This window comes from Sebastes umbrosus, chromosome 12, assembly GCF_015220745.1.
Source record: "Sebastes umbrosus isolate fSebUmb1 chromosome 12, fSebUmb1.pri, whole genome shotgun sequence".
In the NCBI taxonomy this organism is placed as follows: Eukaryota; Metazoa; Chordata; class Actinopteri; order Perciformes; family Sebastidae; genus Sebastes; species Sebastes umbrosus.
The window spans coordinates 5,165,396-5,236,932 of NC_051280.1; the positions used below are offsets into that span (position 1 = coordinate 5,165,396).

A 71,537-nucleotide genomic window follows, 5' to 3' on the forward strand; every position below is an offset into this window, starting at 1 on the left:
AACAAGACATTTGATAACATTTTCAGCTCTAGAAAATTGTGATGAACATTTTTCACTGTCTTCTGATATTTTATAGACCAAATGATTAATCGATAATAGAAATAATTGCGAGTTGCAGCCCTAATGAGCAGCTGATGGAGTGATTCTGCATGTGAGCATGTACACACTTTTACTTTGAAAAGATAATAAAGGAGGGCCCTGAAAATAGAAAAAAAAGTTATTACATTTGTCTCTTCATTGTGCAACATGACATCAAATACACAACAAATAGATTAAATAATCTCAACTTTCCCTATCATTGTTACCTGACTGATGCCATGCCTATGTTTGGTCATAAATTATTAATTAGTTATGGCCTGTTTCTGAGACAAAATTGTCTATTTGATTGGGAAATTTAAAAATATTTATACTTGATTTCCATATAATGTTCCACTATTTTATATCTACAGTATATTGACCTTTTTCTTATTGTAGACTCATTGTAAATGTTACCATTATGCTTATTGTTACTTATTGTACATTTTATACTTGCTCTCTTTTAAAGGGATAGTTCAGATTTTTTGAAGTGCTATTGTATGAGGTACTTATCCACAGTCAGTTTATTACCTACAGTAGATGACAGTTTGGAGAAACAGACAGGAGTACGGGCACAGAAGCAAAGCAATGTACTGCTGTGGAGGGGGCCGGCAGCAAAACGTATTTTAGCCACCTTAAAAAAAATCAATACCAGTTTAAGTGTACACTGTATTTAGAATATTTTCACCACTTTACTTTGCCGTCAAATGGGGAACTGAAGCTGTTATCTATACTCTTTACAAAGCCCAAGACTGTTGTTTCAAAGGGTTAGTCCGGATTCACCAAAGTCACCCAATAACACAAACAAACTAACCGATCGAGGAAGCAGTAGACCAGCAACTCCGGTGTTCTGCGAGGTAAAATTACTGTTTGTTTTTTTTACTTTGCAGAGAGTAAAATGGCTTCAGTCCCCCATCAGAAAGGGCTGTCTGACAGCAAGGTAAAGCTGTGGAAATATTCTAAATATAGTGTACACCTAAACTGATATTGCCTTTTTTTAGTTGGGCCTTTTTTTAGTTGGCTAAAATCTGTTTTGCTGCCGGCGCCGTCCACAGCAGTACATTACTTTACTTCCATGCGGTAACTCCTGTCTGTTTCTCCAAACTGGGGGCACACTGACCACCATCTACTGTAGGTAATACACTGACTATGGAGAAGTACCTCATACAACCCCACTTCCAAACAATCCAAACTATCCCTTTAACTATTTCATTTTGCACAATCTACTTGAGACGGTAACGAAGCATTTCATTGCACATTTTACTTGTATGATTGAGTATGTGACAAATAAAATCAGAATTTGACATTTGGGATAATGTCTCCATTCAGAGAACCATGGTGACTTATGTAACCTTACATTACATTTGTTACATTGCACACTGCAGTAGGTCTTAGAGGCTTTTGGGATTTTAGCTCAGGTTACCTCAGACAACCCTGTAGTGATGTCACAGCGATAGCCAATTGGGGAGATGACGAAGAGTACAGGTTGCTCAATAAGACAACAGCTTACACAAATAAATGAAATGTTAGTCTTTGAATCTGTTTGCAGTCTTTCAGTATGACACATTTATTACCAACAGTCATTTGAACCTGGATGGGTGTCTCAAAGGACTAAATAAATTTACATCATTATATACTGTATCCAGCTGACTTTTATATATGATACAAATAATAAAAACAGTGGTGCATGTACTGCACTGCTGACACCAACTTGTGTGTTATTGAGCAATTCTTTCAAAATATTTCAACATTAAGCGAAACAAAAAGACTCGTCATGAACAACTTTAAATGAATATTTCTACCGAGATCAATCCTTCTGACTATAATGGCAATATGAATTACATCACCATTGCTCTTTATTGAAAAGAAGTTACCATTTCTTTTTCCAGAAGAGATTTAAAGGGATAGTTTGGGTGTTGTATGAGGTACTTATCCATAGGCGTATTACTTACTATAGATTACGGTCTGCGTGCCCCCAGTTTGGAGGAACAGACAGGAGTACCGACACCAGAGCAAAGAAATACAGTGTTGTGGACGGCCAGAAAAAAACTATTTTAGCCACCTAAAAGGAAGGCTCACTAAAATCAATGTCCGTTAAAATGTACGCTATATTTATAATATTTTCACCGTTTTATCTTACCCTTTCCTTCTCCTTTCCGATGAAGTGAAACTTATCTATGCTCTCTTCAAAGCCACCAGAATCCATTGACTAAAACAGTATAGATAAGTTTCACTTTCAGTTCAGTTCACCATCGGAAAATATTCTAAATATAGCGTACAATTAAACGGATATACATTTTTTTAGGTGAGCCTTTCTTTTAGGTGGCTAAAATGTGTTTTTTTGATGGCCCCGTCCACAGCAGTACATTGCTTTGCTCCGGTGTGCTTCATACTTCCATGAAAGGCTCCTGATTTCTGTTGCATCATTTGTTCTTGTATTTATGTGATTAATACTGTGGGCTTGTGTGTATTTAACCTTTATAGCACAGCAAACTCACCAGCGGTCGTGTTCTGTGGGTTGTGTTGTAGTGAAGTGAAGATAGCTTGGCCGGGAATCTCTTAGCAAAGGACAGAAAAGGCTGAACCTTGTTAATTTTTAATAGATGTGTCAGCTGACTCTCTTCGATTTGAAGATAATGATGAGCTTTCTGCCAAACTGCACCAGAGGACGTTAACGGTAAGCATGGACCCCCATTGAAATAAGCTGAATGTTTTATTTAAACTAGGAGGACTTGGACTTAATAAATTGAAGCGACATTTGGAAGTTTAGAAATGAACCTTTTAAATGTGGAGACAACATGTGTGATAGAATACATGTGTAAAGCTGTAAAACCTTTTCCTTCATTGTGTTATATACAAGGTTGTAAAATTGTTCTTTGCCATTTCATTTCAAATTCAATTTTGTTCGCTTGGTTTTATTCTTATTTACAGGGTGGTTTGTTATTAAATACTATTGTGACCTAACGTTTTCCTTTCATATGGACAGGCTGTAAAGATGCGTAGGATCTTCGCTAGTTGTGCACTCGCAGCGCTGCTGCTGGCTGCAGCCTGGGCAGACCACCACCAACACCACCACCACCACCATGATGGCTCTGATCACAGCCATGAGGGAGAAATGAGCTGCCACAAGCTGTCGTCTCCCAATGCTGACTTTGCCTTTGCCCTCTACAAAAACCTGAACGCCAAGGCTGCTGCTGGAAAGAACATCTTCTACTCGCCGCTGGGCATCTCCACCGCCCTGTCCGTGCTGTCTACAGGGGCTCGTGGTGAAACCCACAGCCAGCTGTTCTCCAGCTTGGGATACAGCAGCTTAAACCAGACTCAGATCAACGAAGCATACGAGCATCTTTTCGACATGCTTGGACACAGCCATGAGAATCAGCAGCTGGATGTCGGTAACGCTGTGGCCGTGCGCTCTGGTTGCGATCCTCTGGAGAAGTTCCTGAAGGATGTCAAGCACCACTACTCTGGTGAGGTCTTCAAAGTCAGCTTTACCGATCCTGCTGAGGCTGCAGCTGAGATCAACAGATACATCGCTAACAAAACCCACGACAGGATCAAAGACATGGTGAAGGACCTGCACCCTGATATGGCCATGATGCTTATTAACTATGTCTACTTTAAAGGTAAGAAGTGAATTCAAGTCAATGTCTCATTGTGTAGTTTACCAACAGGCAAACAAGTATGATGATTGTAGTCTGTAGAGCATTCTTCAACTTTTAAAAACAACTGACAATAATAATTTGAACTGACATATCTACTCACATCTCCCCCCCCCCCACTGCCTCATACAGGAGAGTGGAAAAAACAATTTAGTCGTGAAATGACACGCAAGATGGACTTCCATGTGGACAAGACCACCAAAGTTCAGGTGGACATGATGATGAGGACGGGTGACTACGACACCTACTGGGATGTTGACAACCACACCACCGTCGTCATGCTGCCCTACAAGGGCAACACCTCCATGATGATCGTCCTGCCTGATAAAGGCAAGATGACGGAGGTGGAGGGCATCATCAACAAGGACTACATCAAGCACTGTCGAAACTCAGTCTCTATGGGGTAAGATGAATCTTTATTTTTGAATCCTCATCCTCTAGAGATTGAGTAAATGTTGACTGGATTAGATGTATTTGATTTACTAGAAACAACAAGTAAAGTGTTCATGATGAGCACAGTGTAACTTCATTATACAAGCTGTACTTTAACTGTATATTACAGTGTTTGTGACCCTGGTGTTGTTCTGTTTTTTAGATATGTGGATCTGTTCCTACCAAAGTTTTCCATCTCTGCTGATGTTTCTCTGGAAAACACACTGAAAGAAATGGGCATAACCGACGCTTTTGAGGACAGGGCTGATTTCTCTGGCATTTCTGACGAGGTCATGCTCAAAGTCTCAAAGGTAGGAGAGGCAAACCTTTCTTCTTAGGCTCATTATTAATTTAAGTTCTTATGAACAACATGGGAACCACGCCCCCTTTTGGGGGAAAACAATCCATTGTCCCTCATAGACGGTAACAGAGTAAACAGTTGAAACATGTCTCCAAACTTCTAAACAAACCAGTAATAGTAATAACGCTATGCTGAAGAGTTGCTGTGTAGCTGGTTGCACCAACAAGAAATCCCCAAACTTTGATCTCTGATTTGTTCCCCTGCTATGTCCTAAAAAGATATAATTGAGGGGTTTTATGGCTCCAAGCTACAGACCAGACCAGCATGGTTTATCTCCGAGGCTGCGCTCCCTTTGGGGGAAAGAAACTCGCTCTCACAGGAGAGAAAATGACCCAAAGCTGTTTTGTTGTGGGGTAACTGAGGCTTTCACACTGAGATTTGAGGCTCATACAAACCATGAATATTCACTGTCAGTGTGCTAAATGGCTAAATGATGCTGGTGACAGTGACTAGCATGGCTAGCTAACGTTAGCTTGAGTGTGAGGCTGCTGCAATAATTATTCTGCGACCTTGCCTGAACCTGAGCCTTCTTGATAACTTAATAAATTAAGATTGATCGCCGCCATGTCCCTTCAGTATTCCCCCGTCCAACACAGGGGCTGGATATCTCTAGATATTTAATAGAATCATGCTAGGCTAAGTGTTGTCTGTAAATAACCAACATGTTAATAATCAACTGTTTGATCTGTAGGCTGAGATTTAGTTGGAGACGACAGTCTGATGCTGCTAGAACGTTAATGTTTGACTGTATTACTGCAGCAGCCCAAGCCCCCAGGAACAGCGCTGGTCATTGATCCCCATTTAGGCTTCATGCGCCAATGAGCAACTTTCATAGGAATGAAAGGGGCCCGCCTCAAACGCTGTATCCAGTTCTCTTAATACATCCATGCAGCAGCCTCCCACTCAAGCTAACGTTAGCTAGCCATGCTAGTCACTGTCACCAGCATCATTTAGCCATTTTTCACACTGACAGTGAATATTCACGTATCGTGTGTGCCTCAAATCTCAGTCTGAAAGCCTTGGTTAACCCGCTACACAACAGCTTTTCGTTATTTCTCTCCTGTGACAGCGAGTTTCTTTCGCCCAAAATTGAGCGCAGCCTCGGCGATGACGCCATGTTGGTCTGGTCTATAGCTTGGAGCCCTAAAGCTCCTCTATTATTTATTTTTTAGGACACGGCAGGGAAATCGAAGACCAGCTTTTTTGGATTTATTGTTGGTGCAACCAACTACACAGCAACTCTTTGGCATAGCATTATTACTATTATCAGTTTGTTTAATGTAGAAGTATGGAGACATTTTTCTAATTATTCTGGTTACGCTGTTCCCGCCTATGAGGGACACGGGATTGTTTTCCCCCAAAAGGGTGCGTGGTCAATTAAGCCTAGTCTGGATGACATATTGCCTGTCTGATGTATACAGTCTCTTTTCAAAATAAACTTCCAACGTAGGTTTTCTTAGTTTTTAGGTTTAGTTTACGGTGACCAGACATCCCGGTTTTTCCGGGACAGTCCCTGTTTTCAAGCTGGGTGTCTTGAGTCCCGACAAATGTCTGTAAAACACTCAAATGTCCCGGTTTTCAACAGTCACTGACAAATTGTCCTGATTTTCACTACAATTAAAATAATAACAATATAATACTTACATAAATGTTTATCATGTTCCAAAATGTCTGAGCTCCACAATGTTTATTATAATAGCCTGTGGCTGTGGTGAGCAACATGATGTGACAGAGATTGTTCGGGTTCAAAACTAAACTACATGGTTAGGTTTAGGCAACAAAAGTACTTGGTTAAGCTTAGGAAAAGATTGTACGTTAGTACGTTTGTTACATAAAATAAGTACACTTGTTTTGTAACTGTCGTTAGCTAAGTACAGAAGTTACGTAACAAAACCACGGTAAAATAAGTCACTGTTGACTTGGCTTCACACAGGACACGAACAGTGGTCTCCTGGCTCAAAGTCCTGTGTTTGTTGGACCCATAGATATAAAACAGACCCATCCAATATCCACTCCTGCCCACCCTATGCAAACGTTCCCTCTCTTTATCCTACGTCAGTAGCTCTGACTGTCTAATAATGAGGCGGATGGGTGTAAGTTGTTGGAGTTAGTTGAAAGGCCGGTGCGTGTCATACAGACACTATAGGGTGCCTCAGTTGCATCGGTATTTGACAAGTTGGGAGTTAAAACGGGTTAACAGAACAGTGACATGTTGAAAAACATCCCTTAAGCTTCTACATTTCTTTCTAGACCTGCACTTCATTTCAAACTAGACTCTGACTGCCCCCTTTTTCCTCTACAGGTGTCCCACAAGGCCACGCTGAGTGTCACTGAGATGGGAACAGAGGCAACGGGAGTCACTATTATTGAAATAACATTACACATGTTGCCACCATCAGTCAGAATTGACAGACCCTTCTTGGTCTTCATCCTGGAGAACTCCACTGAGAACATCCTCTTCATGGGCAAGATCAGCAACCCCACAGCCATGTAAAGGCACATGCTAGGAAAATGATAAATCACGGTCACTGGTGCCATCATGAAGATCTTATCAGGCTGTAGCAGGAATGTGCTTGTGTGCATGTATATCTTTGCAGGAGAGTTTTCACTGGTCTCTGAATGGAACTAATTCTACAAAAATATCATTAAAGAACATGTTGTTGAAGTAAATGAGATGTAGAGCTGCAAAGATTGATCAGTCAGTTAGACAGAAAATTAACTATTAACTATTTTGATAATCGATTAATTTTTTCAGTGAGCATGTACATGTCTTTTACTTTGTAAAGATAATAAAGGAGTGCCCTGAAAAATGAAAACAAGTGATTCAATTGTTCTATGCATTGTGCAGCATGACATCACATACACAATAAATAGATACAACATATTTAAATTAGGGCTGTCAAAGTTAACGCGATAATAATGTGTAATTCTTTTTAACTGGCAAGGCCATTTTCAAAGGTGACCCTTGACCTCTGACCTCCAGATATGTGAATGAAAATAGGTTCTATGGGTACCCACAAGTCTCCCCTTTACAGACATGCCCACTTTATGATAATCACATGCAGTTTGGGGCAAGTCATAGTCAAGTCAGCAAATCTCTCTAGAAGGAACATTTTGAAAAGATAAAAAATATGCGATCAATTTGCGATTAATCACAATTAACTATGGACAATCATGCGATTAATCGCGATTAAATATTCAAATGGATTGACAAACCTAGTTTAAATAAGATTAAATAATCTCATCCTTCCCTGCCAGTGTTACCTGCCTGATGCCATGCCTATATTTGGTCATAAATTATAAATAAATTGTGGCCTGTTTCTGAGATAATCTGTCATTTTTCATTATAAATCCGGGCTATGTGGATTGACTGGAGGAGAATATACTCAGCATCACTTTATCTTGTGGCTTAACAGTTAAGTTTTATGTAGCCGATGACACAGTGGAGGGAAGATGTGTAACCAGATGGCCATCGGCCTCACATGACTCCTCGCCCTTTGACCTGTCAACAGAGGAGTTGCTACAGGAGTATTTACACAATCAGTACACATACACTTTGTCTCCCGTGTCAGCACCAACACACAGTGATTTCTTTTTTGATTGGATGGTGATCACTTCTATTCTGGAAACTGTTCAGAAACCCCCGTATTGTCAATGTAGCTAGGAAAGCCATCCATCCTCTGTAGTTTGTGGCTGTAAAGTTTCATGAGGCTGTGATTATCCTAGAGGTCACCACAGGTCATTTTATATACTGGGAGGTCAAATAAAAAAAAAATATGGTCTCAATACAATGAAATGGCTATTATGGGGTTAACATCATCACACATGAATACGGTTGGGCTCATTGGTTCCACAAGAGTCTCAGCTTCACAGTGATACCCAATTTATGCAATTCAAGAGTGTTTAGGGACCCCAATGCATGTTATGTCATAAAGTGGGCATATCTGTAAAGGGGAGACTCGTGGGTACCCATAGAACCCATTTACATTCACATATCTGGAGGTCAGAGGTCAAGGGACCCGTTTGAAAATGGCAATGCCAGTTTTTCCTCGCCAAAACTTAGCCTAACTTTGGAGCATTATTTAGCCTCCTTCCCGAGGCTAGACCAATGGATTCCTTAGGTTTTCTAGTTTCATATGATCGCCCACAATCCTGCAGGTCTCAGGGGGTTTTAAAGGACAATAACACTATTTTATAAGTTTCATTGTCATAACTAAAACATCATGTACTATAGGCCTACTAACCATTTTTGAGAACTATTTTTTTTTTTAATGGATGCTGTTCAGTTTCAACATAATCTCTGTTATGACTGTGCCTTGAGAAATATAAGGATGGGAGAGAGGTTTTCTTTGAAAAAATAAATAATGTATATCCTGAGTTTATCCATCTCCCTGATCCTCAGAAACTGCCATGGGGAGAAAAATCAATGTGCAGCATTAGCTGCAAAATATGTTGACTGTTGCCATAGAATAAGAGGTGCTACAAGTTCTGTAAATGTTTCTGATAGATTACACCTGTAAAAGAATGTATGCGTGTGTGTGTGTGTGTATGTGAGAGAGAGAGAGAGAGAGAGAGAGAGAGAGAGAGAGACAGAGAGAGAGAGAGAGAGAGAGAGTGTGAGAGAGAGAGGTAATTTTTAAACAATTAAAAAAAGAGAGATCCCAAAAAGAGCTTAAGAGCAATGCACCAATCAGAGACAGGCAGAGACTGATGGAGCTCTAATCAGCCAATCAGAGACACCTGTTTGTGTCTGAAAGTGCTGAGTCATGGTTGGACGTTAGTAGTGAAAGCACAGAGAAGGTACTACCTGAAAAAGACCCCCTCAGTTAAAAACTATAAGTTGTATAGCTGAAATCTCTTCAGTTTGAGCACCTAAAGACTTTGATAAAGATGTTGACGTGTCATTTGTGTAGATAAAGTTTAAAATGACTGAGCAGCAGATGAGAGAGAGAAAGGGATCTCTTGGTGCCTTGAAGGAGATAATTCCAAAACTGTAACACCTATTGCTTAAATGGGCACATCATCTGAAAGAAGACAAAAAATATCTACGTTTTGATATATTATTTATATATGAGAATTGGAAGTTGTGGAACGTACAAGGTTTTTTGCCAGAAAATTTTAAAAAAAGGAAGGGAGGGTTAGCTTGTGAGTGATGTCATCACTGTAAAGCAGCGCAATACACACCCATTATAAACTCAGAAAAAGTCTGAGAAAAGCATTAAACTTAAACTGTGATATATCAAAATTTTTAAAGATATCAAAAAGCTGAATCATAGCTTAATAGTTCAAAGACTTGTAACCCGTTTAAAGTTTAAATGAAGTCTGTAGCTGAAAGTATGTGGGAGCAGTAGCGTTTCAAAGTGGAGTATGTTTAAGAGGATTTGAACGTAGCAGCTAGGTGGCTCACGCTAGCAAGTTGCGACTGTGCTCGGCTCGTGATTGGCTCGGGTGGGTGTGTGGGCGGGACTTCGATACCACGACTCCAGCCCCCCCCCCCCATCACTACTGCTCAGACTCTGGCTCCAAATGACATCAACATCTCAAGATGGCAGCTCCCCTATCCCAGATATTTTGTCTTTACTTCTGTAGATGGGGAGGAAGTGGAGACGCGTCATCCATATATACAGTATATACAGTCTATGGTTTAATGATGGAAACATGAAGTATGATGATTGTAGACTGTAGAGCATACTTTTAAAAACAACTGACAATAATCATTTGAACTGACATATTTACATTACTGTTATCTTTATTTTTGAATCCTCATCCTCCAGAGATTGAGAAAATGTTGACTGGATTAGATGTATTTGATTTAATAGAAACAACAAGTAAGGTGTTCATGATCAGCACAGTTTAACTTCATTATACAAGCTGTACTTTAACTGTATATTGCAGTGTTTGGGACCCTGGTGCTTTTCTGTTTCTTAGATATGAGGATCTGTTCCTACCAAAGTTTTCATCTCTGCTGAGGCTTCTCTGGAAAACACACTGAAAGAAATGGGCATAACCGACGCTTTTGAGGACAGGGCTGATTTCTCTGGCATTTCTGACGAGGTCATGCTCAAAGTCTCAAAGGTAGGAGAGGCAAACCTTTCTTCTTAGGCTCATTATTAATTTAAGTTCTTATGAACAACATGGGAATATGCACTCCATACATCAGACCGGCAATACGTCATCCAGAGTAGGCTCTTATGACCACGCCTTTTGGGGGAAAACAATCCAACGTCCTTCATAGATGGTAACAGAGTAAACAGTTGAAACATGTCTCCAAACTTCTACTTTAAACAAACCGATATAGTAATAACGCTATGCTGAAGAGTTGCTGTGTAGTTGGTTGCACCAACAATAAATCCCCAAAGTCTGATCTCCGATTTGTTCCCCTGCTATGTCCTAAATTCTTATGAACAACATGGGACTATGCCTACTCCACTGCATGAGCAGTAGTTCAGCAACAACTGCAGAACAGAGACATATACTGTACCTCCAGAGGATGCTGAAAAAGACACCTAAGCTTCTACATTTTTTTCTAGACCTGCACTGTGTTTCACTCTGACTGCCTCCTTTTTCCTCCACAGGTGTCTCATAAGGCCATGCTGAGTGTCACTGAGATGGGAACAGAGGCAGCAGCCACCACCATTACTGAGGTAGTATTCATCAGTTTTCCACAATCAGTCAGAATTAACAGACCCTTCTGGGTCTTCATCCTTCATGGGCAAGATCAGCAACCCCACAGCCATGTAAGGCACATCCTAGTGAAATGATAAATCATGATCACTGGTCTCAGAATGGAATTGTTGACGTAAATGAGAAGTACAGAGCTGCAACAGTCAGTCTATTCATCGATCAGGCGATCGACAGATAATTAATTGGCAACTATTTTGATAATTGATGAATCTTTTCAGTCATCTTTCAAGCAAAAGTTCCAAACATTTGATGGTTTCGGGTTCTCAAATGGCAGAATTTGCTGCTTCGACTTGTCTTACATTAAAGTAAATTGAATATCTTTAAGTTTTGGACTAGTTGGTCGCACAAAAAAGACATTTGATAACATTTTCAGCTCTAGAAAATTGTGATGAACATTTTTCACTCCATCCATCCATCTTCAACCGCTTATCCGGGATCGGGTTGCGGGGGCAACAGCTCCAGCAGGGGACCCCAAACTTCCCTTTCCCGGGCCACATTAACCAGCTCTGACTGGGGGATCCCGAGGCGTTCCCAGGCCAGAGTAGAGATATAATCTCTCCACCTAGTCCTGGGTCTTCCCCGTGGTCTCCTCCCAGCTGGTCGTGCCTGGAACACCTCCCAAGGGAGGCGCCCAGGAGGCATCCGTGCTAGATGCCCGAACCACCTCAACTGGCTCCTTTCGACGCAAAGGAGCAAGGACTCTACTCCGAGTCCCTCACGGATGACTGAGCTTCTTACCCTATCTCTAAGGGAGACGCCAGCCACCCTCCTGAGGAAACCCATTTCGGCCGCTTGCACCCACGACCTCGTTCTTTCGGTCATGACCCAACCCTCATGACCATAGGTGAGAGTAGGAACGAAGATTGAACGGTAGATCGAGAGCTTTGCCTTCCGGCTCAGCTCTCTTTTCGTCACAACGGTGCGGTAAAGCGAATGCAATACCGCCCCTGCTGCTCCGATTCTCCGACCAATCTCACGTTCCATCGTCCCCTCACTCGCGAACAAGACCCCGAGATACTTAAACTCCTTCACTTGGGGTAAGGACATTTTTCACTGTCTTCTGATATTTTATAGACCATATGATTAATCGATAATAGAAATAATTGCGAGTTGCAGCCCTAATGAGCAGCTGTTGGAGTGATTCTGCATGTGAGCATGTACACGCTTTTACTTTGAAAAGATAATAAAGGAGGGCCCTGAAAATAGAAAAAAAAGTTATTACATTTTTCTCTTCATTGTGCAACATGACATCAAATACACAATAAATAGATAATATATATATATTTAAATATGATTAAATAATCTCAACTTTCCCTATCAGTGTTACCTGACTGATGCCATGCCTATATTTGGTCATACATTATTAATTAGTTGTGGCCTGTTTCTGAGACAAAATTGTCTATTTGATTGGGAAATTTAATTATATTTATACTTGATTTCCATATAATGTTCCACTATTTTATATCTACAGTATATTGACCTTTTTCTTATTGTAGACTCATTATAAATGTTACCATTATGCTTATTGTTACTTATTGTACATTTTATACTTGCTCTCTTTTAAAGGGATAGTTCCGATTTTTTGAAGTGCTATTGTATGAGGTACTTATCCACAGTCAGTTTATTACCTACAGTAGATGACAGTTTGGAGAAACAGACAGGAGTACGGTCACTGAAGCAAAGCAATGTACTGCTGTGGAGGGGGCCGGCAGCCAAACGTATTTTAGCCACCTTAAAAAAAATCAATACCAGTTTAAAGCCGTGGGCACACTGCCCGCATGAGGCTCGCGTGGCGTCTGCGTCGCGTGGTGGCTGCGTGATGCAGGAGTCTGGTGTTCACACTAGACGCCTGTCGGCTGCGTGTCCGCTGCCTGTCAGCTCTGTTTCTGCTGCTGCTGTCAGCCCTTCCTTTCTGCATAGAGTTTGCCTTTTAATGGCCATTTAACTTCATGATAAATATAATTTATATTTATTTTAGACAGAAAAAGGTTCAGAAACGTGTGGTAATTAGTAAATAATAGTAATAATCCACAATTAAAACTCCGTACTGTATTAATTTATGATGCTTTCCAAGGCACTGCTTGTTCCACATCACTGTCCGGCACATATTTCAGAATAAAAGCCTCGTGTTAACAAATGAAGGAATTCTGTGCAAAGAAACCCCGCTTTAGGGCTTTTATTTCAAAATGAAAGCAGGAAGTGTTGATTTAAACCCCAAACGTTATCAATTCTTGAAGGTCTCAAAGTGATTGCGTGTTCCACAGCACTGACTCATATTTCAGAATAAAAGCCTCGTGTTAACAAATGAAGGGATTCTGTCTATAGAAAAAATGCCTGAGGGCTTTTATTTTGAAATGAAAGCAGGAAGTGTTGATTTAAAAATAAGTTTACTTAACTTTACTTTTTTTCATCTCCGTAACATATTCTACAGATAGACCTCGAAATTGTTGTAAAGTCTTGCAGGTATGAAGTTAATATACAGTCACTAGATCACTTTCACTGTCTGTGACATATTCTACAGATGTCTAGACATGGAAACTGTGGTAATCTTGCTGGTATGATGTTCATATACAGTCAATAGATCACCTTCACTGTCTGTGACATATTCTACAGATGTCCAGACATATAAACTGCAGTAAAGTCTTGCTGGTATGATGTTCATATACAGTCACTAGATCCCTTTCACTGTCTGTGACATATTCTACAGATGTCTAGACATGTAAACTGCGTTATGTAGCTGATATGATGTCCATATACCGTCAATAGATCACCTTCACTGTCTGTTGCTGCTGGGACACGCAGCCGAGACGCGAGGGGCTCGCATGTAAAATAAGCGAGCCTTCAGTAGTGGACACACTGCCCGCATGAGGCTCGCGTGCCGGCAGCGTGGCGTGCTGATTTTTATTTTCGGCGTCCATGTTAACAGGTTAGAGTGGACACACTGCCCGCATGAGACGCGCGTGTCACGCGCGTCTAAATTATAGAATAGAAGGCTCGCCTATTTTACACGCGAGCCTCTCGCGTCTCGGCTGCGTGTCCCAGCAGCAACAGTGAGTGAAGGTGATCTATTGACAGTATATGGACATCATATCAGCTACATAATACAATAATACATAATATAAGTTTTAGTCTTTGAATCTGTTTGCAGTCTTTCAGTATGACACATTTATTACCAACAGTCATTTGAACCTGGATGGGTGTCTCAAAGGACTAAATAAATTGACATCATTATATACTGTATCCAGCTGACTTTTATATATGATACAAATAATAAAAACAGTGGTGCATGTACTGCACTGCTGACACCAACTTGTGTGTTATTGAGCAATTCTTTCAAAATATTTCAACATTAAGCGAAACAAAAAGACTCGTCATGAACAACTTTAAATGAATATTTCTACCGAGATCAATCCTTCTGACTATAATGGCAATATGAATGACATCACCATTGCTATTTATTGAAAATAAGTTACCATTTCTTTTTCCAGAAGGGATTTAAAGGGATAGTTTGGGTGTTGTATGAGGTACTTATCCATAGGCGTATTACTTACTATAGATTACGGTCTGCGTGCCCCCAGTTTGGAGGAACAGACAGGAGTACCGACACCAGAGCAAAGAAATACAGTGTTGTGGACGGCCAGAAAAAAACTATTTTAGCCACCTAAAAGGAAGGCTCACTAAAATCAATGTCCGTTAAAATGTACGCTATATTTAGAATATTTTCACCGTTTTATCTTTCCCTTTCCTTCTCCTTTCAGACGAAGTGAAACTTATCTATGCCCTCTTCAAAGCCACCAGAATCCGTTGACTAAAACAGTATAGATAAGTTTCACTTTCAGTTCAGTTCACCATCGGAAAATATTCTAAATATAGAGTACAATTAAACGGATATCGATTTTATTAGGTGAGCCTTTCTTTTAGGTGGCTAAAATGTGTTTTTTTGACGGCCCCGTCCACAGCAGTACATTGCTTTGCTCCGGTGTCAGTACTGCTGTCTGTTTCTTCAAATTGGGGGTGTGCCGACTGTCATTTACTGTAGGTAATACACTGACTATGGATAAGGACCTCATACAACCCCACTTCAAAACACCCAAACTATCCCTTTAAAGTAGAAATGACTGTTTGGAATGAGTTGCTTCATACTTCCATGAAAGGCTCCTGATTTCTGTTGCATCATTTGTTCTTGTATTTATGTGATTAATACTGTGGGCTTGTGTGTATTTAACCTTTATAGCACAGCAAACTCACCAGCGGTCGTGTTCTGTGGGTTGTGTTGTAGTGAAGTGAAGATAGCTTGGCCGGGAATCTCTTAGCAAAGGACAGAAAAGGCTGAACCTTGTTAATTTTTAATAGATGTGTCAGCTGACTCTCTTCGATTTGAAGATAATGATGAGCTTTCTGCCAAACTGCACCAGAGGACGTTAACGGTAAGCATGGACCCCCATTGAAATAAGCTGAATGTTTTATTTAAACTAGGAGGACTTGGACTTAATAAATTGAAGCGACATTTGGAAGTTTAGAAACAAACCTTTTAAATGTGGAGACAACATGTGTGATAGAATACATGTGTAAAGCTGTAAAACCTTTTCCTTCATTGTGTTATATACAAGGTTGTAAAATTGTTCTTTGCCATTTCATTTCAAATTCAATTTTGTTCGCTTGGTTTTATTCTTATTTACAAGGTTGTTTGTTATGAAATACTATTGCGACCTAACGTTTTCCTTTCATATGGACAGGCTGTAAAGATGCGTACGATCTTCGCTAGTTGTGCACTCGCAGCGCTGCTGCTGGCTGCAGCCTGGGCAGACCACCACCACCACCACCATGATGGCTCTGATCACAGCCATGAGGGAGAAATGAGCTGCCACAAGCTGTCGTCTCCCAATGCTGACTTTGCCTTTGCCCTCTACAAAAACCTGAACGCCAAGGCTGCTGCTGGAAAGAACATCTTCTACTCGCCGCTGGGCATCTCCACCGCCCTGTCCGTGCTGTCTACAGGGGCTCGTGGTGAAACCCACAGCCAGCTGTTCTCCAGCTTGGGATACAGCACCTTAAACCAGACTCAGATCAACGAAGCATACGAGCATCTTTTCGACATGCTTGGACACAGCCATGAGAATCAGCAGCTGGATGTCGGTAACGCTGTGGCCGTGCGCTCTGGTTGCGATCCTCTGGAGAAGTTCCTGAAGGATGTCAAGCACCACTACTCTGGTGAGGTCTTCAACGTCAGCTTTACCGATCCTGCTGAGGCTGCAGCTGAGATCAACAGATACATCGCTAACAAAACCCACGACAGGATCAAAGATATGGTGAAGGACCTGCACCCTGATATGGCCATGATGCTTATTAACTATGTCTACTTTAAAGGTAAGAAGTGAATTCAAGTCCAGGTCTCATTGTGTAGTTTACCAACAGGCAAACAGGTATGATGATTGTAGTCTGTAGAGCATACATCAACTTTTAAAAACAGCTGATTATAATAATTTGAACTGACATATCTACTGTCATCCCCCCCACCCCCACTGCCTCATTCAGGGGAGTGGAAAGAAAAATTTAGTCGTGACATGACACGCAAGATGGACTTCCATGTGGACAAAACCACCAAAGTTCAGGTGGACATGATGATGAGGACGGGTTACTACGACACCTACTGGGATGTTGACAACCACACCACCGTCGTCATGCTGCCCTACAAGGGCAGCACCTCCATGATGATCGTCCTGCCTGATGAAGGCAAGATGACGGAGGCGGAGGGCATCATCAACAAGGACTACATCAAGCACTGTCGAAACTCAGTCTCTATGGAGTAAGATGAATCTTTATTTTTGAATCCTCATCCTCTAGAGATTGAGTAAATGTTGACTGGATTAGATGTATTTGATTTACTAGAAACAACAAGTAAAGTGTTCATGATGAGCACAGTGTAACTTCATTATACAAGCTGTACTTTAACTGTATATTACAGTGTTTGTGACCCTGGTGTTGTTCTGTTTCTTAGATATGTGGATCTGTCCCTACCAAAGTTTTCCATCTCTGCTGATGCTTCTCTGGAAAACACACTGAAAGAAATGGGCATAACCGACGCTTTTGAGGACAGGGCTGATTTCTCTGGCATTTCTGACGAGGTCATGCTCAAAGTCTCAAAGGTAGGAGAGGCAAACCTTTCTTCTTAGGCTCATTATTAATTTAAGTTCTTATGAACAACATGGGAACCACGCCCCCTTTTGGGGGAAAACAATCCAACGTCCCTCATAGACGGTAACAGAGTAAACAGTTGAAACATGTCTCCAAACTTCTAAACAAACCAGTAATAGTAATAGCGCTATGCTGAAGAGTTGCTGTGTAGTTGGTTGCACCAACAAGAAATCCCCAAACTCTGATCTCTGATTTGTTCCCCTGCTATGTCCTAAAAAGATATAATTGAGGGGTTTTATGGCTCCAAGCTACAGACCAGACCAGCATGGTTTATCTCCGAGGCTGCGCTCCCTTTGGGGGAAAGAAACTCGCTCTCACAGGAGAGAAAATGACCCAAAGCTGTTTTGTTGTGGGGTAACTGAGGCTTTCACACTGAGATTTGAGGCTCATACAAACCATGAATATTCACTGTCAGTGTGCTAAATGGCTAAATGATGCTGGTGACAGTGACTAGCATGGCTAGCTAACGTTAGCTTGAGTGTGAGGCTGCTGCAATAATTATTCTGCGACCTTGCCTGAACCTGAGCCTTCTTGATAACTTAATAAATTAAGATTGATCGCCGCCATGTCCCTTCAGTATTCCCTTGCCCAACACAGGGGCTGGATATCTCTAGATATTTAATTGAATCATGCCAGGCTAAGTGTTGTCTGTAAATAACCAACATGTTAATAACCAACTGTTTGATCTGTAGGCTGAGATTTAGTTGGAGACGACAGTCTGATGCTGCTAGAACGTTAATGTTTGACTGTATTACTGCAGCAGCCCAAGCCCCCAGGAACAGCGCTGGTCGTTGATCCCCATTTAGGCTTCATGCGCCAATGAGCAACTTTCATAGGAATGAATGGGGCCACGCCTCAAACGCTGTATCCAGTTCTCTTAATACATCCATGCAGCAGCCTCCCACTCAAGCTAACGTTAGCTAGCCATGCTAGTCACTGTCACCAGCATCATTTAGCCATTTTTCACACTGACAGTGAATATTCACGTATCGTATGTGCCTCAAATCTCAGTGTGAAAGCCTCGGTTAACCCGCTACACAACAGCTTTTCGTAATTTCTCTCCTGTGACAGCGAGTTTCTTTCCCCCAAAATTGAGCGCAGCCTCGGCGATGACGCCATGTTGGTCTGGTATTTTTTAGGACACGGCAGGGAAATCATAGACCAGCGTTTTTGGATTTATTGTTGGTGCAACCAACTACACAGCAAATCTTTGGCATAGCAGTATTACTATTATCAGTTTGTTTAAAGTAGAAGTACGGAGAAATTTTTCCAATTATTCTGGTTACGCTGTTCCCGCCTATAAGGGACACGGGATTGTTTTCCCCCAAAAGGGGGCGTGGTCATGTAAGCCTAGTCTGGATGACATATTGCCTGTCTGATGTATACAGTCTCTTTTCAAAATAATGTAACAATATCCACTCCCGCCCACCCTATGCAAACTTTCCCTCTTTCCTCTTTATCCTACGTCAGTGGCTCTGACTGTCTAATAATGAGGCGGATGGGTGTAAGTTGTTTGAGTTAGTTGGAAGGCCGGTGCGTGTCATACAGACACTATAGGGTTCCTCAGTTGCATCGGTATTTGACAAGTTGGGAGTCTGACTGCCCCCTTTTTCCTCTATAGGTTTCCCATAAGGCCACGCTGAGTGTCACTGAGATGGGAACAGAGGCAACGGGAGTCACTATTAGCGAAATGATATTAGCCATGTTGCCACCATCAGTCAGAATTGACAGACCCTTCTTGGTCTTCATCCTGGAGAACTCCACTGAGAACATCCTCTTCATGGGCAAGATCAGCAACCCCACAGCCATGTAAAGGCACATGCTAGGAAAATGATAAATCACGGTCACAGGTGCCATCATGAAGATCTTATCAGGCTGTAGCAGGAATGTGCTTGTGTGCATGTATATCTTTGCAGGGGAGTTTTCACTGGTCTCTGAATGGAACTAATTCTACAAAAGTATCATTAAAGAACATTTTGTTGACGTAAATGAGATGTAGAGCTGCAAAGATTGATCAGTCAGTTAGACAGAAAATTAACTATTAACTATTTTGATAATCGATGAATTTTTTCAGTGAGTATGTACATGTCTTTTACTTTGTAAAGATAATAAAGGAGTGCCCTGAAAAAAGAAAAAAAGTGATTCAATTGTTCTATGCATTGTGCAGCATGACATAACATCCATAATAAATAGATACAACATATTTAAATTAGGGCTGTCAAAGTTAACGCGATAATAATGTGTAATTCGTTTTAACTGGCAAGGCCATTTTCAAAGGTGACCCTTGACCTCTGACCCCCAGATATGTGACGTTCTATGGGTACCCACGAGTCTCCCCTTTACAGACATGCCCACTTTATGATAATCACATGCAGTGGGGTCTCTCTGTGTGAGAGAGAGAGAGAGAGAGAGAGAGAGAGAGAGAGGGGTAATTTTTAAACAATTAAAAAAAGAGAGATCCCAAAAAGAGCTTAAGAGCAATGCACCAATCAGAGACAGGCTGAGACTGATGGAGCTCTAATCAGCCAATCAGAGACAGGCTGAGACTGATGGAGCTCTAATCAGCCAAACAGAAACACCTGTTTGTGTCTGAAAGTGCTGAGTCATGGTTGGACGTTAGTAGTGAAAGCACAGAGAAGGTACTACCTAAAAAAGACCCCCTCAGTTAAAAACTATAAGTTTTATAGCTGAAATTTCAGTTCACTCTTCAGTTTGAGCACCTCAAGACTTTGATGAAGATGTAGACGTGTCATTTGTGTAGATAAAGTTTGAAATGACTGAGGACTGGCAGTTTAAAAAGTCTCCACATTTGAGTTTTTGCTCCAGACTTTCAGAAGTGAATTATCATTGCAGCAGATGAGAGAGAGGAAGGGATCTCTTGTTTTTTTTTTTAAGCAGATAATTCCAAAACTGTAACACCTATTGCTTAAATGGGCACATCATCTGAAAGAAGACAAAAAATATCTACCTTTTGATGTATTATTTATATATGAGAATTGGAAGTTTTTTTTGCCAGAAAATTAAAAAAAAGGAAGGGAGGGTTAGCTTGTGAGTGATGTCATCACTGTAAAGCAGCGCAATACACACCCATTATAAACTCAGAAAAAGTCTGAGAAAAGCATTAAACTTAAACTGTGATATATCAAAAATTTTAAACATATCAAAAAGCTGAATCATAGCTTAATAGTTCAAAGACTTGTAACCCGTTTAAAGTTTAAATGAAGTCTGTAGCTGAAAGTATGTGGGAGCAGTAGCGTTTCAAAGTGGAGTATGTTTAAGAGGATTTGAACGTAGCAGCTAGGTGCCTCACGCTAGCAAGTTGCGACTGTGCTCGGCTCGTGATTGGCTCGGGTGGGTGTGTGGGCGGGACTTCGATACCGTGACTCCAGCCCCCCCATCACTACTGCTCAGACTCTGGCTCCAAATGACATCAAAATCTCAAGATGGCAGCTCCCTTATCCCAGATATTTTGTCTTTACTTCTGTAGATGGGGAGGAAGTGGAGACGCGTCGTCCATATATACAGTATATACAGTCTATGGTTTAATGATGGAAACATGAAGTATGATGATTGTAGACTGTAGAGCATACTTTTAAAAACGACTGACAATAATCATTTGAACTGACATATTTACATTACTGTTATCTTTATTTTTGAATCCTCATCCTCTAGAGATTGAGTAAATGTTGACTGGATTAGATGTATTTGATTTAATAGAAACAACAAGTAAGGTGTTCATGATCAGCACAGTTTAACTTCATTATACAAGCTGTACTTTAACTGTATATTACAGTGTTTGTGACACTGGTGCTGTTCTGTTTCTTAGATATGAGGATCTGTTCCTACCAAAGTTTTCATCTCTGCTGAGGCTTCTCTGGAAAACACACTGAAAGAAATGGGCATAACCGACGCTTTTGAGGACAGGGCTGATTTCTCTGGCATTTCTGACGAGGTCATGCTCAAAGTCTCAAAGGTAGGAGAGGCAAACCTTTCTTCTTAGGCTCATTATTAATTTAAGTTCTTATGAACAACATGGGAATATGCACTCCATACATCAGACCGGCAATACGTCATCCAGAGTAGGCTCTTATGACCACGCCTTTTGGGGGAAAACAATCCAACGTCCTTCATAGATGGTAACAGAGTAAACAGTTGAAACATGTCTCCAAACTTCTACTTTAAACAAACCGATATAGTAATAACGCTATGCTGAAGAGTTGCTGTGTAGTTGGTTGCACCAACAATAAATCCCCAAAGTCTGATCTCCGATTTGTTCCCCTGCTATGTCCTAAATTCTTATGAACAACATGGGACTATGCCTACTCCACTGCATGAGCAGTAGTTCAGCAACAACTGCAGAACAGAGACATATACTGTACCTCCAGAGGATGCTGAAAAAGACACCTAAGCTTCTACATTTTTTTCTAGACCTGCACTGTGTTTCACTCTGACTGCCTCCTTTTTCCTCCACAGGTGTCTCATAAGGCCATGCTGAGTGTCACTGAGATGGGAACAGAGGCAGCAGCCACCACCATTACTGAGGTAGTATTCATCAGTTTTCCACAATCAGTCAGAATTAACAGACCCTTCTGGGTCTTCATCCTTCATGGGCAAGATCAGCAACCCCACAGCCATGTAAGGCACATCCTAGTGAAATGATAAATCATGATCACTGGTCTCAGAATGGAATTGCTGACATAAATGAGAAGTACAGAGCTGCAACAGTCAGTCTATTCATCGATCAGGCGATCGACAGATAATTAATTGGCAACTATTTTGATAATTGATGAATCTTTTCAGTCATCTTTCAAGCAAAAGTTCCAAACATTTGATGGTTTCGGGTTCTCAAATGGCAGAATTTGCTGCTTTGACTTGTCTTACATTAAAGTAAATTGAATATCTTTAAGTTTTGGACTAGTTGGTCGCACAAAACAAGACATTTGATAACATTTTCAGCTCTAGAAAATTGTGATGAACATTTTTCACTGTCTTCTGATATTTTATAGACCATATGATTAATCGATAATAGAAATAATTTTGAGTTGCAGCCCTAATGAGCAGCTGTTGGAGTGATTCTGCATGTGAGCATGTACACGCTTTTACTTTGAAAAGATAATAAAGGAGTGCCCTGAAAATAGAAAAAAAAGTTATTACATTTTTCTCTTCATTGTGCAACATGACATCAAATAGACAATAAATAGATAATATATATATATATATATATATATATATATCGTCATGACAACTTTAAATGAATATTTCTACCGAGATCAATCCTTCTGACTATAATGGCAATATGAATGACATCACCATTGCTATTTATTGAAAAGAAGTTACCATTTCTTTTTCCAGAAGGGATTTAAAGGGATAGTTTGGGTGTTGTATGAGGTACTTATCCATAGGCGTATTACTTACTGTAGATTACGGTCTGCGTGCCCCCAGTTTGGAGAAACAGACAGGAGTACCGACACCAGAGCAAAGAAATACAGTGTTGTGGACGGCCAGAAAAAAACTATTTTAGCCACCTAAAAGGAAGGCTCACTAAAATCAATGTCCGTTAAAATGTACGCTATATTTAGAATATTTTCACCGTTTTATCTTACCCTTTCCTTCTCCTTTCAGACGAAGTGAAACTTATCTATGCTCTCTTCAAAGCCACCAGAATCCGTTGACTAAAACAGTATAGATAAGTTTCACTTTCAGTTCAGTTCACCATCGGAAAATATTCTAAGTATAGAGTACAATTAAACGGATATCGATTTTATTAGGTGAGCCTTTCTTTTAGGTGGCTAAAGTGTGTTTTTTTGACGACCCCGTCCACAGCAGTACATTGCTTTGCTCTGGTGTCAGTACTGCTGTCTGTTTCTTCAAATTGGGGGCGTGCCGACTGTCATTTACTGTAGGTAATACACTGACTATGGATAAGGACCTCATACAACCCCACTTCAAAACACCCAAACTATCCCTTTAAAGTAGAAATGACTGTTTGGAATGAGTTGCTTCATACTTCCATGAAAGGCTCCTGATTTCTGTTGCATCATTTGTTCTTGTATTTATGTGATTAATACTGTGGGCTTGTGTGTATTTAACCTTTATAGCACAGCAAACTCACCAGCGGTTGTGTTCTGTGGGTTGTGTTGTAGTGAAGTGAAGATAGCTTGGCCGGGAATCTCTTAGCAAAGGACAGAAAAGGCTGAACCTTGTTAATTTTTAATAGATGTGTCAGCTGACTCTCTTCGATTTGAAGATAATGATGAGCTTTCTGCCAAACTGCACCAGAGGACGTTAACGGTAAGCATGGACCCCCATTGAAATAAGCTGAATGTTGTATTTAAACTAGGAGGACTTGGACTTAATAAATTGAAGCGACATTTGGAAGTTTAGAAATGAACCTTTTAAATGTGGAGACAACATGTGTGATAGAATACATGTGTAAAGCTGTAAAACCTTTTCCTTCATTGTGTTATATACAAGGTTGTAAAATTGTTCTTTGCCATTTCATTTCAAATTCAATTTTGTTCGCTTGGTTTTATTCTTATTTAAAAGGTTGTTTGTTATGAAATACTATTGTGACCTAATGTCACCTTGTGACCTTTCATATGGACAGGCTGTAAAGATGCGTAGGATCTTCGCTAGTTGTGCACTTGCAGCGCTGCTGCTGGCTGCAGCCTGGGCAGACCACCACCAACACCACCACCACCACCATGATGGCTCTGATCACAGCCATGAGGGAGAAATGAGCTGCCACAAGCTGTCGTCTCCCAATGCTGACTTTGCCTTTGCCCTCTACAAAAACCTGAATGCCAAGGCTGCTGCTGGAAAGAACATCTTCTACTCGCCGCTGGGCATCTCCACCGCCCTGTCCGTGCTGTCTACAGGGGCTCGTGGTGAAACCCACAGCCAGCTGTTCTCCAGCTTGGGATACAGCAGCTTAAACCAGACTCAGATCAACGAAGCATACGAGCATCTTTTCGACATGCTTGGACACAGCCATGAGAATCAGCAGCTGGATGTCGGTAACGCTGTGGCCGTGCGCTCTGGTTGCGATCCTCTGGAGAAGTTCCTGAAGGATGTCAAGCACCACTACTCTGGTGAGGTCTTCAACGTCAGCTTTACCGATCCTGCTGAGGCTGCAGCTGAGATCAGCAGATACATCGCTAACAAAACCCACGACAGGATCAAAGACATGGTGAAGGACCTGCACCCTGATATGGCCATGATGCTTATTAACTATGTCTACTTTAAAGGTAAGAAGTGAATTCAAGTCCAGGTCTCATTGTGTAGTTTACCAACAGGCAAACAGATATGATGATTGTAGTCTGTAGAGCATACTTCAACTTTTAAAAACAGCTGACAATAATAATTTGAACTGACATATCTACTCACATCTCCCCCCCCCCCCCATTGCCTCATACAGGAGAGTGGAAAACACCCTTCAATCGTCGCATGACACGCAAGATGGACTTCCATGTGGACAAAACCACCAAAGTTCAGGTGGACATGATGATGAGGACGGGTTACTACGACACCTACTGGGATGTTGACAACCACACCACTGTCGTCATGCTGCCCTACAAGGGCAGCACCTCCATGATGATCGTCCTGCCTGATGAAGGCAAGATGACGGAGGTGGAGGGCATCATCAACAAGGACTACATCAAGCACTGTCGAAACTCAGTCTCTATGGGGTAAGATGAATCTTTATTTTTGAATCCTCATCCTCTAGAGATTGAGTAAATGTTGACTGGATTAGATGTATTTGATTTACTAGAAACAACAAGTAAAGTGTTCATGATGAGCACAGTGTAACTTCATTATACAAGCTGTACTTTAACTGTATATTACAGTGTTTGTGACCCTGGTGTTGTTCTGTTTCTTAGATATGTGGATCTGTTCCTACCAAAGTTTTCCATCTCTGCTGATGCTTCTCTGGAAAACACACTGAAAGAAATGGGTATAACCGACGCTTTTGAGGACAGGGCTGATTTCTCTGGCATTTCTGACGAGGTCATGCTCAAAGTCTCAAAGGTAGGAGAGGCAAACCTTTCTTCTTAGGCTCATTATTAATTTAAGTTCTTATGAACAACATGGGAACCACGCCCCCTTTTGGGGGAAAACAATCCAACGTCCCTCATAGACGGTAACAGAGTAAACAGTTGAAACATGTCTGCAAACTTCTAAACAAACCAGTAATAGTAATAGCGCTATGCTGAAGAGTTGCTGTGTAGCTGGTTGCACCAACAATAAATCCCCAAACTCTGATCTCTGATTTGTTCCCCTGCTATGTCCTAAAAAGATATAATTGAGGGGTTTTATGGCTCCAAGCTACAGACCAGACCAGCATGGTTTATCTCCGAGGCTGCGCTCCCTTTGGGGGAAAGAAACTCGCTGTCACAGGAGAGAAAATTACCAAAAGCTGTTTTGTTGTGGGGTAACTGAGGCTTTCACACTGAGATTTGAGGCTCATACAAACCATGAATATTCACTGTCAGTGTGCTAAATGGCTAAATGATGCTGGTGACAGTGACTAGCATGGCTAGCTAACGTTAGCTTGAGTGTGAGGCTGCTGCAATAATTATTCTGCGACCTTGCCTGAACCTGAGCCTTCTTGATAACTTAATAAATTAAGATTGATCGCCGCCATGTCCCTTCAGTATTCCCTTGCCCAACACAGGGGCTGGATATCTCTAGATATTTAATAGAATCATGCTAGGCTAAGTGTTGTCTGTAAATAACCAACATGTTAATAATCAACTGTTTGATCTGTAGGCTGAGATTTAGTTGGAGACGACAGTCTGATGCTGCTAGAACGTTAATGTTTGACTGTATTACTGCAGCAGCCCAAGCCCCCAGGAACAGCGCTGGTCGTTGATCCCCATTTAGGCTTCATGCGCCAATGAGCAACTTTCATAGGAATGAAAGGGGCCACGCCTCAAACGCTGTATCCAGTTCTCTTAATACATCCATGCAGCAGCCTCCCACTCAAGCTAACGTTAGCTAGCCATGCTAGTCACTGTCACCAGCATCATTTAGCCATTTTTCACACTGACAGTGAATATTCACGTATCGTATGTGCCTCAAATCTCAGTGTGAAAGCCTCGGTTAACCCGCTACACAACAGCTTTTCGTAATTTCTCTCCTGTGACAGCGAGTTTCTTTCCCCCAAAATTGAGCGCAGCCTCGGCGATGACGCCATGTTGGTCTGGTATTTTTTAGGACACGGCAGGGAAATCATAGACCAGCGTTTTTGGATTTATTGTTGGTGCAACCAACTACACAGCAAATCTTTGGCATAGCAGTATTACTATTATCAGTTTGTTTAAAGTAGAAGTACGGAGAATTTTTTCCAATTATTCTGGTTACGCTGTTCCCGCCTATAAGGGACACGGGATTGTTTTCCCCCAAAAGGGGGCGTGGTCATGTAAGCCTAGTCTGGATGACATATTGGCTGTCTGATGTATACAGTCTCTTTTCAAAATAATGTAACAATATCCACTCCCGCCCACCCTATGCAAACTTTCCCTCTTTCCTCTTTATCCTACGTCAGTGGCTCTGACTGTCTAATAATGAGGCGGATGGGTGTAAGTTGTTTGAGTTAGTTGAAAGGCCGGTGCGTGTCATACAGACACTATAGGGTTCCTCAGTTGCATCGGTATTTGACAAGTAGGGAGTTAAAACGGGTTAACAGAACAGTGACATGTTGAAAAACACCCCTTAAGCTTCTACATTTCTTTCTAGACCTGCACTTCGTTTCAAACTAGACTCTGACTGCCCCCTTTTTCCTCTATAGGTTTCCCATAAGGCCACGCTGAGTGTCACTGAGATGGGAACAGAGGCAACGGGAGTCACTATTATTGAAATGATATTAGTCATGTTGCCACCATCAGTCAGAATTGACAGACCCTTCTTGGTCTTCATCCTGGAGAACTCCACTGAGAACATCCTCTTCATGGGCAAGATCAGCAACCCCACAGCCATGTAAAGGCACATGCTAGGAAAATGATAAATCACGGTCACAGGTGCCATCATGAAGATCTTATCAGGCTGTAGCAGGAATGTGCTTGTGTGCATGTATATCTTTGCAGGGGAGTTTTCACTGGTCTCTGAATGGAACTAATTCTACAAAAGTATCATTAAAGAACATTTTGTTGACGTAAATGAGATGTAGAGCTGCAAAGATTGATCAGTCAGTTAGACAGAAAATTAACTATTAACTATTTTGATAATCGATGAATTTTTTCAGTGAGCATGTACATGTCTTTTACTTTGTAAAGATAATAAAGGAGTGCCCTGAAAAAAGAAAAAAAGTGATTCAATTGTTCTATGCATTGTGCAGCATGACATAACATCCACAATAAATAGATACAACATATTTAAATTAGGGCTGTCAAAGTTAACGCGATAATAATGTGTAATTCGTTTTAACTGGCAAGGCCATTTTCAAAGGTGACCCTTGACCTCTGACCCCCAGATATGTGACGTTCTATGGGTACCCACGAGTCTCCCCTTTACAGACATGCCCACTTTATGATAATCACATGCAGTGGGGTCTCTCTGTGTGTGTGAGAGAGAGAGAGAGAGAGAGGGGTAATTTTTAAACAATTAAAAAAAGAGAGATCCCAAAAAGAGCTTAAGAGCAATGCACCAATCAGAGACAGGCTGAGACTGATGGAGCTCTAATCAGCCAATCAGAGACAGGCTGAGACTGATGGAGCTCTAATCAGCCAAACAGAAACACCTGTTTGTGTCTGAAAGTGCTGAGTCATGGTTGGACATTAGTAGTGAAAGCACAGAGAAGGTACTACCTGAAAAAGACCCCCTCAGTTAAAAACTATAAGTTTTATAGCTGAAATTTCAGTTCACTCTTCAGTTTGAGCACCTCAAGACTTTGATGAAGATGTAGACGTGTCATTTGTGTAGATAAAGTTTAAAATGACTGAGGACTGGCAGTTTAAAAAGTCTCCACATTTGAGTTTTTGCTCCAGACTTTCAGAAGTGAATTATCATTGCAGCAGATGAGAGAGAGGAAGGGATCTCGTGTTTTTTTTTTTTAAGCAGATAATTCCAAAACTGTAACACCTATTGCTTAAATGGGCACATCATCTGAAAGAAGACAAAAAATATCTACCTTTTGATGTATTATTTATATATGAGAATTGGAAAATTTTTTTGCCAGAAAATTTAAAAAAAAGGAAGGGAGGGTGAGTGATGTCATCACTGTAAAGCAGCGTGACTCCAGCCCCCCGATCACTACTGCTCAGACTCTGGCTCCAAATGACATCAAAATCTCAAGATGGCAGCTCCCTTATCCCAGATATTTTGTCTTTACTTCTGTACATGAGGAGGAAGTGGAGACGCGTCGTCCATATATACAGTATATACAGTCTATGGTTTAATGATGGAAACATGAAGTATGATGATTGTAGACTGTAGAGCATACTTTTAAAAACGACTGACAATAATCATTTGAACTGACATATTTACATTACTGTTATCTTTATTTTTGAATCCTCATCCTCTAGAGATTGAGAAAATGTTGACTGGATTAGATGTATTTGATTTAATAGAAACAACAAGTAAGGTGTTCATGATAAGCACAGTTTAACTTCATTATACAAGCTGTACTTTAACTGTATATTACAGTGTTTGTGACACTGGTGCTGTTCTGTTTCTTAGATATGAGGATCTGTTCCTACCAAAGTTTTCATCTCTGCTGAGGCTTCTCTGGAAAACACACTGAAAGAAATGGGCATAACCGACGCTTTTGAGGACAGGGCTGATTTCTCTGGCATTTCTGACGAGGCTTCATGCTCAAAGTCTCAAAGGTAGGAGAGGCAAACATTTCTTCTTAGGCTCATTATTAATTTAAGTTCTTATGAACAACATGGGAATATGCACTCCATACATCAGACCGGCAATACGTCATCCAGAGTAGGCTCTTATGACCACGCCTTTTGGGGGAAAACAATCCAACGTCCTTCATAGATGGTAACAGAGTAAACAGTTGAAACATGTCTCCAAACTTCTACTTTAAACAAACCGATATAGTAATAACGCTATGCTGAAGAGTTGCTGTGTAGTTGGTTGCACCAACAATAAATCCCCAAAGTCTGATCTCCGATTTGTTCCCCTGCTATGTCCTAAATTCTTATGAACAACATGGGACTATGCCTACTCCACTGCATGAGCAGTAGTTCAGCAACAACTGCAGAACAGAGACATATACTGTACCTCCAGAGGATGCTGAAAAAGACACCTAAGCTTCTACATTTTTTTCTAGACCTGCACTGTGTTTCACTCTGACTGCCTCCTTTTTCCTCCACAGGTGTCTCATAAGGCCATGCTGAGTGTCACTGAGATGGGAACAGAGGCAGCAGCCACCACTATTACTGAGGTAGTATTCATCAGTTTTCCACAATCAGTCAGAATTAACAGACCCTTCTGGGTCTTCATCCTTCATGGGCAAGATCAGCAACCCCACAGCCATGTAAGGCACATCCTAGTGAAATGATAAATCATGATCACTGGTCTCAGAATGGAATTGTTGACGTAAATGAGAAGTACAGAGCTGCAACAGTCAGTCTATTCATCGATCAGGCGATCGACAGATAATTAATTGGCAACTATTTTGATAATTGATGAATCTTTTCAGTCATCTTTCAAGCAAAAGTTCCAAACATTTGATGGTTTCGGGTTCTCAAATGGCAGAATTTGCTGCTTCGACTTGTCTTACATTAAAGTAAATTGAATATCTTTAAGTTTTGGACTAGTTGGTCGCACAAAACAAGACATTTGATAACATTTTCAGCTCTAGAAAATTGTGATGAACATTTTTCACTCCATCCATCCATCTTCAACCGCTTATCCGGGATCGGGTCGCGGGGGCAACAGCTCCAGCAGGGGACCCCAAACTTCCCTTTCCCGGGCCACATTAACCAGCTCTGACTGGGGGATCCCGAGGCGTTCCCAGGCCAGAGTAGAGATATAATCTCTCCACCTAGTCCTGGGTCTTCCCCGTGGTCTCCTCCCAGCTGGTCGTGCCTGGAACACCTCCCAAGGGAGGCGCCCAGGAGGCATCCGTGCTAGATGCCCGAACCACCTCAACTGGCTCCTTTCGACGCAAAGGAGCAAGGACTCTACTCCGAGTCCCTCATGGATGACTGAGCTTCTTACCCTATCTCTAAGGGAGACGCCAGCCACCCTCCTGAGGAAACCCATTTCGGCCGCTTGCACCCGCGACCTCGTTCTTTCGGTCATGACCCAACCCTCATGACCATAGGTGAGAGTAGGAACGAAGATTGAACGGTAGATCGAGAGCTTTGCCTTCCGGCTCAGCTCTCTTTTCGTCACAACGGTGCGGTAAAGCGAATGCAATACCGCCCCTGCTGCTCCGATTCTCCGACCAATCTCACGTTCCATCGTCCCCTCACTCGCGAACAAGACCCCGAGATACTTAAACTCCTTCACTTGGGGTAAGGACATTTTTCACTGTCTTCTGATATTTTATAGACCATATGATTAATCGATAATAGAAATAATTGCGAGTTGCAGCCCTAATGAGCAGCTGTTGGAGTGATTCTGCATGTGAGCATGTACACGCTTTTACTTTGAAAAGATAATAAAGGAGGGCCCTGAAAATAGAAAAAAAAGTTATTACATTTTTCTCTTCATTGTGCAACATGACATCAAATACACAATAAATAGATAATATATATATATATTTAAATATGATTAAATAATCTCAACTTTCCCTATCAGTGTTACCTGACTGATGCCATGCCTATATTTGGTCATACATTATTAATTAGTTGTGGCCTGTTTCTGAGACAAAATTGTCTATTTGATTGGGAAATTTAATTATATTTATACTTGATTTCCATATAATGTTCCACTATTTTATATCTACAGTATATTGACCTTTTTCTTATTGTAGACTCATTATAAATGTTACCATTATGCTTATTGTTACTTATTGTACATTTTATACTTGCTCTCTTTTAAAGGGATAGTTCCGATTTTTTGAAGTGCTATTGTATGAGGTACTTATCCACAGTCAGTTTATTACCTACAGTAGATGACAGTTTGGAGAAACAGACAGGAGTACGGTCACTGAAGCAAAGCAATGTACTGCTGTGGAGGGGGCCGGCAGCCAAACGTATTTTAGCCACCTTAAAAAAAATCAATACCAGTTTAAAGCCGTGGGCACACTGCCCGCATGAGGCTCGCGTGGCGTCTGCGTCGCGTGGTGGCTGCGTGATGCAGGAGTCTGGTGTTCACACTAGACGCCTGTCGGCTGCGTGTCCGCTGCCTGTCAGCTCTGTTTCTGCTGCTGCTGTCAGCCCTTCCTTTCTGCATAGAGTTTGCCTTTTAATGGCCATTTAACTTCATGATAAATATAATTTATATTTATTTTAGACAGAAAAAGGTTCAGAAACATGTGGTAATTAGTAAATAATAGTAATAATCCACAATTAAAACTCCGTACTGTATTAATTTATGATGCTTTCCAAGGCACTGCTTGTTCCACATCACTGTCCGGCACATATTTCAGAATAAAAGCCTCGTGTTAACAAATGAAGGAATTCTGTGCAAAGAAACCCCGCTTTAGGGCTTTTATTTCAAAATGAAAGCAGGAAGTGTTGATTTAAACCCCAAACTTTATCAATTCTTGAAGGTCTCAAAGTGATTGCGTGTTCCACAGCACTGACTCATATTTCAGAATAAAAGCCTCGTGTTAACAAATGAAGGGATTCTGTCTATAGAAAAAACGCCTGAGGGCTTTTATTTTGAAATGAAAGCAGGAAGTGTTGATTTAAAAATAAGTTTACTTAACTTTACTTTTTTTCATCTCCGTAACATATTCTACAGATAGACCTCGAAACTGTTGTAAAGTCTTGCAGGTATGAAGTTAATATACAGTCACTAGATCACTTTCACTGTCTGTGACATATTCTACAGATGTCTAGACATGGAAACTGTGGTAATCTTGCTGGTATGATGTTCATATACAGTCAATAGATCACCTTCACTGTCTGTGACATATTCTACAGATGTCCAGACATGTAAACTGCAGTAAAGTCTTGCTGGTATGATGTTCATATACAGTCACTAGATCCCTTTCACTGTCTGTGACATATTCTACAGATGTCTAGACATGTAAACTGCGTTATGTAGCTGATATGATGTCCATATACCGTCAATAGATCACCTTCACTGTCTGTTGCTGCTGGGACACGCAGCCGAGACGCGAGGGGCTCGCATGTAAAATAAGCGAGCCTTCAGTAGTGGACACACTGCCCGCATGAGGCTCGCGTGCCGGCAGCGTGGCGTGCTGATTTTTATTTTCGGCGTCCATGTTAACAGGTTAGAGTGGACACACTGCCCGCATGAGACGCGCGTCTCACGCGCGTCTAAATTATAGAATAGAAGGCTCGCCTATTTTACACGCGAGCCTCTCGCGTCTCGGCTGCGTGTCCCAGCAGCAACAGTGAGTAAAGGTGATCTATTGACAGTATATGGACATCATATCAGCTACATAATACAATAATACATAATATAAGTTTTAGTCTTTGAATCTGTTTGCAGTCTTTCAGTATGACACATTTATTACCAACAGTCATTTGAACCTGGATGGGTGTCTCAAAGGACTAAATAAATTGACATCATTATATACTGTATCCAGCTGACTTTTATATATGATACAAATAATAAAAACAGTGGTGCATGTACTGCACTGCTGACACCAACTTGTGTGTTATTGAGCAATTCTTTCAAAATATTTCAACATTAAGCGAAACAAAAAGACTCGTCATGAACAACTTTAAATGAATATTTCTACCGAGATCAATCCTTCTGACTATAATGGCAATATGAATGACATCACCATTGCTATTTATTGAAAATAAGTTACCATTTCTTTTTCCAGAAGGGATTTAAAGGGATAGTTTGGGTGTTGTATGAGGTACTTATCCATAGGCGTATTACTTACTGTAGATTACGGTCTGCGTGCCCCCAGTTTGGAGGAACAGACAGGAGTACCGACACCAGAGCAAAGAAATACAGTGTTGTGGACGGCCAGAAAAAAACTATTTTAGCCACCTAAAAGGAAGGCTCACTAAAATCAATGTCCGTTAAAATGTACGCTATATTTAGAATATTTTCACCGTTTTATCTTTCCCTTTCCTTCTCCTTTCAGATGAAGTGAAACTTATCTATGCCCTCTTCAAAGCCACCAGAATCCGTTGACTAAAACAGTATAGATAAGTTTCACTTTCAGTTCAGTTCACCATCGGAAAATATTCTAAATATAGAGTACAATTAAACGGATATCGATTTTATTAGGTGAGCCTTTCTTTTAGGTGGCTAAAATGTGTTTTTTTGACGGCCCCGTCCACAGCAGTACATTGCTTTGCTCCGGTGTCAGTACTGCTGTCTGTTTCTTCAAATTGGGGGTGTGCCGACTGTCATTTACTGTAGGTAATACACTGACTATGGATAAGGACCTCATACAACCCCACTTCAAAACACCCAAACTATCCCTTTAAAGTAGAAATGACTGTTTGGAATGAGTTGCTTCATACTTCCATGAAAGGCTCCTGATTTCTGTTGCATCATTTGTTCTTGTATTTATGTGATTAATACTGTGGGCTTGTGTGTATTTAACCTTTATAGCACAGCAAACTCACCAGCGGTCGTGTTCTGTGGGTTGTGTTGTAGTGAAGTGAAGATAGCTTGGCCGGGAATCTCTTAGCAAAGGACAGAAAAGGCTGAACCTTGTTAATTTTTAATAGATGTGTCAGCTGACTCTCTTCGATTTGAAGATAATGATGAGCTTTCTGCCAAACTGCACCAGAGGACGTTAACGGTAAGCATGGACCCCCATTGAAATAAGCTGAATGTTTTATTTAAACTAGGAGGACTTGGACTTAATAAATTGAAGCGACATTTGGAAGTTTAGAAACAAACCTTTTAAATGTGGAGACAACATGTGTGATAGAATACATGTGTAAAGCTGTAAAACCTTTTCCTTCATTGTGTTATATACAAGGTTGTAAAATTGTTCTTTGCCATTTCATTTCAAATTCAATTTTGTTCGCTTGGTTTTATTCTTATTTACAAGGTTGTTTGTTATGAAATACTATTGCGACCTAACGTTTTCCTTTCATATGGACAGGCTGTAAAGATGCGTACGATCTTCGCTAGTTGTGCACTCGCAGCGCTGCTGCTGGCTGCAGCCTGGGCAGACCACCACCACCACCACCATGATGGCTCTGATCACAGCCATGAGGGAGAAATGAGCTGCCACAAGCTGTCGTCTCCCAATGCTGACTTTGCCTTTGCCCTCTACAAAAACCTGAACGCCAAGGCTGCTGCTGGAAAGAACATCTTCTACTCGCCGCTGGGCATCTCCACCGCCCTGTCCGTGCTGTCTACAGGGGCTCGTGGTGAAACCCACAGCCAGCTGTTCTCCAGCTTGGGATACAGCAGCTTAAACCAGACTCAGGTCAACGAAGCGTACGAGCATCTTTTCGACATGCTTGGACACAGCCATGAGAATCAGCAGCTGGATGTTGGTAACGCTGTGGCCGTGCGCTCTGGTTGCGATCCTCTGGAGAAGTTCCTGAAGGATGTCAAGCACCACTACTCTGGTGAGGTCTTCAAAGTCAGCTTTACCGATCCTGCTGAGGCTGTAGCTGAGATCAACAGATACATCGCTAACAAAACCCACGACAGGATCAAAGACATGGTGAAGGACCTGCACCCTGATATGGCCATGATGCTTATTAACTATGTCTACTTTAAAGGTAAGAAGTGAATTCAAGTCCATGTCTCAATGTGTAGTTTACCAACAGGCAAACAAGTATGATGATTGTAGTCTGTAGAGCATTCTTCAACTTTTAAAAACAACTGACAATAATAATTTGAACTGACATATCTACTCACATCTCCCCCCCCCCCCCTCCCCCCACTGCCTCATACAGGAGAGTGGAAAAAACAATTTAGTCGTGAAATGACACGCAAGATGGACTTCCATGTGGACAAGACCACCAAAGTTCAGGTGGACATGATGATGAGGACGGGTTACTACGACACCTACTGGGATGTTGACAACCACACCACCGTCGTCATGCTGCCCTATAAGGGCAGCACCTCCATGATGATCGTCCTGCCTGATGAAGGCAAGATGACGGAGGCGGAGGGCATCATCAACAAGGACTACATCAAGCACTGTCGAAACTCAGTCTCTATGGAGTAAGATGAATCTTTATTTTTGAATCCTCATCCTCTAGAGATTGAGTAAATGTTGACTGGATTAGATGTATTTGATTTACTAGAAACAACAAGTAAAGTGTTCATGATGAGCACAGTGTAACTTCATTATACAAGCTGTACTTTAACTGTATATTACAGTGTTTGTGACCCTGGTGTTGTTCTGTTTCTTAGATATGTGGATCTGTTCCTACCAAAGTTTTCCATCTCTGCTGATGCTTCTCTGGAAAACACACTGAAAGAAATGGGCATAACCGACGCTTTTGAGGACAGGGCTGATTTCTCTGGCATTTCTGACGAGGTCATGCTCAAAGTCTCAAAGGTAGGAGAGGCAAACCTTTCTTCTTAGGCTCATTATTAATTTAAGTTCTTATGAACAACATGGGAACCACGCCCCCTTTTGGGGGAAAACAATCCAACGTCCCTCATAGACGGTAACAGAGTAAACAGTTGAAACATGTCTCCAAACTTCTAAACAAACCAGTAATAGTAATAACGCTATGCTGAAGAGTTGCTGTGTAGTTGGTTGCACCAACAAGAAATCCCCAAACTCTGATCTCTGATTTGTTCCCCTGCTATGTCCTAAAAAGATATAATTGAGGGGTTTTATGGCTCCAAGCTACAGACCAGACCAGCATGGTTTATCTCCGAGGCTGCGCTCCCTTTGGGGGAAAGAAACTCGCTCTCACAGGAGAGAAAATGACCCAAAGCTGTTTTGTTGTGGGGTAACTGAGGCTTTCACACTGAGATTTGAGGCTCATACAAACCATGAATATTCACTGTCAGTGTGCTAAATGGCTAAATGATGCTGGTGACAGTGACTAGCATGGCTAGCTAACGTTAGCTTGAGTGTGAGGCTGCTGCAATAATTATTCTGCGACCTTGCCTGAACCTGAGCCTTCTTGATAACTTAATAAATTAAGATTGATCGCCGCCATGTCCCTTCAGTATTCCCTTGCCCAACACAGGGGCTGGATATCTCTAGATATTTAATAGAATCATGCCAGGCTAAGTGTTGTCTGTAAATAACCAACATGTTAATAATCAACTGTTTGATCTGTAGGCTGAGATTTAGTTGGAGACGACAGTCTGATGCTGCTAGAACGTTAATGTTTGACTGTATTACTGCAGCAGCCCAAGCCCCCAGGAACAGCGCTGGTCATTGATCCCCATTTAGGTTTCATGCGCCAATGAGCAACTTTCATAGGAATGAACGGGGCCACGCCTCAAACGCTGTATCCAGTTCTCTTAATACATCCATGCAGCAGCCTCCCACTCAAGCTAACGTTAGCTAGCCATGCTAGTCACTGTCACCAGCATCATTTAGCCATTTTTCACACTGACAGTGAATATTCACGTATCGTATGTGCCTCAAATCTCAGTGTGAAAGCCTCGGTTAACCCGCTACACAACAGCTTTTCGTTATTTTTTCTCCTGTGACAGCGAGTTTCTTTCCCCCAAAATTGAGCGCAGCCTCGGCGATGACGCCATGTTGGTCTGGTCTATAGCTTGGAGCCCTAAAGCTCCTCTATTATTTATTTTTTAGGACACGGCAGGGAAATCGAAGACCAGCTTTTTTGGATTTATTGTTGGTGCAACCAACTACACAGCAACTCTTTGGCATAGCATTATTACTATTATCAGTTTGTTTAATGTAGAAGTATGGAGACATTTTTCTAATTATTCTGGTTACGCTGTTCCCGCCTATGAGGGACACGGGATTGTTTTCCCCCAAAAGGGGGCGTGATCAATTAAGCCTGGTCTGGATGACATATTGCCTGTCTGATGTATACAGTCTCTTTTCAAAATAAACTTCCGACGTAGGTTTTCTTAGTTTTTAGGTTTAGTTTACGGTGACCAGACATCCCGGTTTTTCCGGGACAGTCCCTGTTTTCAAGCTGGGTGTCTTGAGTCCCGACAAATCTCTAATGCACCCTAATAATGCTTTCTTTCTGATCCCACTCCGTGTTCAAACGTGCCACATGTGCAGCAAGTTAGCCATCCTGATGAAAATGCCTATGGTGCGTGCATATTAGCGTGCGTGCATGTGCACAAGTGTGCGGTACACTCAAGGGTCCCGTTTTGGGGATTTGAAAATATGGTCACCCTAGTTTAGTTACGCAACAAAACTACATGGTTAGGTTTAGGCAACAAAAGTACTTGGTTAGGCTTAGGAAAAGATTGTATGTTAGTACGTTTGTTACATAAAATAAGTACACTTGTTTTGTAACTGTCGTTAGCTAAGTACAGAAGTTACGTAACAAAACTACGGTACAATAAGTCACTGTTGACTTGGCTTCACACAGGACACGAACAGTGGTCTCCTGGCTCAAAGTCCTGTGTTTGTTGTACCCATAGATATAAAACAGACCCATCCAATATCCACTCCCGCCCACCTTATGCAAACGTTCCCTCTCTTTATCCTACGTCAGTGGCTCTGACTGTCTAATAATGAGGCGGATGGGTGTATGTTGTTGGAGTTAGTTGGAAGGCCGGTGCGTGTCATACAGACACTATAAGGTGCCTCAGTTGCATCGGTATTTGACAAGTTGGGAGTTAAAACGGGTTAACAGAACAGTGACATGTTGAAAAACACTCCCTTAAGCTTCTACATTTTTTTCTAGACCTGCACTTCATTTCAAACTAGACTCTGACTGCCCCCTTTTTCCTCTACAGGTGTCCCACAAGGCCACGCTGAGTGTCACTGAGATGGGAACAGAGGCAACGGGGGCCACTATTATCGAAATGATATTTCTCAGTTTGCCACCATCAGTCAGAATTGACAGACCCTTCTTGGTCTTCATCCTGGAGAACTCCACTGAGAACATCCTCTTCATGGGCAAGATCAGCAACCCCACAGCCATGTAAAGGCACATGCTAGGAAAATGATAAATCACGGTCACAGGTGCCATCATGAAGATCTTATCAGGCTGTAGCAGGAATGTGCTTGTGTGCATGTATATCTTTGCAGGAGAGTTTTCACTGGTCTCTGAATGGAACTAATTCTACAAAAGTATCATTAAAGAACATTTTGTTGATGTAAATGAGATGTAGAGCTGCAAAGATTGATCAGTCAGTTAGACAGAAAATTAACTATTAACTATTTTGATAATCGATGAATTTTTTCAGTGAGCATGTACATGTCTTTTACTTTGTAAAGATAATAAAGGAGTGCCCTGAAAAATGAAAACAAGTGATTCAATTGTTCTATGCATTGTGCAGCATGACATCACATACACAATAAATAGATACAACATATTTAAATTAGGGCTGTCAAAGTTAACGCGATAATAATATGTAATTCGTTTTAACTGGCAAGGCCATTTTCAAAGGTGACCCTTGACCTCTGACCTCCAGATATGTGAATGTAAATAGGTTCTATGGGTACCCATGAGTCTCCCCTTTACAGACATGCCCACTTTATGATAATCACATGCAGTTTGGGGCAAGTCATAGTCAAGTCAGCAAATCTCTCTAGAAGGAACATTTTGAAAAGATAAAAAATATGCGATCAATTTGCGATTAATCACAATTAACTATGGACAATCATGCGATTAATCGCGATTAAATATTCAAATGGATTGACAAACCTAGTTTAAATAAGATTAAATAATCTCATCCTTCCCTGCCAGTGTTGCCTGCCTGATGCCATGCCTATATTTGGTCATAAATTATAAATAAATTGTGGCCTGTTTCTGAGATAATCTGTCATTTTTCATTATAAATCCGGGCTATGTGGATTGACTGAAGGAGAATATACTCAGCATCACTTTATCTAGTGGCTTAACAGTTAAGTTTTATGTGGCCGATGACACAGTGGAGGGAGGATGTGTAACCAGATGGCCATCGGCCTCACATGACTCCTCGCCCTTTGACCTGTCAACAGAGGAGTTGCTACAGGAGTACTTACACAATCAGTACACATACACTTTGTCTCCCGTGTCAGCACCAACACACAGTGATTTCTTTTTTGATTGGATGGTGATCACTTCTATTCTGGAAACTGTTCAGAAACCCCCGTATTGTCAATGAAGCTAGGAAAGCCATCCATCCTCTGTAGTTTGTGGCTGTAAAGTTTCATGAGGCTGTGATTATCCTAGAGGTCACCACAGGTCATTTTATATACAGGGAGGTCAAATAAAAAAAAAATATGGTCTCAATACAATGAAATGGCTATTATGGGGTTAACATCATCACACATGAATACAATTGGGCTCATTGGTTCCACAAGAGTCTCAGCTTCACAGTGATACCCAATTTATGCAATTCAAGAGTGTTTAGGGACCCCAATGCATGTTATGTCATAAAGTGGGCATGTCTGTAAAGGGGAGACTCGTGGGTACCCATAGAACCCATTTACATTCACATATCTGGAGGTCAGAGGTCAAGGGACCCGTTTGAAATTGGCCATGCCAGTTTTTCCTTGCCAAAACTTAGCCTAACTTTGGAGCATTATTTAGCCTCCTTCCCGAGGCTAGACCAATGGATTCCTTAGGTTTTCTAGTTTCATATGATCGCCCACAATCCTGCAGGTCTCAGGGGGTTTTAAAGGACAATAACACTATTTTATAAGTTTTATTGTCATAACTAAAACATCATGTACTATAGGCCTATTAACCATTTTTGAGAACTATTTTTGTTTTAATGGATGCTGTTCAGTTTCAACATAATCTCTGTTATGACTGTGCCTTGAGAAATATAAGGATGGGAGAGAGGTTTTCTTTGAAAAAATAAATAATGTATATCCTGAGTTTATCCATCTCCCTGATCCTCAGAAACTGCCATGGGGAGAAAAATCAATGTGCAGCATTAGCTGCAAAATATGTTGACTGTTGCCATAGAATAAGAGGTGCTACAAGTTCTGTAAATGTTTCTGATAGATTACACCTGTAAACGAATGTATGCGTGTGTGTGTGTGTCTGTGTGTGTGTGTGTGAGAGAGAGAGAGAGAGAGAGAGAGAGAGAGAGGTAATTTTTAAACAATTAAAAAAAGAGAGATCCCAAAAAGAGCTTAACAGCAATGCACCAATCAGAGACAGGCTGAGACTGATGGAGCTCTAATCAGCCAATCAGAGACAGGCTGAGACTGATGGAGCTCTAATCACCCAAACAGAAACACCTGTTTGTGTCTGAAAGTGCTGAGTCATGGTTGGACGTTTGTGGTGAAAACACAGAGAAGGTACTACCTGAAAAAGACCCTATAATAAACTATAAGTTTTATAGCTGAAATTTCAGTTCACTCTTCAGTTTGAGCACCTCAAGACTTTGATGAAGATGTAGACGTGTCATTTGTGTAGATAAAGTTTAAAATGACTGACAACTGGCAGTTTAAAAAGTCTCCACATTTGAGTTTTTGCTCCAGACTTTCAGAAGTGAATTATCATTGCAGCAGATGAGAGAGAGGAAGGGATGTCTTTTTTTTTTTTTAAGCAGATAATTCCAAAACTGTAACACCTATTGCTTAAATGGGCACATCATCTGAAAGAAGACAAAAAATATCTACGTTTTGATGTATTATTTATATATGAGAATTGGAAGCTGTGGAACGTACAAGGTGTTTTGCCAGAAAGGGAGGGTTAAAGTGTGAGTGATGTCATCACTGTAAAGCAGCACAATACTCACCCATTATAAACTCAGAAAAAGTCTGAGAAAAGCATTAAACTTAAACTGTGATAAATTGAAATTTTTGAAAGATATCAAAAAGCTGAATCATAGCTTAATAGTTCAAAGACTTGTAAATGGTTTAAAGTTTAAATGAAGTCTGTAGCTGAAAGTATGTGGGAGCAGTAGCGTTTCAAAGTGGAGTATGGAGTTGAAGTTGATTAGAGATTCAAAGAACAATACTGCTGAACAGCATTCACACTAATTAGTAATTGTTTATTTTATGTGCAACTGACAAACTCGATTTTGTACTGACCAGCATGTACAATATGGGGTACAGCCTTAATTAGGGTTATTATATACTGTACACCTGTGATTTTCCTAGTAATGAGCTACACCTGTGGAGGGGATAGTTTCCTTCCTCTGAGCCACAGAAAGAGTAGTAAGTCTGTATTGTCTTGTGGCTGAATTCTGGCTATATAGTTGTTGCAAATGTCATCAAGATGGTGGCAGCAGGCAGCTGTAATAAAGAGATTCCTATGTACGCTGCAGAGAAGAGATCTGCAGTAGCATGACAACAAACTAATTTTGCTTTGACTGAGGAAGCATTTTAATGAGCTTCAAGGACAAATATATATATATATATATATATATATATATATATATATATATATATAATATTTGACAAATACAAACAAGAAAGAAGCGATACAACCAGTATATTTATTTTGGAAAATCAGAAGAAATCGGACGTATCTCCCCATATAAATGTATCTGTTTCATGCTAGCGCGGTTAGCTGTTAGCTTTCGTGTGTTAAGCTAACCGGCTGCTAGCCGCATTAGCTAGCTAATTTGAAAACCGCATCACCCATTTTGGCATTTTTGCTAAATATTAGCATTGGTAATATACTGAGTAAACATATGGTCAGCAGATAAGTGGATTATGCTATAAGAGCAAATTCAGTAGTTTCTAATAGTTCTATAAATAGTAATAAAGCATTTAATTGATTAATAACTAATTGTACAATAAGAATAGTCATTAATAAGTTTGTTTACAAATGTATTTATTAATCTATGAATAAATGGACTAAATTACAAAGTATTCATTATTTGACATTTTAATGGGCAATAAAAAGAAGAATTATAAAAAGAATTTACAAATTAAATATGAATCCATCAATAAATAGTTCAAATTAAAAAGGGATTTACAAAAAAGAAAAAAACAGTAAATAAGTACATTATTTAAAAATACATTAAAGGGACTGTTTGTAAGAATCGGAAATTGCTTGTTAACAGCGACACCTGTGGCCGTTAAGTCAACGAAAGTCAGCGTCCTGTTGCTCGCTCTACAGAGACATGAACGAGCATCGCTCAAAACAGTGAGGAGACACACGTCAGCTAAAACCACAATATCACTCTATATTTCAGCTGCTTGGCAGTAATGTTAGCTGACCAGACGAAGGTCTCTCCATGAACATGATTTAGATCTGGTCCTAGTGTTGGCTTTTCCTGCCTAAGTGCAGGCTGAAGCAGCGGGGCTCTGCAGCGTGTCTCCCTGCTCTCTCCGCCCGCAGCCGGAGAGAGCAGAGGAGACACCGGCACCCGGTCGGTAACGAGAGGGTAACGTAACTCTCTGAAGAGCTCCATCACTTCACAAGACACGGGAAAGCTCTGTTGGTCTGGAGGAACTGCAGCATTTATTTCTGCACAAGCGTCCCCTGTACATTCACTAGATATTCTCAGAGCTAAACTAACTCTTCTGCAGTGTGGAGTGAGCGCGCGTTCACGTCTAGAGGTGGAACGAGACAGCGAGGACGCGCGCGCATTCTGAGTGAAGGAGAGCAGGCAGCGGAGACGATGCTCCAGCCACACGCGAGCGTGCATATGCGAACGCGCATGTGTGGCGACCCGCTACATTTATACGCTTAAAAAGTCACAAATAGTCCCTTTAAGAATACTGGTTTTAATCAGGCATTTAAAAGGGCAACTTCTTTTCCCATTTGCATTTTCCTGCTGCTTTTACTAAACATTAGCTATCGGCTTTGCTAAGTCATTTAGCTTCTCTATTTGGCCTCTGCATTTAGCTTTTGAACTATTTATTGATGGATTAATAATTCATTTTTAAATTATTTTTAGAATTTTGTATTGCCTATTAAAATGTCAAATACTGAATTACATTGTAATTTAGTCCATTTATTCAAAGATTAATTATTATTATTACTATTATTATTATTAACAATAATAAAAATAATAATTTGTAAACAAATGTATTAATACCTATTTTTATCGTACAATTAGTTATTAATCAATTGAATGCTTTATTACTATTTCAGTGACTCTTGTGGTCGTCCAACCTCTATGGCACTAAAATACATATCACAGAGAGCAAGCTGTTAAACTTTGTAAAGCTTTTTTAAAAAACAGATTCCATTACAGAACAATTTTCAAGGGGCAATTCCAATCAAAAATCATATCAGAAGCAAAGCACAAAGTCAGCTTTTGCTATGCATATGCTGAAAAAGGCAGTGTGATTGTGGGACATTGATTCAGATGAGATCTGTGATGTCTGGTCTGGGATAAACCTTGATAATGGATTCTTTTATCAGAGATTTCCTGGTGTAAGAAAGGAAATGCACAGCATTCGTCAGGGGCAAAGGTTTTCTTTTATTCTGCCGTGGAAATATCTTCTATTTTGGAGATATTGCCAACATTTTGACTTTCCTACCCGCTGTTTTCTGGCCTCTGATTTAACATCTGATTGCTCCGGTGCATCACATCCACAGAAAAATATGCCCTTCAAGAAATGCACATCAGCTCTATTAGCTATCTAAGCGTTTGCTCTCCAATTTGATTCCCTCAACAGAACATGCTGATTAGTTTTATAATTTAAAACCTCTAAACAAAAGCTCTGAGGGGAAGTTATCTGATCAAATCCAAAGCTGCCAATTTCCTCAACTGTACAGCCTCCCATTACAGCACTCAGGGAAGCACACAAGTGGTAAATAACATGTAAAGATCAGACAGCTCCGATACTGTGATGTTACTGATTTGACATGATGTGCAGGCTCCTACAGATGTCTAGTTCAATACCCCAGAAAGCTTTTCATATGAGGAACCCTGCTTCAGACCACAGATCAACATTTGATAAGATGTTTTCCTCAGAAACACAGACTGGAAAGATTTTTCTTGAAGACACAGCAGGACTTATCATCAAAGTAGGCTTTGTACACGCTCTCAGCATGCTATCCAGTAGGGGGAAAAAATAAGGCGTTATAATGATCATAACAATGATTGATGTTGTCACCCCCTCTGTTCTCAGCTACAGATTGGATGATGTCTGATCACACTGTAATCAGAGTGAGAAAACTGTCAAACAACCAGAGAAACACAGTTGCATTGCTCTCTTGTTTGTTGGTGTTTGAAATTAGGGATTAGACAGTTTCCCACCATGGGACCATCAAAGAGGTCCACTAATAGATACTCATGGATACAAAATATGAAGTAAAAACTGGCTAAAACTGAAAGTAGGCAAAAAAAGGAGAGCTATAATGGATAATTGTGGAGTCACAAGATTAACAGAGTGGTAAATTGGAGTCCAATTAATTCCAATTGTGTATGGTGAATACAACAGTAAATCAGGTCACAGTTTCAAGGTTCAGTCCACAAAAACATATTTGCTCACTTACCTCTAGTGTTATCTAGCCATTCATTCATATTTTTGGTTTAATTTCTCCACATTTTGAGATATCTGCCTCCACTTAAATACCATGGGCGTTAATGGGATTTGTTTGTGGTGCTCACTGCTCGGAGTGGGCCAGTACTTACCGATAAGCAGTACCGGCAATTCTACATTTTACTCCTTGGCATACCGTTAGGAAGGAGGAAGCTGTAATTTATCAATACAATGTTCACGTCCTTTTTGTAAAATAATTAGACAACTGTTTGTCATAATTTTTTTAATTTGTTAACAAATATAATTAATGAAACACTATTTAAAAGTTTTCTGAATCTGCTCTTATAGGGCAAACATTTTTAGAAGAATTAAATGTTCAGACGAAGGTTGTGATATGTGTAAATAATAAAATAATCATTTAACAAATAATAATAATGGTCCAAAATGATGTAAAATTGGATAGTTTTAAGTCAAAAACCTTCAAATTTTCTTGGGGGAGGATCCCCAAACCCAATCCAAATCCCCTCCTAGTACCTTTTATTCACTATAGATATTCAGAATGTGTCGCTTTATCCTAGGATGGATCCTAGGAATTTTTTTTAACCAATAACCGACCCTCATAAACCGATTATTAACCGATTATTAACCGTTAACCGTCAAGATTAGTGTGTTGCATGCAGTGGTGCTCCAGCTGCAGTGTATGAGCAAAGCAGACAACTGAGTCCCCAGTTCACCCGTCCGGGACCGTTAGCAGGCACGGTGCTGCGTACATTGTAAAGGACACATGCAGCCACTTTCCTAGTAACTCCCCACCGCATCATTTAGTTTAGTTTAACAGGTTGTCAGCTGTGTGTCTGCCCGGCGTAACGATAGCGAGTGTACCGAAAGATCGTGTGTGTGTTTGTGCTACTTTCACAGCTGAAGCACTGCTGGTGGCTTTGTGCTTGCCATTGTCACACACATAAGGTCTGTCAGCGCGGCGTAACTTTAGCGAGTGTCCGACAGACCGTGTGTGTGTTTGGCGGTGGTGAGTGTGGGGTTGTACGGACCCTGTCCCACTCCGCATGGCCCGACCTTCAAGTTCTTGGGCATCCACATCACGGAGGAGCTCTCCTGGTCCACTAACACCACAGCGACATGAAGAAAGCACAGCAGCGTCTACACTTCCTGAGGCTACTCAGGAAAAACAAACTGCTGCTGGCCTTCTATCGCTCTGCCATCGAGAGCATACTGGCGTATGGCATCACAGCGTGGTACGCCGGGTGCTCAGCTGCGGACAAGAGAGCTCTCCAGAGGGTCATAAACTCAGCCCAGAAGATTGCTGGCTGCCCTCTGCCCTCCCTGGAGGACATTTCCAGTTCCCGCTGCCTCAACAGAGCCAAAATCATCATCAAGGACTCCTCCCACCCAGCACAACAACTATTTAACCTGTTGCCCTCCGGCAGGCGCTACAGGTCCATCAGAGCTCACACCACCAGACTCACAAACAGTTTCTTTCCCTGGGCCATAAGAACTCTAAACTCTGTCAAACAGTAAATACCTCATACTTGTGCAATCATTATTTTTTTTTGTGAAATACTGTATAAATATACGATATTTATACACAGTTTTAATTGCACTAATCTGGAGAAGCACTCCAAATATATGTGTATCATGTGGGGAATGAATGGATACTGTGAATGTTGTGAATGTTATGTGTAAAATGGAGGAAATCAATGTGTATTGTAGCTGTCTGTTTGTATTTATTTATCTTTTTTTAACTGCACTGAGCTGGAGAAGCCCTCCAAATTTTGTTGTACCATGTACGATGACAATAAAGCTTTCTATTCTAGTAAAGCAATGAAACCGTATAACATGCTTAAATAAATAATGAATAAATAGGAATAAGTCGCAAGAGATTGCTGATACTGACCGATACACACACCAACATGAGAATAAGAAGGTCTGAAATCTGTGGATTATCTTGAGCTAACTGTAAAGGCACGTTGTTGTTGTAAACAACGCTGGTGACCTGATCATTTCAGATGTGTATAATGTTCTATAACTTTAGCCCACTGCTAGCGTTAGCCTCCAGTCTTTCCTTTGTTTTGCCTTCACCTAACACCGTGACGTAATCATGACTTCGACACAGAAAGGGTCTATAGGGCCTAACTGTATAAACCCCTTAATCCAACACTAAACACACAGTTGGCTGAAGATTGTACTTCTCAAAAGTCCCAAATTATATAAATTATTGGTGGATATTTAATAGAAGCATTCAGAGGTAGCTGTCCCTAACCCTGTGTGTGTGTTGTTTTAGAGCTAGTGTAATCAGTATTCTTTATATTACCAATGAATCAAATGACTATGAAAGTGGTTGATCGTATTGAAAAACCCACATAATGCATAATTATCACCTGACTCCAGTTTCCCTCAGCTCTATGAAACGTTTCAGCGTCTTTTAGCTGTTGGTTTTAGTTTTTTCGGCCCACAACTGACCTCTTTTGGTTCAGTGTCACGGCTCAAACTGCAGACAGACGGAGTTAACGACGAGGCCTACCTAGTGAACATATTAGAACATTTATAAGCTAAAGAGACAGATATTTTTGCTGCCCCCCCATAATAATTATAGTTCAAAACATAATAATTGTTCCCACAAAATTCTTCCATATTCGGTTACTTTATTGTGTACAGAAAAAGGCATACCAAAGTTAACTGTTGTCTCACAACATTGCACCTTCATTAATCCAGGAAAAGGTTTGCTGAGCTTGCATGCTTCTTTTTAGGTCTGCCCTACTTTAAATTGCTCCAGTTACACTTGATAAATGAGGTCAGGACAACCGCTGTTTCTTTGGTAGTCACTGTTGTATATAATGATTAATGTACTAATGACTTTAACCTGAAGAAAGTCACAGTCAAAATAAGCCTAATCCAGTTAAAGGGACTGTTTGTAGCTCGTTACACGTATAAATCATTGCGGGTCGGTGTCCCATGCGCTCTCGTGTGTGGCTACGCTGTTCAGTCTCAGACTCCAACACAAAGTACACGGAAGCACCAGAACCTCTTGGTTGTATCTAGTGAAGCCCGTCTGTTAAACAGTGTTGGCCGCGGTCGGAGGACGCGGAGGAGACCGTAGCTTTGGTCTCCAGAACCGGAGTCTCTGCTGTACTTTGCTCCTCTGCCTGCCTTCACTCACACACACCGCTTGTTCTCACTCTCTCTCTTGATCCACCTCACGTGCATGCACGCAACTCCACACTGCAGAAGAGTTAGTTTAGCTCTGAGAATATCTAGTGAATGTACAGTGGACGTTTGTGCAGAAATAAATGCTGCAGCTCCTCCAGACCAACAGAGGTTTCCCGTGTCGTTTCCTGCTGCTAAGCGAAGTTGACACTAGGATCAGCATTGATTCATGGAGAGACCTTCGTCCGGTCAGCTAATATTACTGCGAAGTAGGTGAAATATAGAGTGATATTGAGGTTTTAGCTGACATGTGTCACCTCACTGTTTTGAGCGATGCTCGTTCATGTCTATGTAGTGAGCAACAGGACGCAGACTTTCGTTGACTTAACGGCCACAGTTATCGCTGTTAACAAGCAATTTCAGATTTTTACATAGAGTCCCTTTAAGGAATGTGGATTTTCAATTTTTTGTTGCAATATTGAATGGCATTTTATACACCTTAATCAAACTATGACATGTTGCCAAACATTGCTGGATACGGGGGTTGGGCTGTAGGAGTGGAAATCTAATGTTGTTATTAGGTCTGCAGTTATCATTATCAATTATTTTATTTGAATCAATTAAAATGTCATTTAATAGTAAAAAAATATCCATCTCAATTTCCAATGGCCAAGCTGACATCGTTACATTGCTTGTTTTGTTTGGTCAACAGTCCAAGACACAAAGATATTCAATTTACAATTACTTTAAACAGAAAAACAGCAAAGCTGCAGCTTTATAATATCAAAATTCATGTAAATATAGTCTTCAATGGAACACGTTAAGGGTCCAGAATTCTGGCATTGATGAACTTAACTTTATGTCTGATTTTTGCAGCCAGTCTGAGGATTCAAACACCGACCTTTCAGTCCCCGCCCTGAATTACAATCTTAAAGTTAATTTGAAAGTTAAAATCATTACTCTGTGAACTCAGGCTGTACAGAATGAGGATATTCCTCTGTTAAATTGAAATTACACGGTAGCTGTTGCTGCCGTTGTTGGTCCTCCATAGAGAGGCTGTCGTGGCGGCGCCCCAGGCCCAGTGTCACACTCCTTCAGCGGGGACGATCATTGGCTGCATCCCCGAGGAGCCGTTCCCCCCTTAGCATCCGCTCCACTTCACCCTCAGCCCTTTGTGGCTCCTGCTGATAAGGCCAAGCTAATATCTGCTCAGTCGTTGGCTGTATGGGAACTGATAAACACAGGCTGAGCTGCTGTCCACTCCATCAGGACAATAGGAGCTGGAATCTAACTCCAGAAATGCAATTCAATCTTTACTACAATCTCAAACTCAATTCTAAAGTTATGCTTTTCTGATGTTATCTGAGACTGTAACTAACAACACTTATCGTACATATTTGTTCATGTGTTTGCACTAGGGCTGCCAAAGTTAATATGTTAACGCAAATTCGTTTTAACGCCACTTCTTTAACGCATAAATGCAATCCATATTTTGGAGGTGGTAGCGGGCTCAGTTTTAAAGCTAGAATGAAGGTCCTGGCATCATATGAAACTAGAAAACCTGATGAATCCCAAAAGTCTCCCCTTTACAGACATGCCCACTTTATGATAATCACATGCAGTTTGGGGCAAGTCATAGTCAAGTCAGCACAATGACACACTGACAGCTGTTGTTGCCTGTTGGGCTGCAGTTTGACATGTTATGATGTGAGCATATTGTTTTATTCTAAATGCAGTACCTGTGAGGGTTTCTGGACAATATCTGTCATTGTTTTGTGTTGTTCATTGATTCCAATAATATATATATATATATATATACACATATGTATATATATATATATATATATACTGTATATATACATTTGTGTAAGGCAAGTATATTTGCCCACTCCCATGTTGATAAGAGTATTAAATACTTGACAAAATTTCCCTTTAAGGTACATTTTGAACAGATACAAAATGTGTGATTAATTTACGGATAATCACTATTAACTATGGACTATTATACAATTAATCACAATTAAATATTTTAATCAATTGACAGCCCAAATTTGTATTGATTAATCTGTTGATTATTTTGTGGACTAATTTATTAATTGATTAGTCTATAAACTGTCAGGTTATAGAAAAAATACCTGTCACCATTTCCCAGAGTCCAAGGCCACATATTTGGATTTTGGACTTTTGATCAGACAAAACAAACTAAGATTATCAATTTATAATGTCAAAAAACAAACAAAAAAAGCAGCAAATCTTCACATTTGAGAAGCTGAAACTAGCGTATGTTTGGTAGTTTTGCTTGATAAATGACTTAAAGGACTGTTTGTAAGAATCAGAAATGTCTTGTTAACAGCAACACCTGTGGCCGTTATATCAACGAAAGTCAGCGTCCTGTTGCTCACGCTTGTGCTCGCTCTAAATAGACATGAACGAGCATTGCTCTAAACAGTGAGGAGACACACGTCAGCTAAAAGCACAATATCACTCTATATTTCAGCTGCTTGGCAGTAATGTTAGCTGACCAGAAGAAGGTCTCTCCATGAATCAATGCTGATCCTAGTGTTGGCTTTTCCTGCTTCAGTCACCTGACCGCAGCCGGAGGGAGACACCGGCAGCTGGTCGGAGACGATAACGTTTCTCTCTGTGGAGAAACTTCACAAGACACGGGAAACCTCTGTTGGTCTGGAGGAGCTGCAGCAGTTATTTCTGCACAAACGTCCACTAGATATTCTCAGTGCTACTAACTCTTCTGCAGTGTGGAGTGTGGAGTGTGGAGTGTGTAGTGTGCGCGCATGCACGTGAGGTGGAGCATGCTGCGAGAAGGCAGGCAGGCAGAGGAGCAGAGTACAGCAGAGACTCCGGTCCTGGAGACCAAAGCTACGGTCTCCCCCGCGTCCTCCATCCGACCGCGGCCAACACTGTTTTGCAAGACGGGCTTCACTAGATACAACCAAGAGGTTTTGGTGCTTCACTGTAGTTTGTGTTGGAGTCTGAGTCTGAACAGCGTAGCCGCACGCGAGCGCGCATATGCGAGCGTGCATATGCGATATGCAAGCGCGCATGGGACACCGAACCGGGTGATTTATATGTGTAAGAAGTTACAAACAGTCCCTTTAAATGTTTACTTTATCTAAATAGATTTATTTTTAATGTCAAAAGTTCTTGCACACCAAAAATTGTTCTTAACTTTATTAATAAAGTGAGTGCAACTGATTGACAGTGTGTGGGATTCTTATTATTATTGTTAATGATTATCAATAACATTTAGTTTCAGTCTGTACAACTGCTCTTGAGTTCACCAAGAGTGTCAAAAAACACATTTAAATTCAGGTTTTCCAGACTTCCACATATCATTTTGTGTAATTTAATGGCTCTGAGTTTTCTTAATAAGATGTCTGACTGTCTGTTACATTAATCAGTACAATATTTCCACATTAATTTAGGTTTCATTAAACAGCTGAATGACAACTGGCCTCAGGGGATTAGGAGATGTGACTGACACAGGATGGATGGAGACACATGAAGAGCATCAACAATGGTGGACAGTGACAGTTCATCACACACACACACACACACACACACACAGTGTTTTATCTCTACACTGAGTGGTATAGTGTGTGTGTGTGTATGTGTGACCACCTCTGAGGAACTCCCTTCCTGTCTACACACATGTAAATCCAGACAAGACCTCCTCTGTGTCTCTTGCTACCGGTTCTGCATGGTAATTACATTCTCCTCAGTCATTTGAACACAAACACGCACTCACTTAAGAGGCTGACAGGGTTCCTCTCTGACTCCTGCTAGCAGCTCTGCATGATGATTACGTTCCCCGCAGTCATTTCTTGTTGCAGACACCGGCACACATCTCTGCTCTTAACCCAGACTCAATACTTACAGCCAGGTGGGCTAAGTGTGTCGACATGCACTTCACTTTACTCAGAGGCTCCAGTGAATGTAAACCAGAGAGAGAGAGACTTTACATGCAGTACAACCACTTCACACTGTGTAACTTTGGTATATTGAGTTTTACTTTTTATTATTACATGGCTTTGTTGTGGCAAATGGCAATCTTCTTCTTCCTCCTCCTCAGAAATCTGCCTTCCCATGCATGAACATAAACCATGGTCCAATGCACAATGATCCAGTCCTATGCTTATCTTCAACAACTGGCTTTGTGGGCCAATAGTCCTGATGGTGGCACTATAAAGCTCCAATATTCATTCAAATAAATGACAACATTTTGAGGTAGAGTAGATATAGTGTGGTACATTTTAGAATTTTATCTCAAAAACTGAATTTTTGACAGTATTTTGAATTCTATCCTCATTTATTACACGGCTGTGTTGAATACTCAATTCTGATTGGTCAATCATGGCGTTCTACGGTCTTTTATGTCTTTATAGCAAACCGTTGCTATGTATTGCAGACTGTAGCTATGAGCGCAGTTCTGATGTCGGACTCTGGCGGATTGTCTTTGTTTCAAATTATTGATTTCTTCAGTAAGTAGGCGTGTAATAAGTAGAATAATGTACAGCTAGCGGGTCTTTGTTGTGAAAGAATCCCCTTCAGGTCGATGAGAGACCCCGACGCGAGCGGATTCGCTCTGTCGGGGTCTAACCTAACCCTAACCCTCTTTCACAACAATGACCGGCTCGCTGTACATTATCCCTTACAGTCAATGGAAACCAAGCATTTCTAAATATCAGTTTGTCACTTGTGGAGCAATCAGTCTTTATAAAAATAAATTACAGACATTTCTATGTTGTCTAGATGAAGTATGCAAATTCTCAGAATTTTGTCTCAAAGATGTAATTTTTGACACTAGTTTAAAATCTGCCTTTACGTGCAACCCTGGCGAACGAACATGCTAATGCTTTAAAGGATTAATGATGTAGGACTATCCTGTACTTCTCATTTGTCTTTCTCCTCTTCTTTTCTTCATCTTCCTCATCTTCTTCCTCGTTCTTCGTCTTACTCCTCAAAGTGCCTGGCCCCGGCCCAAGTATATTGTGTAGTCATATGTCTGAAAATAATTTTAAAAGAAAACGCTTCAATTCATGTTACGGGAATAGCTGTGATCAGTGGATTCCTTCACTGAGACAACGTAAAATAATGCTGTGCTCGCATAGAATTTAACTTTAGCAAACTTTGACATGTAGATTTTCACTGTTGAACCCATACACTGTATAAGAAGTGGACGTAGTCACCATGACGTTACCCATTTGTTGATGGACTGCCGTTTTGAAGCCTCGAGTTCAGCATTTTGTCCGTCGCCATCCTGTTTTTTTCTTTTTAAACCGGAAGTGACACAAGGTAGTCCCGCCCTAGAGCATCCCCTGCTTTATGGTCTATGTGACTCTAAATGGGACCATCATTTACTAAATGAACATCATGCTGTATTGAAGAAGACTTGAAACTAGCGATTGAGACCATAAACTCATGTTTACAATGTTTACTGAGGTAATACATCAAGAGAGATGTAGGCTCATTTTCTCAGAGACTTCTATACAATCAGACTTCTTTTTGTCGCCCCCTGCTGGCTGTTAGAGAGAATGCGAGTTTAAGGCACTTTCGCATTGGCTTCACTTGTCAGACGCGGAGGAAGCCCACTGGTTGAACTAAACCTGGAGGAAGCTATCAAGTTAGATGTGCTGCACCATCCAATTTTTTATAACCCTGCTTTGCCAATTGAGAATATGAACTATACTAGCTTCCAGTAACACCGCCCTCCCTCACACAGATTATTTTTGGTGTGACGGGGCATCTATGGAGGAGGTTGTTGTGGGTGATTTTGACCCCTTAGATTACTTGTAGTTGCCTAAACATAACCAGACCATAACCATACCTTAAATCACATGTTTTTGCAACCGTCAGGTGTGTTGTTTCAGACCAGTCATTTTGTTGTTAGAGTATGAGGACGTGTTTACTCCGTGAAACCTTCTGACTGAGTAGCTGAAGCTCAACAGGTTTTGCTTTTGTCTCCACATGGCTTTGGGCTTCAATGGTTGCTGCAGGCTGTGAGGGAGATCTCTATTAAGATTGACCTGAGTGACAAGAGCTCCAGGTAGCTCAAAAATCTCTCTCTGGTTGGCGGTGTAAGCCAGTCACTACAGGAAGAAAAACCAGCTAACCAGCAGGATAAAATCAGCCTGGAAGCTGCTCAGTCTCTCAGAACGCTGCTCTGAATTTCTGCAGTTTTTTGAAATCACAGACAGGACTGTAGAGTCGCTCCTTATCTGTCAGCTGAAAACTCATCCTGTCAAAAATACATTTCACACCCCACTCCTTCCTAACCAGATTCTCTCCCTTTACTGCTCTGCTCTTGCAGAAAGACCCAAAGTGTTGATGTGTGAGGTGATGTGGTCTGAGGTGATATCTATGGCTACTTTCAAATGGAAATCATGAGGTTGTATTTTCCACATGGGAAATGGCATTCAAGTGGTTTATGTTGTGAGAACACAAGATGACTAACAATCAAAATGGGAAGCAAGAATTTGGAAGAAAACAAAAGTAGTTAGTCGTCTACTCATTTCAATCCAGCCGGCTACTTTCATTATATTCATTTTTGATTCTAATAAAACAGCTTTGATTAACAAGTTGAGATCTGCTATGGATGTACATTTTATGACAACTAGTAGGTTTGTGCGGTATCTATTTTTTCGTACCTTCTGGACATTTCTAGCATTTATTCACCAACTGTAGCCTAAACGGTACACACATTGCACTGCTACGTTCTCAGGTATTATGTTACTGCTGACCTCATGTTCACCAACACTCTCTCTCTCTCTCTCTCTCTCTCTCTCTCTCTCTCTCTCGACCGCACATTCGGTGAAGTTACACACACACATAGACACACACAGGTACAGACGGTACCAACACATCAGTGGGCTGAACGGTGGTGAAAGTACCCCCAAACACGTCCTGTAAGGTTAAAGAAGTATATTAGAGATTAATTCTATTTTATTCTATTTTTTATTTGTTTTATCTAGTTTAAAGTAGTTGGTATGTACATTTATATAAAGATTTGTAAGTACAGTGTTTTTCATACCTACCTCATGTCTTTTTGTGTGATTGATTCACATTTTTCTGTGATCTCTGTAAATCAAGCAATTTCCCTTTGGGGATCAATAAAGTCTATCTATCCATCTATTCATCCGTACCAATCATTAGGGACTGGTCATGATTTTTGATTTTTAGAATAATCATTAATATACAAATAAATCAAATAGTTTATGGTCGACTATTGTCTTGTCTCAAACATCATCGACACAACATCGAAATAAACCCTTAATTTATGGTGTTGGATGGGAGAATGTGCTGTCCCAACTTGCCGTTTTCCCCCGCTGTGACTCTCCCCACGGAGCAGCTGATGCTTCGAAAAATTAAAAAATTGTAGACGAGTTTCCAGTGATTATCTAATAGTATTTTTACTTGAAATGCATATCCCTAACACTAGTAGTCACCATCTTTCTCAGGTCAACTGCCTGTTCCACCAGTGGAAAGACTGACCTCTGGTGGTGCGTCCTGTGCACTACAATGCATCACCGCATCACAGAAAAAGGAGCAACAGTATTTATAGCAATTTTGGAAATCATACCGTTGTGATTTCTAAATATCCCGGTATACCGTTATACCACCTGAGCCTAACTACTAGCCTCTGCTTCAAAACGATGTGAGCCTGATGATAGAGAAGCGTGTCTGTCTGTCTGTATCAGTCCCCCCCCCACAACACATGCTCTATATGAATGTGTGTGCTGAGAGGTCGTGTCCTGCTGAGTAGTGCAGAGAGTCGTCTTCAGTGTGACAAGTATTAGCAAAATAATTGATGACAAAACTCATTAAGAGTTGCATTGATTGAACAGACAGGGGACATCCTAATTAGATAGGCTACTTTGGAAAACACCTCTTTAAATATTAAAGGAACAGTGTGTAGGGGTATTAAACTCTTTTATTATAAACAATAAAACATGTTTATAAGGCAAACTCCTTAAAATATGCAATAATTAAGATCAGTGTATATGATATAATAGATTAACCAAATTTGGGCTTTTACAGCCACATTTTCCCCCACTGGTTGGCGGCTCCATATCCTTGTGAAAAGCCCTGAAAAAAACCCCAGCAAACTAACTCATTCCCCTCTGTGGACGTTCCACTCTGCTCAATCATCAGCCATTTTCCAGTGTATTTGAAGCTGAGCATCACTGAGCAGATGGCCCGACTCATTTAGCACTAACTAACTCCACCATGAGAGATGGGGTGAAGTGACACCTACTTCAGACGTTGATTGATAGTCTGAAGCCCCCAAATTGGATGGGATTTAGTTCTGTGAGGCAGGTTGAGTGATTTTAATATTGCATATGCTGAACAGATATAGGTGTGATTTTCCTCCTTTTATCCCAATTAGAGACCTATAGACCTGCTGTTTTTCGGCTTGTTTGTTGGTCCTACCGTATTTAAAGGGACTGTTTGTGAGAATCAGAAATGTCTTGTTAACAGCGACACCTGTGGCCGTTAAGTCAACGAAAGTCAGCGTCCTGTTGCTTGTGCTCACTCTACATAGACATGAACGAGCATCGCTCAAAACAGTGAGGCGACACACGTCAGCTAAAAGCACAATATCACTCTATATTTCAGCTGCTTGGCAGGTGTGTTAGCTGACCAGACGAAGGTCTTTCCATGAATCAATGCTGATTCTAGTGTTGGCTTTTCCTGCCTCAGCCTCCCGACCGCGGACGGAGGGAACAGGGGAGACACCGGAGTTTTGGTCGGAGACGATAACGTTTCTCTCTGCGGAGCCCCGTCACTTCACAAGACACGGGAAACCTCTGTTGGTCTGGAGGAGCTGCAGCAGTTATTTCTGCACAAACGTCCACTGTACATTCACTAGATATTAGAGAGAGCTAAACTAACTCTTCTGCAGTGTGGAGTGTGCGCGCATGCACGTGAGAGTGGAGTGAGAACGAACGCGGTGTGTGAGTGAAGGCAGGCAGAGGAGCAGAGTACAGCAGAGATTCCGGCCCTTGAGACCAAAGCTACGGTCTCCCCCGCGTCCTCTGACCGCGGCCAACACTGTTTAACAGACGGGCTGCACTAGATACAACCAAGAGGTTTTGGTGCTTCACTGTAGTTTGTGTTGGAGTCTGAGTCTGAACAGCGTAGCCACACGCGAGCACGCATGGGACACCGACCTGCAATGATTTATTACATGTACATGAAGTTATAAACAGTCCCTTTAAACATTTGCATTTGTAAAGTTCTGAGAGCTAGAATCCCACAGCTGACGAGGGTTAAGGCTTTAACAAAAGAGAAACAAGAAGTGTCTGCCTCCTAAATGTTTAAATGCCTTGTTTGAATTCCCTCACCACTCAGAGCAAAGGTGCCAGTTTTCTCTTGACATTTTTGTTTGATGACTGACAGCAAAATGGCAATGTTACCAAGTTAATGAGATTTATCCAGAAAGGCCAATCTGCTGATCCACAGCGAAGCGGTGACATTTCTCTCGCTGCACATTGATCGATAAGTGGCCAGACCTTCCCCACAGGCTAAACATTCAAACAAACACTGAAAAAGAATTGACTTTAAATTAAATTGCCTACTGGAACACAAAGCATTTTTTTCTTTCTCATGCAGAACAGATTGGGTTTAACATTTGCAATATTCTAAAATACGGAACACCCATTAACAAATAGCATTGTCATTACATCCGGTACTTTAAAAAATATGCAATCAGAAACTTCATAACATGCCTATGTCTGCCACTCAAGGTAGCTGTACATAAACACCACAGCAACTGACATCCTCATATGCCTTGGAAAAATAAATGACTGAAAACATCTTGAAACAAGTTTAAATGTTCTCTTAAAGCTAGAGCTGGTAGTGTTCTTCAAAAGCATTTTATGTTTTTTGCATATTTGTTGAAATTCTCATTACATCCCGACAGAAATCAATAAATCAAATGCTCTGACAAAAATGAAATGACAGGGAGTCTTTAGGGGGAGATAGCAGGTCAACAGTAGATGTCACATAGAAGTGGTGTACATCATCTGAAAGCTGAGAACCTGAAGATTGATTTGAGATGCAGCTCAGCACTGTGTGTCAAGTTATTCTTTCAACTGTCATTAATAATAAATAAATAAATAATTCATTAATTCATTTAAATAAATTGTAGGTTTAGAACATTATGATAGAAGTATATGATGGTCATTCCCATGCTCACTTACATCTCATAAGTTGCTGCAGCACTTTTTGGGTTGATAGCATTTGTTCCACAGATTTGGTGCTTTTTAACCATTTTTTACCACTCCAGAATTGATAAAAATGTTCAATAATCCCTCCAAAATACTACATCAAGACACCAAGACCTTGAGGAACACCATAGAAAAGCCATGCTCCAAACTTTTGTTAAATTTTGGCGAGGAAAAATTTGCAATGGACCTCTGACCTCAAGATAAGTGAATGAAAATGGGTTCTATGATTAAATCATTAAAAAAGTGGGCATGTCTGTAAAGGGGAGACTCGTGGAGTCTCCCCTTTACAGACATGCCCACTTTATGATAATCACATGCAGTTTGGGGCAAGTCATAGTCAAGTCAGCACACTGACACACTGACAGCTGTTGTTGTCTGTTGAGTTTGAACAGATACAAAATTTGATTTAGTTATGTTATAATATGCAGCCAATGAGCATACACATAATATATAGTTTGCTCAACTAGAACCACCAGCATTGTATCTGTTCTACCAGGTGCAGCACCAGCAAAATATAAATTAGCTGCCTGCCTGTTCACAGTGGGTTGCGATTATATATCGATTCTCGCATTAAAGGGACTGTTTGTAAGAATCAGAAATGTCTTGTTAACAGCAACATCTGTGGCCGTTAAGTCAACGAAAGTCAGCTTCCTGTTGCTCGTGCTTGTGCTCGCTCTACATAGACATGAACGAGCATCGCTCAAAACAGTGAGGTGACATACGTCAGCTAAAACCACAATATCACTCTATATTTCAGCTGCTTGGCAGTAATGTTAGCTGACCAGACGAAGGTCTCTCCATGAATCAATGCTGATACTGTGTTTTCCTGCTTCAGCCTCCCGTCTTCTGCAGTGTGTAGTGTGCGTGCATGCATGTGAGAGGTGGAGTGAGTGAGAACGAGCGCGGTGTGTGAGTGAAGGCAGGCAGAGGAGCAGAGACTCCGGTCCTAGAGACCAAAGCTACGGTCTCTACTGTGTCTTCTGACCACGGTCAGGGGGGGCTGGAGCAGGAAGAGTTGACACAGTTTAACAGACGGGCTTCACTAGATAGAACTTTGCGGTTTTGGTGCTTCTGTGTAGTTTGTGTTGGAACAGCGTAGCCACACGCGAGAGTGCATGAGACACCAACCCGATTTATACTTGTAAGAAGTTACAAACAGTACCTTTAAATAATTGATTTAAAAATCATAAAAAATAAATACAATTGTGATACATAGGTGAATTGATTCTTTTCCCACCCCTAATGTTGTATGTTGTTCTAATGGTTGGATTATACTGTCTTTAAAACCAGCATTAACGTCTGTGGATCTCTGGTTTAAACATTACATCTAGTTTATCTCTGTCAGAAGCAGCTGTTTGAGCTTGTTCACACATTCAGTATCCTGATGACCCATTCCACTGTGTATATGTACTGCGCATGAAGAATAATATAGCAAAGCTGCCTGCTTTTATCCATTGTAGTTTACAGCAGTACTGCTTTTTATTTTGGTTTCTTTTTTTTCCATTTATGTCAATCAAAGAAATTTAACCCCCAACAGAGGACACAATCTTAAAACGATCTGAGCTCATCATTTATTGAAATTGAAACAAGGATGACATGAATAACTTGAAGAACATAGAAATATTTTATACATTTCTCTGTGTGCGTGTGTGTGTGTGTGTGTGGGTGTGGGTGTGGGTGTGTGGGGCAGGCATTAATCCAAAAACTGTTTCTCCCAGTTGCCTGAGGGTGCAGCTGTCTCCATCAAGGGCAAATGGAAGCAAATAATAGAGCAGATTAGCATAAAGTGTCAAGAAACAGCTCACAGATTTGTCGCCACACTTGTGCTGCACACTGTCTCCAGTAAATGTATTCACTGCATAAAATAACAGGAGGAGAAGCGTGTCCTCTCAAACCTCAGTTTTCAAGGCTGAATAGCGGTTTTGTTTTTCTTCTGTGTTTTGTTTTTTAAGACACTGGAAGCAGCTCAACCTCCATCTGAAATCATTAAATAAATCCTGCGGATCGTCACAGCATCTGCTAACACAGCATGCTTGGTTAGATCAGTGAGCTTCCTGCTCCGCGGGGAGACTGTCGAACAAAAGCAGGAGGAACGGCACGTTGTGATTTCACATGCTCGGTTAAGTTTGACCACCGTGTCGGCGGCGAGCTTCGCCGTCTTGCCTGATTACTCCCAACAAGTTCCACTTCTCCACTCATTTGCTGTCAACTAGTTTCCAGTGGAAAACATCACGCACTTTGATGTCTGAAGTCATTTACATAATAGCTGCCCTCTCTGGCACTTTGAGCCTCGTGAGGAAAATACACTTCTTCTATTCATCCTCCATCCTGGATCTAAAGAGCTTTATACTATATAGGAGGGAGAAGATGGTCTTATTTGTTACTGCAACATATACGAAACCCCAATCTGAAACCTGTTGCCTGTGGAGACGGAGGAGGCATGTTGGCAGGAAGTGAAGATGTTTGAGCTGCTTTGGAAGAAGAAGACAATGTTTTCTCCATGTTTCCATCACTAATCGCTGTTTAACTGAAACCTGCCAGAGCAACACAGCGGTCCTGGAAATCACAGCAGTGTGAATTAAAGTGGGGGAATCCTTTGTAACACACGTTAACAGGTTTAACTGTGGAGCTGAGAATAATGGCGGGATGCTGCAGGATTGAGAAATGAAAAGAGAAGCAGAGATGCTGAGAGAGAGACAGGCAGTCATTGTGAGCGGTGTAAACTCCAGAAGCTGTTTCCAGTAGTCGTTTCCATTGTAGATTGTGGTGGTATTGTGCTGCTGTTTGCTGCTGATAAACCTTTGGAAGAGTCCGCTCTCCACTGGATTCTATCAGGACGCCGTCAGACAGAAAGTTCTGGCTCAACCAGGCAGCCAGGAGGGTTTTTTGGTAGCAGCAGTTTTTCCCTCTTTGTCTCTCTGCACCAACAAGATGACGCAGCATGTGAAGAGAAGACAGAAGCAGCAGACAGAGACAGATATCAACACCTCAGTGTCATCATATGTACAGGCAGCTCGCCGGACGCTCTTATCTGCAGCAGCTCACAGTACTGAGAGTGCACGGACTCTGAGTTTAGACGGTCCCGGTGGAAATAGAACCAGTGACTGTGGAGGAGATGCTCGACTGGTGGAGCTTCACAGGACTTCTGTTTCTCTGCTGTCTGCGGCTCCATCAAACACTTTCCTGACAGTTTGCTCTCCACTCACCTAAAGTTCAACACCGAGGGTCTTGATCACAGGGCTCAACGGTAAGGATGAGCTCTGGCCCGGGGTATTCCAGGATTAGGGAGGATGGAAATTAATTTTGGGATGAATTTGGGATGAGAGTTAAAAGAGATATACCCTGCTAACGTTACAATGAACGGCGATTAAAATGAAACTGACTGAACGTTGTTTGTAGTGCACAATTATTAAACCTCATTGACAACATAAACACACACACACACACACACACACACACACACACACACACACACACACACACACTGTGAGTGCCACCCGATCCGTCCCGCCCCGACACACACACACACACAGCACATACCGGTGCCCTCTGACTTCACGACAGCCGCAGCAGCAACAGGGAATTATTCAACCCAAGTCAGATAACGTTAAGCTTGCTAGTAGCTATTAATCTCAACTTTAACAGCTAATGTTAGACTGTTTGATATTAACGGTGACGTCACAGTGAACCAGCTAACCGGTCAGCAGCTGATGTTTGCATTTACAGTGAGTGAGCTGACGATAACGTTTTGAATAAGTTATAAATTTATGAACAAAAATAAATCACTTTTGATGTTTTAAAGATCACTTTGAATGATTTTAATTAACGATAATGTAGAACAACAGATTTTAAATTTGGGACGGTCCACATTCATTTTGGGTCGGCTTAGGTTGAGTTTTGGGACTGTTCCGGGAGGATGGTGAAAAAAAAAAATTGTTGAGCCCTACCCGGGGCAACTAAAATGCCACGTCGGACTAGTACATCTGGCAAGTCACTTGCCTGATCGGGGCTGTAAAAAAAGATTATACCATTGCTTTTTTATGACACACTCAGTGTTTCCCATTAATTAATTATGAGGCGGCAGTGCGCCAAATGATGCGTCATGGTTTTTTTTGGCTGCTTGAATAAAGGTAAACTCTGATCTTGGAGTCCATCTGAGCCAGAAAGGAGACCAAACCAGGAAACACATGCTTGAATATGTCATTGATAGTGGCTTGGATTAAATGGGAGATGGAGCCAATATTCTTAAAACTAAAGTAATGTAACCACACCTTTACATTCAGCCTCCTCTTCAGCTCTTTATGCATTCAGTCATTTTTAATCCACTATGCTTTAATCATTAGTTGAATAGAACTCTGCCTTCTTTTGTTTGCTCAGGCGTAGTTGGAGGATGGAGCTGTTTGACGACTTTAAGCCACTTGGAGTGAGGATTATAATTACTCCTCAATGTTTGAAAAGTCTCTCAGAGAAGCAGAAGCTTCTATTCATGTACAACATCCAGACTTCACTTTAATGTGAATACTTTAATTTACTTGCAGTAATATCAGAGACTAGTTTTAGATTAGTTTTACTCATTTTTATCCTTCACTGTTTTAGTCTAGGTTTAGTCGACGACAACTCAAAACGTTTTAGTCACCAAAAAGTAATTTGATTTTAGTAAAAATGTAACGTCTCTTAATTTTGTCACCTATTTATTTTTTCATTTGTTAGTCCGGTTTAGTCATCAGATTATATTGAACATTTCTGTCATTTTAGTCAAACTTATTTCACATAAAATCTGATCTTATCATTATCTGATGAGTGACTGCGCTCATTGATGATACGCGGTTCAGTAACACCCACTGGTCCGTTATGAGAGCCCATCTGCCCACCCAACATGTAAAAATATGAGTTATTCAACCACCTGAACCCGACGCAAACTGACAACTTTATGCATTATAAAGTAGCACAATTGTCAGGACTGAGACAAGAAGGACAGAGACGGATTGATTGCTGCCTCGTCATCGTCTCGTCTTAGTCCTGGAAAACAAGTAGTTAGCTGTAAATATAATGTATAAATTATAAATAATGTGTGGAGGTTTTTGAGTGTCCTACAAGCTGAATGCTGAAGTTAAAGCTGCTACACATTGTTCCTTCCTATGACATAACTGTCATTAGGGAAAATCATCAGCGACTAATGAGACATCTGTGTGCTAAACTACTCAATAATAAACAGAAGCTTTACACATAAAGAGAAAAGCTCCAAACAAACGTGTAGTGGCTGTGGATGTGTGGCTCTCTGAGGACTCTTGATCTGCTGCAGCTGAATGCTGATAAAAAAAAAAAATCCTCACAAGCGTCAGAAACAGGCTTTGTTTCAAATTCTCCCAAACACAACATGTCCAAGGTCATTTCATCACAGCAACAACAACAGGAGGTGTTTGTGTCCAGTGGGAGTTGGACTTGTTCAGACTTGACTGGAGCTTGTTGGTGGAGATGGGAGTCCTTGGCTAAACTCCAGTTTCAGATGAGCAGTGAGCTCTGATTGAAAATAAGCTTTTCCAACTGTGACTAGATTTAAAGACAGACACTTAACATTCATATGGCTCCGTGTCGCTTTGACAATAAGGGAAGTACTCTGAACAAAAGATGACTTTAATCGATATTCAATGCATTTTGGGAGCTTTAGTTGTAGCCCAAAGCTGTTAATCCTTTATGAGCTACAATAAATGAAACGGAGCCTGTAGCTGTGGAGAACAGAAGGAGGACGGTAACATATCCCAGACCTGCTGTCTGCCTAAAGGAAGCCAGAGGCATGTTGCTGTTTACCACAGGGCAAAGTCATTAACTTATTATGACATAATGTGTGTAAAATGTTATGTAACTGTATGCATTTTTAGAACACATATAAAATGTAATCAGGAGTAAATTGCTGCATGTCATATTTCAAGTCCTATAACCGTAAAATTGTGGATCCCAGATATCTGGCACACCCAGTTACTGGACTCTTGGTAGACTTAAGTGCATCTAAGTGCTGCTAATTAGAGCTGATCATTTAATCTCAATTAGGTCAAGCCCAAAAATCTATTTGAATGTGGATCGTTCTGGGAGTTAAAAACCTTTTACCCGCATTATGACAATTTTAAAGCAATTAACCTGCACTGTTTGGGAATAATTAGTGCTTGTGTTACACCTACAATTGATATGAATTCTCCTGACAAGTCGGTAAGAATTGGGCATTGTGTAAAGTTGACAAATGTTCATGGACCAGCGTTGAAAAGACTCATTCATGTATTTGGATTTACTTCTCAAATGAAAGTGTGCTCATGTTTGTCTACATCTAATGGAAACACATTATACTGTGGGTCCCACAATTTCAAATAATTTCCTAGAAAGAAGGAAGCAATCAATTCAAGATGTACTGTATGAAGAAAATTTCCAATAATAAATGAATAAATATTAGGGCTAAAGCAGAGGAAGGAAGCGCTGCTTGGTTCTGGTGGCTCACATGACAGGTGCTCTTCAGTAACGCACGCTAAAGCGTTATCAAGGGCCACCTGTTCAATTCAATTCAATTTATTTTTATATAGCTTCAAGTCATAACAGAAGTTATCTCGAGTCGCGTGACTATACTATACTATAGTATGCACATGCATGCATATGGTGTGTCAAAGAAATATAAGTGTAGCATAATATCAATACATCATTTACATAAGGTGGAGAAAATTCAAGATTCAAGATTCAAGATGTTTATTGTCACGCCGGTTGTACAGGTACAAACGTGTGAAATACTTTTCGCTAGGAAGCTCCATTAAATAATAAATTATATTACATTTACATTTACATTACATTTACATTTACATTACAATTATAAAAGGAAATACTTTATGCAAGGGCATATTAAGAACATATACAGGCATATTAAGAACATATGTATTAACAATATATACAGTATATACAGTATAAGAAATATTTTTGTGTAAGAATGTGTCAAATTAATTATAGATTTAAAAGTCTGATGGCCTGGGGGAAAAAACTGTTCCTCAGTCTGCTGGTGTGAGTCCTGGGGGTCCTGTATCTTCTACCAGAGGGCAGGAGGGAGAACAGGCTGTTGTGGGGGTGTGTCGTGTCCTTAATGACCCTCAGGGACTTCCTGAGGCACCGCTGGGTATAAAGCTCCTGCAGGCTGGGCAGCTCGCACCCGGTGATGTGTTGGGCCGAGTGCACCACCCTGATGAAATGGTGAAAACAAAAGAACGAATACTAATAAGTAATGTAACTGAAAATGATAGTATGATATACAGTATGTTAATTGATTTCCAATAATAAATATAAACATACATTTGCATAAAGCAGCATATTTGTCCACTCCCATGTTTATAAGAGGATTAAATACTTGACAAATCTCCCTTTAAGGTACATTTTGAACAGATAAAAAAATCTGTGATTAATTTGCGATTAATCACGATTAATTATTTAAATCGATTGACAGCCCTAATAAATATTAAATATGGTTTAGACAAACCAATCCTTATTAGCGCATATCTCAGGAAATCAAAATCAAAATGTATCCCAGCTGACTAAACTCAAACAACAACCTCATAACGTCCCTTTTTTCCCTATATTCAGTCTTTTCAGGAAATTCCTTTGAAAATTCAGAAATATTTTCCTGTAATGTGATCTGTCTGGAGTCAACATTAAGACTGGTCAAGTCATTCTTTACATGAGGAAATGAACATCTCTCCTTCATTACATGATTTGTAAACATTTCAGTTTAGAACACATCACATCAGTTAACACATCAGTTTAGCTGTTGGCCTTCGTGTCCTGTATTAATAGGAAACAGTGAAAACAAGAGTAACCCTGCACAGAGTGACATAAATGATATGGGACAGCAGGAGTTTATATACAGTGCAAATGGTCTACAGCAGTGTATTATCACTTAAGGCATAAACAATCACTGAGTGTCTCCTGGATTGCGTTTATACCTCTAAAAAGTGTTGAGATCAGACCCAGCTGAGCCTGCACGCTGTGTGAATTCCTGGCTGGTTTTACATCTCTGTGCACAACATTTTAATGACGAGCCTGCTGCAGGTGGAGAGTTAGTGTTGACTGTGTTTTAAAAGGAGAAGCTGAGTTTCTCAGAGCAGAACATCAGAGACAGAAGCTCTAAGGCATATTTTGTTGTGTTCCTTCATGGCAGATGCAGTAATTGCTTGCTTTATTCTGGCAATCCTTGCATCTTTTCATTCTCTTTCATAGTTTTGCTTCTATAAATCATCTGCTCTGGTTGTGAGTATGCACAGAATCAGCTTTCTTCATGGCAGAGTGAGACTTGTGTTTGGTCTGGAGCAGTTTTCATCATCTTTCTGCTTGGTTGGTGTGTGACTGTGTGAGCTGACGAGCCTTTACAGCCTCTACAAGCACTTAACTACAAGGAACAATACATTTCAGTTGTTACATTTTGCAGCTTCCTGATAATGACAAAAAAAAAGTGCAGACAGAAACAAAAGAAGAAGAAATCTTTTACTACATTAAAAGTGATTTTACATTGAGGAAGTAACTACTATAACCACTATTCTGCAAGAGAAAACATCACTCAGCTGCCAAATCACAGGTCTGTCTGTGTGTGGTGTTCTGTCAGTGTTGGGTTCGTATCTGGATGTTTGTTTCTAGCTTCCTGTCATCATTAAGTTCAGACTCGTGAAGTTTCACCTCTGTGAGAATCTTTATTGTTCTGATTCCCTCACAGTTTTTTCCTTTCTATCATTTCCTGGTACTAGATGTGTGACTCTGGTCCGTCCCACAGTTGTTTATAGCTTCACTAGAGAACCAAAACGATTCCACATTGCTTAGTCGCTGGTTCGGCTCTGTTTCCATGGTAACCATGTAAAGGCCATGAGCCGGTCCAAAGGAGAGGGGACCTTTTCTTCTTCCTTTCTGTGGTGGAGATTGGCTTCATCATCATCATCATGTCGCATCATGTGTTTTACTTTAGGTTGGGTTTACTTAAAGGAGCAGTGTGTAGGATCTGGCCGTAAGGTTGCAGATTGCAGCCAACTGAAGCCTCTCCCGTGTGCCAAGCGTGTTGGAGAGCTACGGTGGCCAAAGTGAAAATGCGAATGGCCCTCTCAAGAGCCAGTTGTTGTAAGAGTAGCGTAGGTCATTTGGAGCAGAGGTGGTAGGTGAGTGGTGAAGCAAGAGAGAGAGAGAGTGGCGGTGACGGGAGCAAGTAACATTATTGACTCCGGCCCAAGCAAAAAAGTTAACAGAGTTTGGTTTGTCCATTGTGGACTGCTGTAGAAACATGGCGGTGCAACATGGCGGACTGAAGAGAACCCGCTACCGATGTAGATATAAACAGTTCATTCTAAGGTATTGAAAACACAATTCTTATTTTCAAGCGATTATACACTAAAGAAAAAATACTTATTAATATTATATTCAATTTATGCCAATAGAGCCCCCTAAATGTGACACACTTTTTCCTTTAACTCCGGTAAACACACATTCACTTCTACATTTATATTTTAATTATAGAGCAACTTTATGTTGTGATTTAAGTGTTGTTGAAATAACTTTACTTGAACCCGTGATAAATCGCTGTGCTTATCGTTTGTAGCGGTGATCAACTTAGTGTCGTATTTCTTCAATTTATGTACATTTATGTATATCTTAGTTACTTCTGTCTTAAAGTTAAAGATATTTTCACTTTCATAATTTCAATTTCCTTCATAAAATTAATTTATGTTATTTTTAAAATGACTAAGTATGTATATTAAGAGTCACTATATTCATTGTAGGAAACCAATAATTGTTATTTGCTTCATAGTGAGAGTGCGTACATCATTAACACTGCACAGACATACATAACAGATATAAACAGATATTTAACAGACATACCATGAAGCTTCTGTCACTGAAAATCAATTTAGTTAAAAAAAAAATGTATGAAACTTTCTCTAATGACTCTGATGATTAACTTTTAAGAGAGTAATGACTTACTGTGAGTAAGACGAATAAAGTAGTTAGTATGAGAAGTAATTTCCCCGTCAATGACTCATAGTTGAGACAGTTGGCTGTGGGGTTTGTTTCCTACTGGGAATCAATGTCCTACAAAATGTATGCACTCCCAGTATGTAGAGAAACTTTGGATGAAAGCATCCACTAAACAGTGTTTTGTTGAAGAGAAACTGTTTTTTTATTCTCCTTTGGCACCATTTTTGTACTCAATTTACCCCCTAGGGAGATTTAAGACAGGCAAAAATAATTAAAGCAAGCAGAAAAGTGAGAGGAGGGTAAAGAGAGAATGGGAAGATTAAGAAAATGAAAGCAGAAGACAAAAGGGCAGACGCTGAAGGCGAGGAGTGCACTGCGGGAGGTGAGGAGTAGAGAAGAAGAAGCATGTTGACTCCAGCCCTCTCATTATAAAGGTCATTAGTGGTTCCTCTCCTCTGGCGGCTGATTAATAACATCATTTAGATCAAAAGGCCACTTAACTCAAGACCTCTGAATTATAGTCTAGAGAAAATAAGGTCATCAGAGAGAGAGAGGCAGAGTTATGAGGCAGCTCTCTCACTACACTGAACACAACTTTATGAATAAAAATACTTTTATCTTCAGTCAGCTATGCAAACGTCTGCAGCGACGTGATTTGAAACCATGGGAGGTGTTTAATCAATTGAAGTCTTTGTTAGCTCTAAACTCTAAAGTTTCATAACTGAACAATGTTTGATTAGAAAGCAGCCGACTGCTCTCAACTGAAGTCAGTATGGAGACAAACAACAGACAGAAAGTGGTTTTCTTGAGTGCATTAATCTCTTTGTATCATCTGATCTGGAACCAGAAGAAACATGTAAAAGGAGTCAGAGTGATTCTCCCCTCACTTCAGTTTGATTATATATTCAGGCCCACCCATAGAAATAGAATAGGAGTAGAACGGACATTCCCATTCAAATCAACGTAGCAGGATGGTCTGTGTGGTTTTATGTTTACTGTTGCTATAGCGACTGTTGTAGCGGGCTAACTTCCTTATAAACTGTGAACAGACGTCTCGGCCTTCGTGTTCAAGCTGACGTGTCCCGAGTCCCGACAAATATCTGTAAAACACTCAAATGTCCCGGTTTTCAACAGTGATGTGCCCCTATAATAATACCTCCTTTCTGATCCCACTCCGTGCTCAAATACACCACAGGTGCACCAATTTAGCCATCCTGATGAAAACGCCTATGGTGCGTGCATATTAGCGTGTGCACGTCCGTGTGCATGCGTGAACGTGCGCGAGCATTAACGTTCACGCACAAACCCGGGTTTGAAAATATGGTCACCCTATTATATCTAAACCGTCTTACGCCAAGTCGCGGACTCACTGAGGTGAGGTTTTGCAGTAACGACTAAAATAAGCAGTGGAGTAATAACGTTATGAAGCACAGAGAGCCAGAGTAAATGAGTCAAATTGAACAACACACACGGAAAACAGTTCAGTGTCCGTTCTACTATTATTCTGTTTCCTCTCGTGCTTCTGTCTTAATTTCATAAACCCGGTGGTACATTTGATCTCTCTCTCTTGTTCAGCAGTACACCTGGCTCAGTTGAAGTTTTCATCTCTCCTCTCAGCAGTGTTCATTATGTGTGTAATTGTCCTGTTTCTTTAGTGGCTGACTTTGCCTGCAGCTCAGAGAGCAGAACAGAGCTGCAGCCGGGTTGTTAATGACGCCAGAGAAGAGCCACAGAGTCAGACTGAAGGTTCAGGAGACTCACTGACTCACTACTGTCACCTGCTTCATTCATGACATCAAAGTAAGACAAAACAATGTCTTCACAGTGTTTTCATAAGTGGAAATATGTGACACTATATGCAACCATCACACATGCTGAGAAAGTGATAAAAATGAAAAAATCCATATAAGAAGCTGCTGTCTTATCTTCAGCATTTTAGGCAAGTGCTGGCAAACAATAAAGCACTTAAATTTACTTTCCACCTCTTTAAAGGTGCTATTTCTATTGCCTCCGCACGGCGCTCAACATGGCGATGGCTGAGCTGGCGGCTAACAGTGAAAACAACAGCAACAGTGCTGACAGAGCTAACGGTGTTACTCTGAGGGGGAACTGGAGGGTGGATGCTACGCTTCCGCAATGGCACCGTCGGTCGGGACGGCCTTATCAGCTGTAACTGCCGTATGAGAGCAGTGCAGAGTGGCGGCCGTGAGCTAGCCAGTGGGGCCACGCTAAGAGCAGGGGTCAAAGTAGGACGGTATATTTATGTACTCCGTACTACTAAAAGATTCAGTGCGCAGTACCGGGAAGAGGGGACATCAGCTCTCAAAACCTAAAAAAGTTACCTCCGCCAAGGAGGTTCTGTTTTCGGTTCGGTTTGTCTGTTTGTTTGTACACGCATTAAGGTCATTTCAGACGGTGAGCAACACTCCGCCTGTGTACTCGACCTCATTCTCAGACATTAGTCTACTATATCGTTACATGGAAAATAGTTGTCTGCTTCTATATTAATGCTCTGGATGGCGTATAGAGCAACTTTAAACCTAAATAACCTCTGACAACTGGACTACCTTTCAGAATCAATTCTCTGACTAAAGTTTAAACTGAAACAAACTTTAAACTGGATCTGTTCCACTGACATTACAAGGCTACTTTTTCTTTGAAGTTTGGCTCACAGATTGTTTCATTAACAACCTGACTCTGTCCAGGTAAAACTACACAGAATCTCTGCTTCGTTATAATGAAACGACAACTACAGAGAGTCTGCGGAGATGCCAGCTCTCCTCCTCCACATTTACAATATCACCAGCCAGCGTGCTGCCGGCGTCCTGCTGCGCTGATCTGAGACAGAGATCAAGGCACAGAGGGAGAAAGACAGATGGAAAGAGTGAGACAGAGAAAGGCTGATTCAGGCAGAGGAGAGATAGAAATAAGTGTGTTTCAGCAGGTGGAGAGAAACCCCTCTCATTGTGTTAACACTGACGGTTCAGCTCTACTTTCACTCCTCATCTGAGATTCTCGCCTTTCCCTACGCTCCATTTAACGCCTCAACAGTTATGAAATCATTAATTAAGCCGGCATCAAATCTGCTCCCACAGTGCCCAGGGTGTGTGTGAGAGAGAGAGAGAGAGGGAGGTCCGCAGGCAGCTACCCTCCTGCTTTTCAAATGCAAATATGAAGAAGAGGAGTCATCATGTTGT

The 71,537-nt window shown here is 41.0% G+C and overlaps 4 protein-coding genes and 3 pseudogenes across 6 annotated transcripts; all 7 read left to right on the forward strand.

Moving 5' to 3' along the window:
- Positions 1 to 2,594: 2,594 nt before the first annotated feature.
- On the forward strand, positions 2,595 to 7,324 carry LOC119499340 (alpha-1-antitrypsin homolog). Of its 2 annotated transcripts, none has more exons than XM_037788620.1 (5): positions 2,595 to 2,752; positions 3,062 to 3,701; positions 3,870 to 4,140; positions 4,333 to 4,480; positions 6,833 to 7,324. In XM_037788620.1, the coding sequence occupies exons 2-5, from the start codon at positions 3,071 to 3,073 to the stop codon at positions 7,022 to 7,024; spliced, it is 1,242 nt and encodes a 413-aa protein (XP_037644548.1). In that variant the 5' UTR covers positions 2,595 to 2,752; positions 3,062 to 3,070; the 3' UTR covers positions 7,025 to 7,324. The 2 variants fall into 2 exon arrangements, with proteins under 2 accessions (XP_037644548.1, XP_037644549.1); XM_037788621.1 differs by lacking the exon at positions 2,595 to 2,752 and adding an exon at positions 2,797 to 2,935.
- Positions 7,325 to 10,315: 2,991 nt separating this feature from the next.
- On the forward strand, positions 10,316 to 11,271 carry LOC119498847 (annotated as a pseudogene).
- A 4,216-nt stretch (positions 11,272 to 15,487) lies between these two features.
- LOC119499342 (alpha-1-antitrypsin homolog) lies at positions 15,488 to 19,529 on the forward strand. Of its 2 annotated transcripts, none has more exons than XM_037788623.1 (5): positions 15,488 to 15,641; positions 15,951 to 16,581; positions 16,750 to 17,020; positions 17,213 to 17,360; positions 19,031 to 19,529. In XM_037788623.1, exons 2-5 carry the CDS (start codon positions 15,960 to 15,962, stop codon positions 19,220 to 19,222), a joined length of 1,233 nt encoding a protein of 410 aa, XP_037644551.1. In that variant the 5' UTR covers positions 15,488 to 15,641; positions 15,951 to 15,959; the 3' UTR covers positions 19,223 to 19,529. The 2 variants fall into 2 exon arrangements, with proteins under 2 accessions (XP_037644551.1, XP_037644552.1); XM_037788624.1 differs by lacking the exon at positions 15,488 to 15,641 and adding an exon at positions 15,702 to 15,824.
- A 485-nt stretch (positions 19,530 to 20,014) lies between these two features.
- LOC119498849 lies at positions 20,015 to 22,048 on the forward strand (annotated as a pseudogene).
- A 1,508-nt stretch (positions 22,049 to 23,556) lies between these two features.
- On the forward strand, positions 23,557 to 27,716 carry LOC119499341 (alpha-1-antitrypsin homolog). The gene is made up of 5 exons (XM_037788622.1): positions 23,557 to 23,700; positions 24,017 to 24,656; positions 24,827 to 25,097; positions 25,290 to 25,437; positions 27,200 to 27,716. Exons 2-5 carry the CDS (start codon positions 24,026 to 24,028, stop codon positions 27,389 to 27,391), a joined length of 1,242 nt encoding a protein of 413 aa, XP_037644550.1. The 5' UTR covers positions 23,557 to 23,700; positions 24,017 to 24,025; the 3' UTR covers positions 27,392 to 27,716.
- A 1,226-nt stretch (positions 27,717 to 28,942) lies between these two features.
- LOC119498850 lies at positions 28,943 to 29,900 on the forward strand (annotated as a pseudogene).
- Positions 29,901 to 34,128: 4,228 nt separating this feature from the next.
- On the forward strand, positions 34,129 to 38,863 carry LOC119497887 (alpha-1-antitrypsin homolog). Its single transcript, XM_037786311.1, has 5 exons — positions 34,129 to 34,273; positions 34,583 to 35,213; positions 35,391 to 35,661; positions 35,854 to 36,001; positions 38,356 to 38,863. The coding sequence occupies exons 2-5, from the start codon at positions 34,592 to 34,594 to the stop codon at positions 38,545 to 38,547; spliced, it is 1,233 nt and encodes a 410-aa protein (XP_037642239.1). The 5' UTR covers positions 34,129 to 34,273; positions 34,583 to 34,591; the 3' UTR covers positions 38,548 to 38,863.
- The last annotated feature ends 32,674 nt before the right edge of the window (positions 38,864 to 71,537 follow it).

Coding starts and splice junctions, on each gene's coding strand:
- LOC119497887 (XM_037786311.1), top strand. CDS start 34,592: ATGCGTACGATCTTCGCTAGTTGTGCACTCGCAGCGCTGCTGCTGGCT. Junction 35,214..35,390: donor TAACTATGTCTACTTTAAAG/GTAAGAAGTGAA, acceptor TGCCTCATACAG/GAGAGTGGAAAAAACAATTT. Junction 35,662..35,853: donor CGAAACTCAGTCTCTATGGA/GTAAGATGAATC, acceptor TCTGTTTCTTAG/ATATGTGGATCTGTTCCTAC.
- LOC119499341 (XM_037788622.1), top strand. CDS start 24,026: ATGCGTAGGATCTTCGCTAGTTGTGCACTTGCAGCGCTGCTGCTGGCT. Junction 25,098..25,289: donor CGAAACTCAGTCTCTATGGG/GTAAGATGAATC, acceptor TCTGTTTCTTAG/ATATGTGGATCTGTTCCTAC. Junction 25,438..27,199: donor TCATGCTCAAAGTCTCAAAG/GTAGGAGAGGCA, acceptor TTTCCTCTATAG/GTTTCCCATAAGGCCACGCT.
- LOC119499340 (XM_037788620.1), top strand. CDS start 3,071: ATGCGTAGGATCTTCGCTAGTTGTGCACTCGCAGCGCTGCTGCTGGCT. Junction 3,702..3,869: donor TAACTATGTCTACTTTAAAG/GTAAGAAGTGAA, acceptor TGCCTCATACAG/GAGAGTGGAAAAAACAATTT. Junction 4,481..6,832: donor TCATGCTCAAAGTCTCAAAG/GTAGGAGAGGCA, acceptor TTTCCTCTACAG/GTGTCCCACAAGGCCACGCT.
- LOC119499342 (XM_037788623.1), top strand. CDS start 15,960: ATGCGTACGATCTTCGCTAGTTGTGCACTCGCAGCGCTGCTGCTGGCT. Junction 17,021..17,212: donor CGAAACTCAGTCTCTATGGA/GTAAGATGAATC, acceptor TCTGTTTCTTAG/ATATGTGGATCTGTCCCTAC. Junction 17,361..19,030: donor TCATGCTCAAAGTCTCAAAG/GTAGGAGAGGCA, acceptor TTTCCTCTATAG/GTTTCCCATAAGGCCACGCT.